Source organism: Uranotaenia lowii, chromosome 2 (genome assembly GCF_029784155.1).
Source record: "Uranotaenia lowii strain MFRU-FL chromosome 2, ASM2978415v1, whole genome shotgun sequence".
In the NCBI taxonomy this organism is placed as follows: domain Eukaryota; kingdom Metazoa; phylum Arthropoda; class Insecta; order Diptera; family Culicidae; genus Uranotaenia; species Uranotaenia lowii.
This window is the reverse complement of record NC_073692.1, coordinates 34764655-34835311: the sequence shown is the minus strand read 5'-3', so window position 1 is coordinate 34835311 and position 70657 is coordinate 34764655. Positions and strand designations below refer to the sequence as shown.

Here is a 70657-nt window from a genome sequence, read left to right as displayed (position 1 = left end):
CATTTTTGTCATTTTTGCCATTTTTGTAATTTTTGTAATTTTTGTAATTTTTGTAATTTTTGTCATTTTTGTAATTTTTGTAATTTTTGTAATTTTTGTAATTTTTGTAATTTTTGTAATTTTTGTAATTTTTGTAATTTTTGTAGTTTTTGTAATTTTTGTAATTTTTGTAATTTTTGTAATTTTTGTCATTTTTGTCATTTTTGTCATTTTTGTCATTTTTGTCATTTTTGTCATTTTTGTCATTTTTGTCATTTTTGTCATTTTTGTCATTTTTGTCATTTTTGTCATTTTTGTCATTTTTGTCATTTTTGTCATTTTTGTCATTTTTGTCATTTTTGTCATTTTTGTCATTTTTTGTCATTTTTGTCATTTTTGTCATTTTTGTCATTTTTGTCATTTTTGTCATTTTTGTCATTTTTGTCATTTTTGTCATTTTTGTCATTTTTGTCATTTTTGTCATTTTTGTCATTTTTGTCATTTTTGTCATTTTTGTCATTTTTGTCATTTTTGTCATTTTTGTCATTTTTGTCATTTTTGTCATTTTTGTCATTTTTGTCATTTCTGTCATTTTTGTCATTTTTGTCATTTTTGTCATTTTTGTCATTTTTGTCATTTTTGTCATTTTTGTCATTTTTGTCATTTTTGTCATTTTTGTCATTTTTGTCATTTTTGTCATTTTTGTCATTTTTGTCATTTTTGTCATTTTTGTCATTTTTGTCATTTTTGTCATTTTTGTCATTTTTGTCATTTTTGTCATTTTTGTCATTTTTGTCATTTTTGTCATTTTTGTCATTTTTGTCATTTTTGTCATTTTTGTCATTTTTGTCATTTTTGTCATTTTTGTCATTTTTGTCATTTTTGTCATTTTTGTCATGTTTGTCATTTTTGTCATTTTTGTCATTTTTGTCATTTTTGTCATTTTTGTCATTTTTGTCATTTTTGTCATTTTTGTCATTTTTGTCATTTTTGTCATTTTTGTCATTTTTGTCATTTTTGTCATTTTTATCATTTTTGTCATGTTTGTCGTTTTTATCATTTTTGTCAATTTTGTAATTTTTGTCAATTTGGAAATTTTTAGTCATTTTTTTCATTTCTGTCGTTTTTGTCATTTATGGCAGTTTTCCGGGTAAATATAAAAATCAAGCAAAAACAGACTTATTTTAAAAAATCCGGAAAAAAATGAGGTTTCTGAGATCCTGATGACTTCAAAAATCTCAGTGAAATATCATGTTTATTTGAAGAGTTTTTATTTCCGTAACTCTAAAGCATCTTACAAATGCTAAAATCTCCAGACCACAGATAGTGTATTATGTGTGCCATGACCGGGTTCGATCTCATGAACCTTGGCGAAGAAGACTTGAATTCTAACCACTACGCCAAAGCCGCTGGCATAATGAACTTATGATCAAATGAAGAAACAATCAGTGCTGCTCAAGGTTCCGAGCAGACCATTTTTTTACCTTTTTGTTTTTTCAACAATTTCGGATACTTGAAAAGTTTACGGGAGCACTAAGATCCCTGCGTAATTTTTAGCTTAGCTTAGCTTAGCTGGATTGACTACTCACATCCACCTTGAACTATGGCTAAGATCCCTGCGTATATTTTAGTAGGCAAACTCAAAACTAGAAGGATGAAACTTATCTGAGAACTGGTAAAGGTTACTGGCAATTGGCCTATAGCGACCGGATGCTGTACGAGTGTGTCAGCAGCACGATTTAATAAATTGATTTTCTTATAAGAAACTACAATGAATATCAACTTTTTGATAACTTCAACTTATCTGTAGAATGTGGTTTTCTTCAAATGTTCTTGACTGAGGCCTTAAATAAGTTATAAACGACGAATCATCATTCTCGTGCTTTTCAACGAATAATCGCTTCCACGAAATCCATCCCACCGAATTCCTGACCAAGCTGCTTCTGCCACTTTGCCTTTCAGATGGCGACCGTTCAAATGGCTGGAACAAAAAAAAAATTAAGTTTTTGTTACTTTTCAAGAGTTCACCTTTATTTACCTGTTGTGGCATCCATAAAACCACCAAGCTCCTTGAGCTTTGAGAGCACAATTTTCGCTCCAAGTGTCGTTATCGGAATCCTTAGTGGAAAATTTCATGCCGTTGTGTTTTTCTAGAGAATTTCCAGCATCACCACTGAAAGTTCCCAACGATAGTTTGTACTTTTCTTCGGGACTTGAAAACTGTCGTACTTCGCCACGACCTGCTTTCCTTCGTAATCCTCAAGAATGATATGCAGCTCATGGGGCTTGGAGTAGGACAGCTCATGCATTTTGCTGAGCCCAAGCCAAAATTCTCCACGCAGATCACCGAAGCCCTTCTCGTAAGCTTCCCAGCCTCGGAAAAAGTTCACCGAACCATTCAATCGATTTTGGATCACCGTCCAACCTCCGCCTTCATATTCTTGATCACAGAACGCCTCAAAAGATTCTTGGAATCCCGATTGAGGTTGCAATCGATAGACTCCCGAGCGACTTCCCGCGACATCTGAACAGGTTTGAGGAATATTTTGTTCCCCTTTTCGAGTCATGGTATTGAATCTGTTTTTGGAATCTGTGTGATTAGCCAACAGCTGCAGAACTAAGTCGTTCATCATCTCGGTCGTCGGAAGAACTTGTTGAGTTTGGCTGATTTTTCTGAAAAATAAATGTTTTGTTTTTTTGGAAAAGACATCGTCTTACGGTCCACTCAAATCTTACCCGGTGTCACTGAGCAGAAGCGAAACATTCAGTGCCATAATAACCAGATCGCGCTGCACTTCGGCCAAAGTTTTCGTTTGTACGGCAACATAATTTCCGGTGCCCTGAAGCGTTCTGCGAAGTTCTTCCATTTCCGCCTTTAGCTTCTGCTGGTACTCGATCGAACGGAGGTAATCCTGTTGCATACTGTGGATTTAAAAACTTGATTACTTTGGACTGAGAACTTAAGGATGATGTAATCTACTTACTTGAAGTTGATGCTATCCATTCCAGCCTGGAGAACTTCGTATCCAAATTGATCACAATGTGGCCCTTCGCTTGTAGAGTTAGACTTTTCACCCTTGCATTGGAAGGCAGCAAGCAGCATCAACACCGACACTTTTATCAACATTTCGAACCAACTAGTTGACAAATCTTATGAATCCGGTGGTGCAAAACTAATATGGTGCTTTGGATAGTTCGTTCGTCTTTTTATACGAATCGACTGCCTGATAACAAACATAAAAAAGGGGATTTTTGTACATGATTTCCTATGATATACTGTTATTATACATGTTAGCGAGCTGTATTCAAAGAATTGACTCATTTTGTTCCGTTCGAATCCGGAAGACATATTTTAGCCATGTGAAAACTTTATAATTATTTCAGTACTCAAGGAACATCTGCAGAAATTTCTGGAACTGAAAATTTGCTGTTTTTGTTCCATTAACTGCTTATCTTATCCCTGGGATCTTTTACTTTCAATCATTGTTTTGTAACGTATGACATTTGAAAATATGAGCCCGATAGTGTATTCACAGTACACAATCCAACTGGCTTGCTGTGTTTAGGAATGTGTGATCAAAAGTCGATCACGCTTCCTATCAATACAGACAGGCCTATGAAACGCTATTGAACCCTTGTGGAGCACGTCTCTCAAATTTTAGCTTTTTTTATTTCTCAGATTTAAGCTTTTTTTCTCAGATTTAAGCTTTCATCTGCAATGCTCTCAGGGCAAAAAAAATTTTAAATCTGAGGAAAAAAAGCTTAAAAACGAGATTCACTAAGCTAAGACTTTGAAAATTGATGTTGATCACTCGATACATAGAGAAATCATGTAGCATAATTCTCGTCTATAATTCTTATTTTCACATTTTTTTTATCCATTTCCTGTTCTCTTCAAACAGTGGTGATCTTTACCTAAATAAGCAAAAAATTGTAAACATATTTAGAAAACGAGTCTGGCTCTAATAAGCCTCAAGGTATGAGCAGTTTCAAATAAAGAAATTACATAAAAAATCATTTTGAGCTATGTAAACAAGAATTGTTTGATTTTATTAATAGTTATTTATATTTTTAACATTAAATAATAATAAATAAAAAAAAAGAATAAGGTTCGGAGATATTCAAAAGTAATGGATATAAAATATTGCAATCTGTTATTAAAAATGTTCTCCCAGTTGGGATTTTTATAAAATTCAAGATTAGACAAACATCAAATATATTAAAATAAATATACCTCACTCTCAGCCTTCTCCATACATCTCATCAAGGACACGCATGTCAGCACCACCTACTGACGAAAGTTCTTACTAAAGCCACTGATCGTACCGCCATCACCACCTCTAGCAGCAACAGCGCCACCTACAAGTCAAAAATCTGCCAGAAGTAGTTCAGATCGTCGATGTTTCTACATGATAGTTAGAACTTTCTCCATAGGATGGCGTGCTTGATGTGTCGCCTTGTTTTTTGAAGAGTGAAGAATATTGATTTTACTATATTTGCAAACATGTTGGAACTTGAGCAGATCGGGAGGACTAAAGTCTGTTTTCCATAGAATCTGGTCGCGTCTTTTCATTTACTTCAGCGCCCCTAGTTGTCACATCGCGAATCTATTGACAGTGTTTTGATCCGGAATCCGGATGGTTTGTTTACTTAGTGGTGAAAACTTCATCAAGATTGAAGTAGCCAGTCTAAAGTTATCGACGATGGAACGCAAAAGGCTAGAGAAAATTCTGCACACTCACGTAGAGAAATCGACGTGGTCAGGGGTAAAGATCGCGAAATTCCTGCAATATCCAAAATCGACTGTAAACTCGGTGCTGCAACGTTACCGGGACACCCTTACGGTGGATCGAGCAAAACAAACCAGGCGTAAAAGTGGAACATATGACTGGAAGATGCGAGCAAAGGTCATTCGATCAGTTCACAATAATCCTGGAATCTCCCTGCGTGATTTGGCGAAAAAGTTCAAGACGAACCACAGTACAGCTCGACGAATTTGTTTCCGAGAAGGCTTGCGGTCGTATCATGCGAGCAAACACCCCAACAGGACGCTGAAATAAAATCTGGTTGCCAAAACCAGGGCAAGGAAGTTGTACGAGAAAGTGTTGACCAACTACAACGGATGCATTTTGAAGGACGACGAAACTTACGTCAAAATGGATTTTGAACAAATGCCCGGTAACAAATTTTACCTTTCGAAGCGTAAAGGAAATGTTGCGGGTAGATTCCAGTTTGTTTTCGCAGATAAATTTGCTCGTAAGTTGATGATTTGGCAAGGGATCTGTAGTTGTGGGAAGAAGACTAAGATTTTCATCACTGGGGACACAATGAATGGAAATGTTTACAAAGAAGAATGTCTAAAGAAGAGGGTTTTGCCGTTCATTCGGTCCCACAAAGATCCGGTGAAGTTCTGGCCGGACCTGGCAAGCTGCCACTACAGCCGGGATGTCGTTAAGTGGTATAAGGAGAACCAGATCGATTTTGTTGACAAAAGTATCAATCCACCAAACTGTCCGGATTTTCGTCCCATCGAGAAACATTGAGCGATAGTTAAAGGCAAACTGAAGAAATGTGGCAGAACCATGAAAAAACCCGCTCAAATGGAAAAGTGGTGAAACAAGATGACGAATGAGGTTAACAGCAGTACTGTGCAGAAAATGATGGGTGGTATCTCAAAAAAAGTTCGAAAAGCTGACGAATAATTTTTATGTATTTTTATCCCTAAAGTGCAATAAAAACCTCACAAAAAATGACTTTTTTACTTTTGTTGTACGTTATTTCTTTGCGGAAAAATGATCAATTTTATCCAACCAGATTCTATGTGAAACAGACTTTAACATTGGACGTGCGCAACGCCTTCAATAGTGTCAGCTGGGCATCGATTGCTTCTTCGCTTTTGAAAAATACTGAAATATCTCTGCAAATTAGTGGAAAGCAATTTCCAGAATCGCAAGCTACTATAAATGACGAGCGAAGGATTTCAGGAAATGGATGTTACAGCTTGAGTACCGCAAGGGTCGATACTGGGCCCGGTTCTGTGGAATATCACGTATGATGAGGTGCTGACATTGAGCCTACCAAAGGGAATAAAGTTGGTTGCTTTCGCGTACGACGTCGTGCTATTAGCGACGGGTTATTCATTAAAATTTTCCAGCTAAGAGCTTCAGAGGCTGTAGAAGCGGTAGAGAGCTGAATGCTCTCCAAGAGTTTGCAGTTGGCTCACTACAAAATCGAGATGGTCCTGATATCAAACCACCAACCACCTGCGGACCAAGCACGCCAGCGGAGCCTGACGCAAATTGCGATCGACGTAGGTTTACTAAGCTTAATGAGTCCGGAACAATCAAATGAACTACGCTGAACAATCAGCGTTTTCGGCATGAGTAGCGCGTATGCGTGAGTGAGATCCCCTTTCGAAGTATTTCCTAAGGGCAGTTACCGGTTTGGGAAATGGTCTGAGGCCCCAGGTGGAGTTTAGGGCGTATCGAGCCGATCCGATTATGACCAAGGAAAGTTTAACGCTAAACGGATGATTCAAATCAGTTAGATCCAGATGTAGAGTTGCTTTGGAAAGCTTGAAGCATAAACTTCGGCATTCTGGGGACATGATTGCAAAATTTCAGGTCGGTGTCTAGAGCCAACGTCTATGATTCTGATGATAGCTTCTTTTGAGATTTCTTATCCCGACAGTTGGCCGGTTAAGAGATATGTGTTGTATATATGAATGTAGAGGAAATAGTAGCAGCAAAATATTGGTATTCGGAAGTTGGTGATTTGTTTTCAAGAAGAGTTGATTCGGTTGATAAGTAATAAACTTCATGCGAATTTATCCTAGATAATTGTGTTATTCCAGTGTTACTATGAAACGTGGTGTTGGGATTTCATGTTTCCAAAGTTTTCAAATAACGAAACATGGCTATAACTCAGAGTAATTCACTTAAGTTCTAAAGTTATAGGTTACGGCGAATCATCATTCTGGTACGTTTCAGCGAATAATCTTTACCGCGAAATGCATCCCACCGAATTCCTTTCCATTCTGCTTCTGCTGCTTTGCCCTTTAGGTGCAGCCCATTCAAATGGCTGTAAAAGAAAATTGAAGTTATAGTCATGAAACTTTCGAAGAATTTTTTTGTCTATTTACCTGTTATGACATTTGCCAAACCACCAGGCTCCCTGGGCTTTGAGAGCACAATTTTCACTCCAAATGTCATTATCGGAATCCTTTGTGGAAAATTTCATGCCATTGTGATGCTCCATGGAATTTCCAGCATCACCACTGAAAGTTCCTAACGTTAGTTTGTACTCTTCTTCGGGACCAGCGACTTGGAAACTGTCATACTTCGCCACGACCTGCTTTCCTTCGTAATCCTCAAGAATGATATGCAGCTCATGGGGCTTGGAGTAGGACAGCTCATGCATTTTGCTGAGCCCAAGCCAAAATTCTCCACGCAGATCACCGAAGCCCTTCTCGTAAGCTTCCCAGCCTCGGAAAAAGTTCACCGAACCATTCAATCGATTTTGGATCACCGTCCAACCTCCACCTTCATATTCTTGATCACAGAACGCCTCAAAAGATTCCTGAAACCCCGCTTGAGGCTGCAATCGATAGACTCCCGAGCGACTTCCCGCGACATCTGAACAGGTTTGAGGAATATTGTGTCCTGCATGTCGAGTCATGGTATTGAATCTGTTTTTGGAATCTGTGTGATTGGCCAATAGCTGCAGAACTAAGTCGTTCATCATCTCGGTCGTCGGGAGAACTTGTTGAGTTTGGCTGATTTTTCTGAAAAATAAATGTTTTTTTTTTTTTGGAAAAGACATCGTCTTACGGTCCACTCAAATCTTACCCGGTGTCACTGAGCAGAAGCGAAACATTCAGTGCCATAATAACCAGATCGCGCTGCACTTCGGCCAAAGTTTTCGTTTGTACGGCAACATAATTTCCGGTGCCCTGAAGCGTTCTGCGAAGTTCTTCCATTTCCGCCTTTAGCTTCTGCTGGTACTCGATCGAACGGAGGTAATCCTGTTGCATACTGTGGATTTCAAACTTGATTACTTTGGACTGAGAATTTAAGAATTATGTAATCTTAATACTTACTTGAAGTTGATGCTATCCAATCCAGCCTGGAGAACTTCGTATCCAAATTGATCACAATATGGCCCTTCGTTTGTGGAGTTAGACTTTTCACTCTTGCATTGGAAGGCGGCAAGCAGCATCAAAACCGACACTTTTATCAACATTTTAAAACAACTAGGAAACCTCCCACGACCAATTCTGAAGGCAAAAGATTTTATGCTGAGCTGCCATGTGCTGCCTCGGCTTTTAAACCAACGGAGCTACCGGAAACTAGACATAAGGGGATTTTTATCCACACTCTTCGCTTCTTGACTGTTCTCACTATTCTTGGAAATTCTATTCGGTCTGTATGAAATTGAGAAAGGAAACCTTTCAAGGCTTAGTGTTTTTTTTATGAAATAAAGTTGAGACTTTATTTCTTCCATTTCTATACATTTTATTTAAAAAAAAAATCGATATCGGTTGAAGTTTTGTATCCATTAAAAATATTTTGGGTATAGTTTTCAATCTTAGTTGAAAACCGAAATATTTGGTGAAAAAGGACAATTTATGTGCATAGCAGCTTTGTGGACCCATGATTTGGCTCAAATTGTGAATTTAGTGTATTTTTTCTTTTAAAAAATGTTAAAATGGAGAAGTTTTAATAATTCATTTTAAAACCAGCATGATGCACACTGTAAAGTAACAATAATGTGTTTTTTTTTTCAATTTCGAACTTTAAATTATCCTCAACACAAACATAGTTTCATTCGCTTATCTTTCAACACTAGAACGACCGTATCAGTCAAAATTACTGTTTCTACGCATTGAATGAAGGATGTCTTGCACATATAACATTCTTACCCAATAATGACAGAAAAAAGTAATAAAAAATGACAAAAACTAAAAATTAGAAAAATGACAAAAATGATCAAAATGACATGAATGACAAAAATGACAAGAATTACAAAAATGACAAAAATAACAAAAATGACAAAAATCTATCTACAATGCCGTTAGTAAACCAAAATAGAATTACTCGCAAATTCGGGGAAATTTTGAAGATTTCAAAGATTACCCCAATATGAAACGAATTTGAATCAGATTTAACTCTTTTATTTTTGGCATTCATATTTTATGTATTGGAAACCCCCGTTTCTAAGACGGTACGGGTTATTCTGCCAAATAAATCACTTTTTGACGCTAAATCATGCCTCTGAGCCCATTTTTACAAAAATCGCCTGAAAAATGGTCGAATTCTATTTAAAGCTAATGAGTTTGTGGAAGCCATCCTTCATTAAAATTCATTAGTCTTGAATCAATTTTACAAACCATTTTTTGCACACACAAATTCTCAGGAAGAAAATTTCATGGTGTAAAAAAATACTTTTATTTTTGATTTTAAGATTTCTTTATTTTGTATTTTAGCTCACTCTGGTTCCAAGGCCTCAATTATTTTCAAAATGAAACGTTACCAAAGCTGTGTTTCAGTTCGGTAACAGCTCCTTAAATATAAATACAAAACGAGTCTCCATGACGTGTTTCTACTTTTTATTTTTGCATTACGGTTAAGCTGGTAATAGTGCATGGCTGAAATAGCCATAATAATGTTGTTTCTTCTTTTCGTTAGCTATATAAAAATAACTATTTTATTTCAAATAAGGCTGGAACAAATATCTATTTCTTCTTTTGTCACCCCCCCCTTCGAAATTTCCAAAAAACTGAAGGGGGAAATAAATAAAGTTTGAGGTAATTTATGTTAATTCCAATAAAAAATTCCAATATCTGAAAGTTTACCAGAATAAAAATTAAATTTAAGAAGATGGGAGTTATTTCACCTTTTGTTTTCTCGATTTCATTGAATTATTCGATTAAAAATTACTTGATTTATAGGTTTTGTGCAACAATATAATATGAAATTTTCTTGCATACAAGCTTACGTGCAATTTATTCCAATTTATTTGTTTTTTGCATTATTTTTTATTGTCCCCCCCCTCGCCATGATCCAACTCCGAGTGACAAAAGAAGGATTTGAAATTTGTTCCGGCCTAATATCATTTATCAACAAAACTTTCCAACGAAGTCACCCTTCACGAGCGCTGACTCGCGGCCTTCAAAATCGGAAACAGCAACCCGTTACACCGTCCCGCGAAGTCGTCGTTGTAGAGATCAAATATGGCGACTCCGCCCAAGCCTTTGGCCTTCGCATAGGCCGCCTTGTTAGATGTAGACTCCGGATCCTCGTACGACATCCAGATGCCCGGTTTACCGTTCCCCTGATGGTTCGGCTTTTGGAAGCCGTACACCCCGAAGCGTCCGGTTGTTGCTGAATCTTGGTCAACTTTCGTAAACGTTGCGTTTGGGTTCGCGGCCGAAGGCAGCATGGCACAAATGTCTGGCCATCTGAACCTCCCATTGCTGTCCGAAAAGAATTGGGGCATATACGCACCATCTGTTTTTATCGGAGGAATGCCGGTTGTGTTGGAGTTTTCGCTTAGTCTCCAAGCCCTACCGTAAGTCGGAATACCGAGAATAATTTTGTTGGATGGTGTTTGGTTTGCAAGCCTGAAATAAAAACGCGTTTATTACTGAAAAAAAAAAACATCAAACGTTCAAAATTTCACCAATAGTTCACTTTTGCCTCAATGCTGTTTCCCGCGACACGTCCTTCAGGCTCATAGATTGGGGCAGCGTAGTCTCCCTCCTTGGGGTTTCTCAATGGAGTTTGCTGGTCAAACGCCGCCAAATGGACGTAATTCAAGTTGTCTATCAACAACGGCACATCCAAGTAGGCAGTCGTGTTTACATGTGGAAGCACTGTCAGACCCAGCTCTAAATTTTTCGCTCTGAAAGTATACTCCAGATCACGAACGAGAGCCGTAAATTCCTCTTTGTGCTCGTCGGCTTTCGGATCCGGAATACTCTCTCTGGTGAAGATTTTTTTATATTTAAGCCACCAAACCTGGACCTCTTCTTGACTGGGTTTCGGAGCACTTTGCGGGAACTGCCAGGCCAAATCTAGACCATCAAATCCGTATTTTCTTAGCAACGCGTAAGCAGAATTTACAAATTGCGAACGAGTATAATGAGTTTCCAGCACAGTTAAGTACTTTTCGAGCGGTTCGTTCCAATCTTTGTGAAAACCAATGCTGAGCAATATTTTGAGACCCGGAAATTGTTCTTTCAACGAGATGATTCCCCTATAATGTCCTCTTCCGTGATCACAATCAAACATATCGTCCACAGGAACGAGGCAGCTGTTGTATGGATCGATGGCCGCATACCCATATATCAGGTGAGTACAAAAAGGAAGCGCTTCCAAGAGCCATTCTGAAAAGTGACCCGATCGCATTAGCAATCCTAAAAAAAACGACAAATGATTCTCGATTACCTACCCTCTCTGATCGTATCTTTCCCGTTGTAGTAACAGAAAACTTTCGGTTCATTGATGAGCTTATTCTGAGCCGTTGCCAGAACTGCGAGAAGCAGCAAAGTGGTGACTGAGAACCACATATTCTTCCCACCTTTGATCGTTAGTTGCTCAGATGCTTGAAAAGACTGAAGCCTCCTCGACTTCCAGAGGATCGCTTTATAATTCAAAAACCTGATTAGGGTACAGATTTACAACCGCATACTGGTCAAAATCTTCGATTTTTCCACTTTAGTTTCAAATTTGTCATAGCTTAGGGATGTTACAAATAAAAAAATTATTAACTCTACCTCTCACCTATATTTTTGAAAAATAACAATATTTTGCGTCTTGCACGATCTTTGCGAAAATTCCTCAAAAAGTTTCAAAACTTGATCACCGGTTAGCCAGTAAAATTTAAGCACTTACAACTAGAGAAATTTTCCTACATACATTCATTTTTACTCATTTGACTCATGTCGTTGCGTTTTGATGTGCTAATTTATAACCACGTTGAAAAAGACAAAGTTATGTGCACTTGAAACACATAACTTTGTCTTTTTCAACGTGGTCATAAATTAGCACATCAAAACGCACCGACATGAGCTTTTCAAAAAAGGTAGCGCGTTGAAACAACGTCGGAACCCAAAAATATTTACGAATCAAAGCAGGTATTCAACCCATTTTTTCGTGGTTTGTATAGAGTTTTCATCGAAACTGACTTCAAAATGCAACCTATAAGCTAAGTAGAGGAGAATGGGGATACTTGATCTGCTTTTCTCATTTTTATCATTTCTGGTTGGGAAAATTAAGCAACTCGCCGTCTTTTGCATTTTCAGACAGCCTTTTATTTCGAGTTTATATGGACCAAAAGTTAGAACGATACATGAACTGAACTAAGAGCTTTTTCGTGAGACTAAAAAAATTGTGATATTTTTTAATGTTACAGGAGACTTGACCCTTCATTCAGGGTTTCCTAACCCTAGGTAAAATTTTGCATTATTTGCTAATTTATTTTTGGCAATATTAATTCTCATTCCACAGTTTTTAAGTGTCAGACAAAGAGAATTCTAAAAGTTTGTCTACTACCCTAGAATCATTGCATACTTTAAGGCAAAATTTTCTAGTTGTTGGACCACGGCAAAGGAGCTGCAAGAAAACCGGGACCGGAGAGCAAAAAAAACGGAAAGAAAGGTGAAGCGGGTGATTTGGCTAAAAAGATCGGCATGTCCAAGAGCTACGTCCAGAATGCGAAGAAGAGAGCTGGACGACATACATACAAGGTACAGAACTTCCCAAACCGCCATGAGCGGCAACGATCGACGGCTGAAACTCGGACGCGGAAGCTCTACGAAAAAATGCTGACAAAAACTGGCTGCTGTGCGATGGACGACGAAACGTATATTGAAGCCGATTTTAAGCAAATTCCGGGGATAGAGTTTTTCCCCGGCAAGAGCAAGTTCGATGTGGACGACAAATTAGGAAGAAGAAAATGTTGAAGTTCGCCTCCGAATATCTCGTTTGACAGGCCATCTGCTCCTCGTCGTAGTGCCAATAAATTGGCAGAGGATCTCAACATATCGGATCGAAGTCTCCGTCGGATCCTGAAAGACCAAGCACTACAGGATCCAAAAGGTTCAAGACCTAACGGTGAAGCAGCAACAAGAACGGGTAAAAATAGCGAAGGCACTGCTGAAGAGACCCGTGGAAGGAAGGTTGAAGAATATCGTGTTTACCGACGAGAAACTGTTCGTGAATAAGCAGAACGACAGAGTTTGGTTGCCAGACAGATCAAGAAATCCCAACTTTGGATTGCGCAACATTTTCCATGGTTCATTTCGAGGTCCAAGTGGCCGGCAAGTTCGCCAGACCTGAACCCTATGGATTTCGCTGTTTGGAGTATGTTGGAGGTCGAAGTCTGCTCTAAGAAACGTGAATATGTGGAGGTCTTGAAGCGACAGGCAGCCTGGGATGAAATACTACAAAAACACCTATGGCCTCATACGATGCGTTCCTCGACCGTCTGCGGCGAGTGGTTAAACTCAAGGGCGAACAAGTCGAACTTTAACAGGTTGTTGTTTTGATCAATTTATATGTTTATTTAAATGTAGCACTTCAGTTGTTCATCTACAAGTCTGAGTGCCTCGGGAAGCGCATTTTGTTGTTCTTGCAGCAGCACGACCAAGCTCCGCCATTTTGGCAGGATTTGGCATCATGCCAAGATGGCGTCCAATAGCGAAATTCGACTTATTCTAGTTTATCTCTTTAACGTAATATTGTGGTAATTTCATGCGATTTTAGGTTGCTATATAGGTTGCAAAATCTAAGGGCACAAAATGACGCCATGTTGATGGTTTCACAATGTCAAGTATTTGAAAATATATTTTCAGGCCTAGTTTCAATCAATACGACCTTGTTTGCAGTCATGTTTTACAATTCTATTTATTGAAAAAGGATTATCACGAAATATTCTTGATTTTATTGTTTCCCTCAAAGATAAATATTTCATTTTAATATCAAGTCTATGGATCAGCTCAAGCGTTGGACTGAGCATTTTGAACAACTTTTCCGAGTCACAAATAGCGATGGCCAACAGAACCCACAGATCGAGGCGCCAACAGTAAATCGTATTAATGGCGTCAACTCGGAAGCGCCCGCGCTAGCTGAAATAGAAGCGGCAATCGAGGACATGAAATCCAACAAAGCGCCTGGAATCGATTGCATTCCTGCTGAAATGCTGAAAGCCGACCCTGCCTTGTCAGCACAAACGTTGCACCGTCTTTTCGCTGACATTTGGGATACTTCAACATTCCCGGCCGACTGGATGCAGGGTATCCTTGTAAAGGTCCTGAAGAAAAGAGACCTGATCGAGTGTGGTAACTGGCGTGGCATAACGTTGATCTGTACAACTCTCAAAGTACTCTGCAAAGTGATCCTGAACTGGATCCAGGAGAAAATGGACGCTACACTCCGACGGCAACAAGCTGAGTTCCGATCCGGACGATCATGTGTGGACCACATCGTAACGCTACGAATAATACTGGAACAAATCAACGAATTCCCGGACTCTCTTCTGCTGTTGTTCGTTGATTTCGAAAAAGCATTTGACCGAAAAAACTGCAAGTTTTTGTGAATCGCTGCCTGCGGAACATCATCCGCGCTTGGTGGCCTGGCAACTGGATCTCACACGTTGAACTTCATCGCCGTTGTCATCAAAGGGCGCTAGAAATCGAGATTCGGGAACGTAAGTGGAGATGGATTGGGCACACACTGCGGAAAGATGATAACGAGATTGCAGAGAGGCGCTAGATTGGAATCCAGAAGGTCATCGAAGAAGAGGCAGACCCAGAAACTCGCTGAAATCCGAACTGTCGGCGAGAATCTTGACTGGGACCAGGTGAAGACGCTGGCTCCGTATCGTCAACAGTGGAGGTCTTTTACCACATCTTTAACGGGGTCCCTCGTTGCATCTCGTGCCCTTATCAAACTGTCAATCACGCGACAACAGAAATGAAATGTAAACGTCAGGAATAGATAGGTAGAAGGATAGAGAGATAGATCGAAAAGTGCAAATCATCTAAAAAAGTTATCACAGCGAGAAAACGTGTGTGCGAAATTGCTTATATTAATACTTCCTTTCTGAGTATCAGGTGTTGTAATTATCAGCATAATATTATCAGGTTATAAAAACAGAAGTTGCTATAGCGACTAAGTAAGTATTCCCGTTTCGATAGCGGTAGGAATCAAAACTTAAGTAGTCGTCACATTTTATCTAATTTAGTATCATAACCTGACCGGAGCTGCTCAGAAACCACCAATTAAAAAGAATCCTATAAACCGGCAATTGGTGCTCAGTCGGCAAACGTAAGCTCTTGAACCTTAACTATTAGATGATTGTAAACAATTATGTACTACTTATCCAGGGAACACTGAGGCTAACTTACCTTATTGATCAAGCCGAACATATGAGATCTTCGTTAAGTGCGGACAACATACTAAACGTAAGTTTATGAACATTATTAATTAATCGCACCTATCTAAATTTGTATCAATTATTCAGGGATTTAAAATACAGCATCATAATTGTAAACTGCGTATTCGTGATCCGGAAATATTGTTGACAAAGAACAACATCCCTATGTACCGGAGGATCGGCGCGGGATCATTAAATAAGTAAGTAAGTCCACTTGCTTCAATGTTCGAATTGATAAATATATCCGAAAGCCTACGATGTTCAGTTGAGCTATTAATCATTTAGGGAGAAATTGAAGAAAAAAGTGCAGGTGTCCTTGAGCTTGAGCTTGAGCTTGCTATCAACAACGGTCCACCTGTGGCCCTTCCTGGCCAATGGAATCATGGTTGCACTCCGTGATTAACTCAAGATAAAGGGTGATACGGTCAAAATTTGGTTAATATCAACTTGACGTATTTCTTTCAATTTTGCATTTAAAAAACCTGAACACCCCTCATTTTGAACGTGTTTGAGTGTGTGTAGAATGTTGCTCTTAGTTTGATTGTGGAATTCACTCGTCAGTTGTCAAAATGCCGGTTCCGTACTGTTTTGGCCGGATTTGGCATCTTGCCATTACGGTAAAAAGGCCATGGAGAGGTACGCCGCCAACAACGTGCAGATGGTTCCTAAGGACAAGAACCCTCCCAACACGCCAGAGCTCCGCCCAATTGAAAAATACTGGGCTATTGTCAAGCGGAACCTAAAGAAGACCAAAAAAAAACTGCTAAAGATAGCTGCAGTTCAAGGCAAACTGGCTTTCTGCGGCTAAGAAGGTGGACAAGGTGGCTGTACAAAATCTGATGGCAGGGGTTAAGCGTAAGGCCCGGAAATTCGGATTTGGAAAAGCAGATGTCTAACTGAATATTTTCCTGAATTTTATACTAATTAAACTTGAAAAAGAAATTTTATTTGATTTTTTAAATAAACGATTTCACCGATTTACACGCGTTTTCCCTTGACCAAATTTTGACCGTATCACCCGTTAATATAGTTTTAACAACATATTTTAGCTACACTAAGTATAGAAAGTTTCCAATAATCATTTCTAAAATTATAGTCCTTGCCAACTTTTTGATCGGTTTTGCACCACTGTGAGTTGGGCCCCGAAAAAAGCTTCTCTCAAAACCACTCAACCGAAATATACACACATGGTTCTTGGACGCATTTTTTTTGGAATTATAAACACGCGCACTCGGCTTTATTTACTGTGCGTTATCAAATGAAGGAGAATGTAGCACAAAATGCTGCATCTATTTAAACCTGACATTTTTTTGTATTTCGAAACATGAGCTGAAATTATTTATTGAAAAAGCTACTTTAAAAAAAGGACGTAATTTTTCCATAGGTTAAGTTTTTTTTTCAAAACTATATTAAAAAATTCAAAGAAAGCAACATATACTGGACTTGTGAATCACACTTCCCAATCTACAAGCAACAAATTTGATCAATTCTCTTTGCGCCCGTTCTTCGTCTGTATGCTTAGATGGATGACCCCTGGTGTTTTGAAATCGCGAGATAAAAAATTGGGAATGATCGTGGCACGTGTATTCTAGAAAAAGAAGCAAATTGCGAGCACACTATCAAAACTAAAAAGATTGACTAAATAACGTTGTTGTTGTTGATCGGATTTTGATTTTAATGTCATGGGGAGGTTCGTTGAACGAAATGAGGCACATTTCGGATGTACAATTTGTTTGAATCGATGCGAAAACTTCATTGAAGTGAATTTAAATGGAAATTTCGGATTTAATCAAACATCTTTTCGACAAACCAATATGATTGAATTAATCAGACAAAAAAAGCACATATGTCGACAGAAACAACAAAAATGATAATAATGACAAAAATGACAAAAATGACAAAAATGACAAAAATGACAAAAATGACAAAAATGACAAAAATGACAAAAATGACAAAAATGACAAAAATGACAAAAATGACAAAAATGACAAAAATGACAAAAATGACAAAAATGACAAAAATGACAAAAATGACAAAAATGACAAAAATGACAAAAATGACAAAAATGACAAAAATGACAAAAATGACAAAAATGACAAAAATGACAAAAATGACAAAAATGACAAAAATGACAAAAATGACAAAAATGACAAAAATGACAAAAATGACAAAAATGACAAAAATGACAAAAATGACAAAAATGACAAAAATGACAAAAATGACAAAAATGACAAAAATGACAAAAATGACAAAAATGACAAAAATGACAAAAATGACAAAAATGACAAAAATGACAAAAATGACAAAAATGACAAAAATGACAAAAATGACAAAAATGACAAAAATGACAAAAATGACAAAAATGACAAAAATGACAAAAATGACAAAAATGACAAAAATGACAAAAATGACAAAAATGACAAAAATGACAAAAATGACAAAAATGACAAAAATGACAAAAATGACAAAAATGACAAAAATGACAAAAATGACAAAAATGACAAAAATGACAAAAATGACAAAAATGACAAAAATGACAAAAATGACAAAAATGACAAAAATGACAAAAATGACAAAAATGACAAAAATGACAAAAATGACAAAAATGACAAAAATGACAAAAATGACAAAAATGACAAAAATGACAAAAATGACAAAAATGACAAAAATGACAAAAATGACAAAAATGACAAAAATGACAAAAATGACAAAAATGACAAAAATGACAAAAATTACAAAAATGACAAAAATGTCAAAAATGACAAAAATGATAAAAATGACAAAAATGACAAAAATGACAAAAATGACAAAAATGACAAAAATGACAAAAATGACAAAAATGACAAAAATGACAAAAATGACAAAAATGACAAAAATGACAAAAATGACAAAAATGACAAAAATGACAAAAATGACAAAAATGACAAAAATGACAAAAATGACAAAAATGACAAAAATGACAAAAATGACAAAAATGACAAAAATGACAAAAATGACAAAAATGACAAAAATGACAAAAATGACAAAAATGACAAAAATGACAAAAATGACAAAAATGACAAAAATGACAAAAATGACAAAAATGACAAAAATGACAAAAATGACAAAAATGACAAAAATGACAAAAATGACAAAAATGACAAAAATGACAAAAATGACAAAAATGACAAAAATGACAAAAATGACAAAAATGACAAAAATGACAAAAATGACAAAAATGACAAAAATGACAAAAATGACAAAAATGACAAAAATGACAAAAATGACAAAAATGACAAAAATGACAAAAATGACAAAAATGACAAAAATGACAAAAATGACAAAAATGACAAAAATGACAAAAATGACAAAAATGACAAAAATGACAAAAATGACAAAAATGACAAAAATGACAAAAATGACAAAAATGACAAAAATGACAAAAATGACAAAAATGACAAAAATGACAAAAATGACAAAAATGACAAAAATGACAAAAATGACAAAAATGACAAAAATGACAAAAATGACAAAAATGACAAAAATGACAAAAATGACAAAAATGACAAAAATGACAAAAATGACAAAAATGACAAAAATGACAAAAATGACAAAAATGACAAAAATGACAAAAATGACAAAAATGACAAAAATGACAAAAATGACAAAAATGACAAAAATGACAAAAATGACAAAAATGACAAAAATGACAAAAATGACAAAAATGACAAAAATGACAAAAATGACAAAAATGACAAAAATGACAAAAATGACAAAAATGACAAAAATGACAAAAATGACAAAAATGACAAAAATGACAAAAATGACAAAAATGACAAAAATGACAAAAATGACAAAAATGACAAAAATGACAAAAATGACAAAAATGACAAAAATGACAAAAATGACAAAAATGACAAAAATGACAAAAATGACAAAAATGACAAAAATGACAAAAATGACAAAAATGACAAAAATGACAAAAATGACAAAAATGACAAAAATGACAAAAATGACAAAAATGACAAAAATGACAAAAATGACAAAAATGACAAAAATGACAAAAATGACAAAAATGACAAAAATGACAAAAATGACAAAAATGACAAAAATGACAAAAATGACAAAAATGACAAAAATGACAAAAATGACAAAAATGACAAAAATGACAAAAATGACAAAAATGACAAAAATGACAAAAATGACAAAAATGACAAAAATGACAAAAATGACAAAAATGACAAAAATGACAAAAATGACAAAAATGACAAAAATGACAAAAATGACAAAAATGACAAAAATGACAAAAATGACAAAAATGACAAAAATGACAAAAATGACAAAAATGACAAAAATGACAAAAATGACAAAAATGACAAAAATGACAAAAATGACAAAAATGACAAAAATGACAAAAATGACAAAAATGACAAAAATGACAAAAATGACAAAAATGACAAAAATGACAAAAATGACAAAAATGACAAAAATGACAAAAAATGACAAAAATGACAAAAATGACAAAAATGACAAAAATGACAAAAATGACAAAAATGACAAAAATGACAAAAATGACAAAAATGACAAAAATGACAAAAATGACAAAAATGACAAAAATGACAAAAATGACAAAAATGACAAAAATGACAAAAATGACAAAAATGACAAAAATGACAAAAATGACAAAAATGACAAAAATGACAAAATGACAAAAATGACAAAAATGACAAAAATGACAAAAATGACAAAAATGACAAAAATGACAAAAATGACAAAAATGACAAAAATGACAAAAATGACAAAAATGACAAAAATGACAAAAATGACAAAAATGACAAAAATGACAAAAATGACAAAAATGACAAAAATGACAAAAATGACAAAAATGACAAAAATGACAAAAATGACAAAAATGACAAAAATGACAAAAATGACAAAAATGACAAAAATGACAAAAATGACAAAAATGACAAAAATGACAAAAATGACAAAAATGACAAAAATGACAAAAATGACAAAAATGACAAAAATGACAAAAATGACAAAAATGACAAAAATGACAAAAATGACAAAAATGACAAAAATGACAAAAATGACAAAAATGACAAAAATGACAAAAATGACAAAAATGACAAAAATGACAAAAATGACAAAAATGACAAAAATGACAAAAATGACAAAAATGACAAAAATGACAAAAATGACAAAAATGACAAAAATGACAAAAATGACAAAAATGACAAAAATGACAAAAATGACAAAAATGACAAAAATGACAAAAATGACAAAAATGACAAAAATGACAAAAATGACAAAAATGACAAAAATGACAAAAATGACAAAAATGACAAAAATGACAAAAATGACAAAAATGACAAAAATGACAAAAATGACAAAAATGACAAAAATGACAAAAATGACAAAAATGACAAAAATGACAAAAATGACAAAAATGACAAAAATGACAAAAATGACAAAAATGACAAAAATGACAAAAATGACAAAAATGACAAAAATGACAAAAGTGACAAAAATGACAAAAATGACAAAAATGACAAAAATGACAAAAATGACAAAAATGACAAAAATGACAAAAATGACAAAAATGACAAAAATGACAAAAATGACAAAAATGACAAAAATGACAAAAATGACAAAAATGACAAAAATGACAAAAATGACAAAAATGACAAAAATGACAAAAATGACAAAAATGACAAAAATGACAAAAATGACAAAAATGACAAAAATGACAAAAATGACAAAAATGACAAAAATGACAAAAATGACAAAAATGACAAAAATGACAAAAATGACAAAAATGACAAAAATGACAAAAATGACAAAAATGACAAAAATGACAAAAATGACAAAAATGACAAAAAATGACAAAAATGACAAAAATGACAAAAATGACAAAAATGACAAAAATGACAAAAATGACAAAAATGACAAAAATGACAAAAATGACAAAAATGACAAAAATGACAAAAATGACAAAAATGACAAAAATGACAAAAATGACAAAAATGACAAAAATGACAAAAATGACAAAAATGACAAAAATGACAAAAATGACAAAAATGACAAAAATGACAAAAATGACAAAAATGACAAAAATGACAAAAATGACAAAAATGACAAAAATGACAAAAATGACAAAAATGACAAAAATGACAAAAATGACAAAAATGACAAAAATGACAAAATGACAAAAATGACAAAAATGACAAAAATGACAAAAATGACAAAAATGACAAAAATGACAAAAATGACAAAAATGACAAAAATGACAAAAATGACAAAAATGACAAAAATGACAAAAATGACAAAAATGACAAAAATGACAAAAATGACAAAAATGACAAAAATGACAAAAATGACAAAAATGACAAAAATGACAAAAATGACAAAAATGACAAAAATGACAAAAATGACAAAAATGACAAAAATGACAAAAATGACAAAAATGACAAAAATGACAAAAATGACAAAAATGACAAAAATGACAAAAATGACAAAAATGACAAAAATGACAAAAATGACAAAAATGACAAAAATGACAAAAATGACAAAAATGACAAAAATGACAAAAATGACAAAAATGACAAAAATGACAAAAATGACAAAAATGACAAAAATGACAAAAATGACAAAAATGACAAAAATGACAAAAATGACAAAAATGACAAAAATGACAAAAATGACAAAAATGACAAAAATGACAAAAATGACAAAAATGACAAAAATGACAAAAATGACAAAAATGACAAAAATGACAAAAATGACAAAAATGACAAAAATGACAAAAATGACAAAAATGACAAAAATGACAAAAATGACAAAAATGACAAAAATGACAAAAATGACAAAAATGACAAAAATGACAAAAATGACAAAAATGACAAAAATGACAAAAATGACAAAAATGACAAAAATGACAAAAATGACAAAAATGACAAAAATGACAAAAATGACAAAAATGACAAAAATGACAAAAATGACAAAAATGACAAAAATGACAAAAATGACAAAAATGACAAAAATGTCAAAAATGACAAAAATGACAAAAATGACAAAAATGACAAAAATGACAAAAATGACAAAAATGACAAAAATGACAAAAATGACAAAAATGACAAAAATGACAAAAATGACAAAAATGACAAAAATGACAAAAATGACAAAAATGACAAAAATGACAAAAATGACAAAAATGACAAAAATGACAAAAATGACAAAAATGACAAAAATGACAAAAATGACAAAAATGACAAAAATGACAAAAATGACAAAAATGACAAAAATGACAAAAATGACAAAAATGACAAAAATGACAAAAATGACAAAAATGATAAAAATGATAAAAATGATAAAAATGACAAAAATGACAAAAATGACAAAAATGACAAAAATGACAAAAATGACAAAAATGACAAAAATGACAAAAATGACAAAAATGACAAAAATGACAAAAATGACAAAAATTACAAAAATGACAAAAATGACAAAAATGATAAAAATGACAAAAATGACAAAAATGACAAAAATGACAAAAATGACAAAAATGACAAAAATGACAAAAATGACAAAAATGACAAAAATGACAAAAATGACAAAAATGACAAAAATGACAAAAATGACAAAAATGACAAAAATGACAAAAATGACAAAAATGACAAAAATGACAAAAATGACAAAAATGACAAAAATGACAAAAAAGAAAAAAATGACAAAAATGACAAAAATGACAAAAATGACAAAAATGACAAAAATGACAAAAATGACAAAAATGACAAAAATGACAAAAATGACAAAAATGACAAAAATGACAAAAATGACAAAAATGCCAAAAATGACAAAAATGACAAAAATGACAAAAATGACAAAAATGACAAAAATGACAAAAATGACAAAAATGACAAAAATGACAAAAATGACAAAAATGACAAAAATGACAAAAATGACAAAAATGACAAAAATGACAAAAATGACAAAAATGACAAAAATGACAAAAATGACAAAAATGACAAAAATGACAAAAATGACAAAAATGACAAAAATGACAAAAATGACAAAAATGACAAAAATGACAAAAATGACAAAAATGACAAAAATGACAAAAATGACAAAAATGACAAAAATGACAAAAATGACAAAAATGACAAAAATGACAAAAATGACAAAAAACGACAAAAATGACAAAAATGACAAAAATGTCAAAAATGACAAAAATGACAAAAATGACAAAAATGACAAAAATGACAAAAATGACAAAAATGACAAAAATGACAAAAATGACAAAAATGACAAAAATGACAAAAATGTCAAAAATGACAAAAATGACAAAAATGACAAAAATGATAAAAATGACAAAAATGACAAAAATGACAAAAATGACAAAAATGACAAAAATGACAAAAATGACAAAAATGACAAAAATGACAAAAATGACAAAAATGACAAAAATGACAAAAATGACAAAAATGACAAAAATGACAAAAATGACAAAAATGACAAAAATGACAAAAATGACAAAAATGACAAAAATGACAAAAATGACAAAAATGACAAAAATGACAAAAATGACAAAAATGACAAAAATGACAAAAATGACAAAAATGATAAAAATGACAAAAATGACAAAAATGACAAAAATGATAAAAATGATAAAAATGACAAAAATGACAAAAATGACAAATATGACAAAAATGACAAAAATGACAAAAATGACAAAAATGACAAAAATGACAAAAATGACAAAAATGACAAAAATGACAAAAATGACAAAAATGACAAAAATGACAAAAATGACAAAAATGACAAAAATGACAAAAATGACAAAAATGACAAAAATGACAAAAATGACAAAAATGACAAAAATGACAAAAATGACAAAAATGACAAAAATGACAAAAATGACAAAAATGACAAAAATGACAAAAATGACAAAAATGACAAAAATGACAAAAATGACAAAAATGACAAAAATGACAAAAATGACAAAAATGACAAAAATGTCAAAAATGACAAAAATGACAAAAATGACAAAAATGACAAAAATGACAAAAATGACAAAAATGACAAAAATGACAAAAATGACAAAAATGACAAAAATGACAAAAATGACAAAAATGACAAAAATGACAAAAATGACAAAAATGACAAAAATGACAAAAATGACAAAAATGACAAAAATGACAAAAATGACAAAAATGACAAAAATGACAAAAATGACAAAAATGACAAAAATGACAAAAATGACAAAAATGACAAAAATGACAAAAATGACAAAAATGACAAAAATGACAAAAATGACAAAAATGACAAAAATGACAAAAATGACAAAAATGACAAAAATGACAAAAATGACAAAAATGACAAAAATGACAAAAATGACAAAAATGACAAAAATGACAAAAATGACAAAAATGACAAAAATGACAAAAATGACAAAAATGACAAAAATGACAAAAATGACAAAAATGACAAAAATGACAAAAATGACAAAAATGACAAAAATGACAAAAATGACAAAAATGACAAAAATGACAAAAATGACAAAAATGACAAAAATGACAAAAATGACAAAAATGACAAAAATGACAAAAATGACAAAAATGACAAAAATGACAAAAATGACAAAAATGACAAAAATGACAAAAATGACAAAAATGACAAAAATGACAAAAATGACAAAAATGACAAAAATGACAAAAATGACAAAAATGACAAAAATGACAAAAATGACAAAAATGACAAAAATGACAAAAATGACAAAAATAACAAAAATGACAAAAATGACAAAAATGACAAAAATGACAAAAATGACAAAAATGACAAAAATGACAAAAATGACAAAAATGACAAAAATGACAAAAATGACAAAAATGACAAAAATGACAAAAATGACAAAAATGACAAAAATGACAAAAATGACAAAAATGACAAAAATGACAAAAATGACAAAAATGACAAAAATGACAAAAATGACAAAAATGACAAAAATGACAAAAATGACAAAAATGACAAAAATGACAAAAAATGACAAAAATGACAAAAATGACAAAAATGACAAAAATGACAAAAATGACAAAAATGACAAAAATGACAAAAATGACAAAAATGACAAAAATGACAAAAATGACAAAAATGACAAAAATGTCAAAAATGTCAAAAATGACAAAAATGACAAAAATGACAAAAATGACAAAAATGACAAAAATGACAAAAATGACAAAAATGACAAAAATGACAAAAATGACAAAAATGACAAAAATGACAAAAATGACAAAAATGACAAAAATGACAAAAATGACAAAAATGACAAAAATGACAAAAATGACAAAAATGACAAAAATGACAAAAATGACAAAAATGACAAAAATGACAAAAATGACAAAAATGACAAAAATGACAAAAATGACAAAAATGACAAAAATGACAAAAATGACAAAAATGACAAAAATGATAAAAATGATAAAAATGATAAAAATGATAAAAATGATAAAAATGACAAAAATGACAAAAATGACAAAAATGACAAATATGACAAAAATGACAAAAATGACAAAAATGACAAAAATGACAAAAATGACAAAAATGACAAAAATGACAAAAATGACAAAAATGACAAAAATGACAAAAATGACAAATGACAAATGACAAAAATGACAAAAATGACAAAAATGACAAAAATGACAAAAATGACAAAAATGACAAAAATGACAAAAATGACAAAAATGACAAAAATGACAAAAATGACAAAAATGACAAAAATGACAAAAATGACAAAAATGACAAAAATGACAAAAATGACAAAAATGACAAAAATGACAAAAATGACAAAAATGACAAAAATGACAAAAATGACAAAAATGACAAAAATGACAAAAATGACAAAAATGACAAAAATGACAAATGACAAAAATGACAAAAATGACAAAAATGACAAAAATGACAAAAATGACAAAAATGACAAAAATGACAAAAATGACAAAAATGACAAAAATGACAAAAATGACAAAAATGACAAAAATGACAAAAATGACAAAAATGACAAAAATGACAAAAATGACAAAAATGACAAAAATGACAAAAATGACAAAAATGACAAAAATGACAAAAATGACAAAAATGACAAAAATGACAAAAATGACAAAAATGACAAAAATGACAAAAATGACAAAAATGACAAAAATGACAAAAGTGACAAAAATGACAAAAATGACAAAAATGACAAAAATGACAAAAATGACAAAAATGACAAAAATGACAAAAATGACAAAAATGACAAAAATGACAAAAATGACAAAAATGACAAAAATGACAAAAATGACAAAAATGACAAAAATGACAAAAATGACAAAAATGACAAAAATGACAAAAATGACAAAAATGACAAAAATGACAAAAATGACAAAAATGACAAAAATGACAAAAATGACAAAAATGACAAAAATGACAAAAATGACAAAAATGACAAAAATGACAAAAATGACAAAAATGACAAAAATGACAAAAATGACAAAAATGACAAAAATGACAAAAATGACAAAAATGACAAAAATGACAAAAATGACAAAAATGACAAAAATGACAAAAATGACAAAAATGACAAAAATGACAAAAATGACAAAAATGACAAAAATGACAAAAATGACAAAAATGACAAAAATGACAAAAATGACAAAAATGACAAAAATGACAAAAATGACAAAAATGACAAAAATGACAAAAATGACAAAAATGACAAAAATGTCAAAAATGACAAAAATGACAAAAATGATAAAAATGACAAAAATGACAAAAATGACAAAAATGACAAAAATGACAAAAATGACAAAAATGACAAAAATGACAAAAATGACAAAAATGACAAAAATGACAAAAATGACAAAAATGACAAAAATGACAAAAATGACAAAAATGACAAAAATGACAAAAATGACAAAAATGACAAAAATGACAAAAATGACAAAAATGACAAAAATGACAAAAATGACAAAAATGACAAAAATGACAAAAATGACAAAAATGACAAAAATGACAAAAATGACAAAAATGACAAAAATGACAAAAATGACAAAAATGACAAAAATGACAAAAATGACAAAAATGACAAAAATGACAAAAATGACAAAAATGACAAAAATGACAAAAATGACAAAAATGACAAAAATGACAAAAATGACAAAAATGACAAAAATGACAAAAATGACAAAAATGACAAAAATGACAAAAATGACAAAAATGACAAAAATGACAAAAATGACAAAAATGACAAAAATGACAAAAATGACAAAAATGACAAAAATGACAAAAATGACAAAAATGACAAAAATGACAAAAATGACAAAAATGACAAAAATGACAAAAATGACAAAAATGACAAAAATGACAAAAATGACAAAATTGACAAAATTGACAAAAAAGACAAAAATGACAAAAATCACAAAAGAATAGTTAAAAAATAACAAAACTGACGTGTAATATGCTATCATGAGTGGCGCTCTGAAAAAACTATTTTAAAACTTGGCTTAAATACTTAAAATTTATAAGTTGAACTGTTTTGGAGTTTAAACGTTTTCTTGGATCAATTTTTCCGAGAGGAACGAAATTTCTTGAATTAAATAGTCAATGAATGAAATAATTTTCTGATTTTCTTTGAAATCGTTTAAAAAAAACCGAACCTCTTCCTCTTACACCATATAACAGGGTTGTGGTTGTTAGTTTAAATCGAAGTTCGAATGAATGAAATAAGAGAATTTTTTAAATTATGTATTGAGTCTTTCTTATTTTGGTGGTTTCACTAAATTTCTTCTAAATGTTTACGGCCGCTTTTAAGATAGGAAATTTCCCTGTTCCACACGTCCCACGAAAATCATCATTTCCCAGATCAAATATGGAGAGACCACCCAGATGACGTTTTCTCGCATAAGCCACTTTGTTTCGGGCTGAATCCGGGTCTCCGTACGATATCCAGATTCCATCATCGCCATGTGCATCAGGAAGCCGATAAGCGTACACTCCGAGCCGCTTGGTGAGGTCTTCAACCTTGACTAGCGCACGACCTATCTTCACGGAATCGGCCAACATGGTGCAAACTTCCGGGTAGCTGTAGAGTCCAGGTTTTCCGTTGAAGGGACCAGGAATCGCGGAACCATTGGCTGCGATCGGTGGGACACCCGAGGTTTCCGAGTCCTTGCTCAGCTTCCAACCACGTCCGTGAGTAGGAATTCCAACGATTATTTTCTCGAGTTTTGTGTCCGTTTCTCGCCTAAAAATTTATTTTAAACAGTTATAATAGAGAGTTACTAAAAAGATCATGAAAGCTTTTACCAGACTTCAAATGCCCTTTCCAGGTTGTCATCTTTGCTGTTACTTGGACGATAGTAGACAGGATTATGGTGATCAATTGGACTTGTGTAGCTCGCTTCATTGGGATTTCTTTCTGGAGTTAGCAGATCGAAAGCCGCCAGGTTAACGTAATCCACATTCGATCTCAAGGTGTACACATCCAGATATTTGGGTTCGCTAACATGTGGAAGGACCGTGAGACAGAGTTCGAAATTTCCTGCCCTAAAAGCATGTTTCAAGTCTCGTACCATTTCCGCGAACGCTTCTTTCCGCGCATCAGGCTTAGGTTTCGAAGTACTTTCATCTGTGAAGAGCTGCCTGAATCCGTCCCACAATCTGTCTGTCCATTTTAGAGTGCTTTTAGGTTTAGTCTGAGGAAACTGCCAGGCTAGATCTAGACCATCGAATCCGTATGTCTTAAGTAGACTGTAGACCGAGTTCACGAATCGCATGCGCATTCCAGCATTTTCTAGCAAAGTTAGATATTTTCCATGAGGTGGTTCATCAGACCGATCCCTATTAAAGCCAACGCTGAGCAGAACTTTCAGATGAGGGTAGTCTTTCTTCAAAGCCGTTACGGCCCTATACTGACCCTTTCCAGAGTCCAAATCGAGAGATTCGTTCAGAGCACGAATCCGATTAGTAGTAGGATCGATACCCGCAAATCCGTAGATCAGATGAGTACAAAAAGGAAGCGCCGGTTTAATGTCAGTTAATGTCACCCTGGCAAACCCTATGAACATAGAACACAATCAACATAAAAAAAACCATTTCTTTAAAAACCAAAAATATTCCTACCTTCTCTAAGCGAATTCGATCCATCGTAATAGCAAAATACTCTCGTCGAACCGTTGTTGACCGCCTGGCTCTGAATTTCGACGAGGATCAAGAAAAACAAGAAAGTGACCGTCTTCCACCACATTTCTGCACCAACTGAGTTGAATCTTCTAGCACTGGATTAGGATGAAGAAGCCAAACAAAAAAAATGTTGGGAACTACAGAATGCTTCGGTCTAACAACGAGGATCGACTGATGCTGACTATGCTTCGAGCAATACGATTAAGGGTATATGAAAATTATGCTTTGAGCTCACGTTTGCCTGCGGTTGATTAAGCCGTGTTTGATCTCAGACTTGTTTGTCTAAATATGTGCAAACAAAAAACTATAAAATAATTTCTAGCAGATAAAAAAAAATTATTGGGCTGTTGTTCGAATGAAACTCACCAACCAACCTGATTTGTGATTAAAGTCATTCTTGTAATTTGGATTTTTTGTCATTTTTGTCATTTTTTGTCATTTTTGTCATTTTTGTCATTTTTGTCATTTTTGTCATTTTTGTCATTTTTGTCATTTTTGTCATTTTTGTCATTTTTGTCATTTTTGTCACTTTTGTCATTTTTGTCATTTTTGTCATTTTTGTCATTTTTGTCATTTTTGTCATTTTTGTCATTTTTGTCATTTTTGTCGTTTTTGTCATTTTTGTCATTTTTGTCATTTTTGTCATTTTTGTCATTTTTGTCATTTTTGTCATTTTTGTCATTTTTGTCATTTTTGTCATTTTTGTCATTTTTGTCATTTTTGTCATTTTTGTCATTTTTGTCATTTTTGTCATTTTTGTCATTTTTGTCATTTTTGTCATTTTTGTCATTTTTGTCATTTTTGTCATTTTTGTCATTTTTGTCATTTTTGTCATTTTTGTCATTTTTGTCATTTTTGTCATTTTTGTCATTTTTGTCATTTTTGTCATTTTTGTCATTTTTGTCATTTTTGTCATTTTTGTCATTTTTGTCATTTTTGTCATTTTTGTCATTTTTGTCATTTTTGTCATTTTTGTCATTTTTGTCATTTTTGTCATTTTTGTCATTTTTGTCATTTTTGTCATTTTTGTCATTTTTGTCATTTTTGTCATTTTTGTCATTTTTGTCATTTTTGTCATTTTTGTCATTTTTGTCATTTTTGTCATTTTTGTCATTTTTGTCATTTTTGTCATTTTTGTCATTTTTGTCATTTTTGTCATTTTTGTCATTTTTGTCATTTTTGTCATTTTTGTCATTTAAGTAATTTCTGTAATTTTTGTAATTTTTTTTAATTTTTGTAATTCTTGTAATTTTTTAATTTTTGAAATTTTTGTAATTTTTGTATTTTTTGAAATTTTTGTAATTTTTGTAATTTTTGTCATTTTTGTAATTTTTGTAGTTTTTGTAATTTTTGTAATTTTTGTAATTTTTGTAATTTTTGTAATTTTTGTAATTTTTGTAATTTTTGTAATTTTTGTAATTTTTGTAATTTTTGTAATTTTTGTGATTTTTGTCATTTTTGTAATTTTTGTAATTTTTTTTCATTTTTTTTTATTTTTTTAATTTTTTAATTTTTGTAATTTTTGTAATTTTTTTAATTTTTATAATTGTTGGTAATTTTGATATTTTTGTAATTTTTGTAATTTCTGTAATTTTTGTGATTTTTGTCATTTTTGTAGCTTTTCTAATTTTTGTAATTTTTGTTAATTTTGTAATTTTTTTATATTTTTTAATTTTTGTGGTTTTTGTCATTTTTATAATTTTTGTAATTTTTGTTATTTTTGTCATTTTTGTCATTTTTGTAATTTTTGTAATTTTTGTAATTTTTGTAATTTTGGTAATTTTTGTAATTTTTGTAATTTTTGTAATTTTTGTTATTTTTGTAATTTTTGTCATTTTTGTAATTTTTGTAATTTTTGTAATTTTTGTAATTTTTGTAATTTTTGTAATTTTTGTAATTTTTGTAATTTTTGTAATTTTTGTAATTTTTGTAATTTTTGTAATTTTTGTAATTTTTGTAATTTTTGTAATTTTTGTAATTTTTGTAATTTTTGTAATTTTTGTAATTTTTGTAATTTTTGTAATTTTTGTAATTTTTGTAATTTTTGTAATTTTTGTAATTTTTGTAATTTTTCAATTTTTGTAATTTTTGTAATTTTTGTAATTTTTGTAATTTTTGTAATTTTTGTAATTTTTGTAATTTTTGCAATTTATTGTAATTTTTGTAATTATTGAAATATTTGTAATTTTGTAATTTTTGTAATTTTTGTAATTTTTGTAATTTTTCAATTTTTGTAATTTTTGTAATTTTTGTAATTTTTGTAATTTTTGTAATTTTTGTAATTTTTGTAATTTTTGTAATTTTTGTAATTTTTGTAATTTTTGTAATTTTTGTAATTTTTGTAATTTTTGTAATTTTTGTAATTTTTGTAATTTTTGTAATTTTTGTAATTTTTGTAATTTTTGTAATTTTTGTAATTTTTGTAATTTTTGTAATTTTTGTAATTTTTGTAATTTTTGTAATTTTTGTAATTTTTGTAATTTTTGTAATTTTTGTAATTTTTGTAATTTTTGTAATTTTTGTAATTTTTGTAATTTTTGTAATTTTTGTAATTTTTGTCATTTTTGTAATTTTTGTAATTTTTGTAATTTTTGTAATTTTTGTAATTTTTGTAATTTTTGTAATTTTTGTAATTTTTGTAATTTTTGTAATTTTTGTAATTTTTGTAATTTTTGTAATTTTTGTAATTTTTGTAATTTTGGTAATTTTTGTAATTTTTGTAATTTTTGTAATTTTTGTAATTTTTGTAATTTTTGTAATTTTTGTAATTTTTGTAATTTTTGTAATTTTTGTAATTTTTGTAATTTTTGTAATTTTTGTAATTTTTGTAATTTTTGTAATTTTTGTAATTTTTGTAATTTATGTAATTTTTGTAATTTTTGTAATTTTTGTAATTTTTGTAATTTATGTAATTTTTGTAATTTTTGTAATTTTTGTAATTTTTGTAATTTATGTAATTTTTGTAATTTTTGTAATTTTTGTAATTTTTGTAATTTTTGTAATTTTTGTAATTTTTGTTATTTTTGTAATTTTTGCAATTTATTGTAATTTTTGTAATTATTGAAATTTTTATAATTTTTGTAATTTTTGTAATTTTTGTAATTTTTGTAATTTTTGTAATTTTTGTAATTTTTGTAATTTTTGTAATTTTTGTAATTTTTGTAATTTTTGTAATTTTTGTAATTTTTGTAATTTTTGTAATTTTTGTAATTTTTGTAATTTTTGTAATTTTTGTAATTTTTGTAATGTTTGTAATTTTTGTAATTTTTGTAATTTTTGTAATTTTTGTAATTTTTGTAATTTTTGTAATTTTTGTAATTTTTGTAATTTTTGTAATTTTTGTAATTTTTGTAATTTTTGTAATTTTTGTAATTTTTGTAATTTTTTTAATTTTTGTAATTATTGAAATTTTTATAATTTTTGTAATTTTTGTCATTTTTTGTCATTTTCGTTATTTCTGTAATTTGTGTAATTTCTGTAATTTTTGTAATTTTTGTATTTTTTGTAATTTTTGTAATTTTTGTAATTTTTGTAATTTTTGTAATTTTTGTAATTTTTGTAATTTTTGTAATTTTTGTAATTTTTGTAATTTTTGTAATTTTTTTAATTTTTGTAATTATTGAAATTTTTATAATTTTTGTAATTTTTGTCATTTTTTGTCATTTTCGTTATTTCTGTAATTTGTGTAATTTCTGTAATTTTTGTAATTTTTGTAATTTTTGTAATTTTTGTAATTTTTGTAATGTTTGTAATTTTTGTAATTTTTGTAATTTTTGTAATTTTTGTAATTTTTGTAATTTTTTGTAATTTTTGTAATTTTTGTCATTTTTTGTAATTTTTGTAATTTTTGTAATTTTTGTCATTTTTGTAATTTTTGTAATTTTTGTAATTTTTGTAATTTTTGTAATTTTTGTAATTTTTGTAATTTTTGTAATTTTTGTAATTTTTGTAATTTTTGTAATTTTTGTAATTTTTCTAATTTTTGTAATTATTGAAATTTTTATAATTTTTGTAATTTTTGTCATTTTTTGTCATTTTCGTTATTTCTGTAATTTGTGTAATTTCTGTAATTTTTGTAATTTTTGTAATTTTTGTAATTTTTGTAATTTTTGTAATTTTTGTAATTTTTGTAATTTTTGTAATTTTTGTAATTTTTGTAATTTTTGTTATTTTTGTAATTTTTGTAATTTTTGTAATTTTTGTAATTTTTGTAATTTTTGTAATTTTTGTAATTTTTGTAATTTTTGTAATTTTTGTAATTTTTGTAATTTTTGTAATTTTTGTAATTTTTGTAATTTTTGTCATTTTTGTCATTTTTGTATTTTTGTAATTTTTGTAATTTTTGTAATTTTTGTAATTTTTGTAATTTTTGTCATTTTTGTAATTTTTGTAATTTTTGTAATTTTTGTAATTTTTGTAATTTTTGTTATTTTTGTAATTTTTGTAATTTTTGTAATTTTTGTAATTTTTGTAATTTTTGTAATGTTTGTAATTTTTGTAATTTTGTAATTTTTATAATTTTTGTCATTTTTGTAATTTTTGTAATTTTTGTAATTTTTGTAATTTTTGTAATTTTTGTAATTTTTGTAATTTTTGTAATTTTTGTAATTTTTGTAATTTTTGTAATTTTTGTAATTTTTGTAATTTTTGTAATTTTTGTAATTTTTGTAATTTTTTGTAATTTTTGTAATTTTTGTAATTTTTTGTAATTTTTGTAATTTTTGTAATTTTTGTAATTTGTAATTGTAATTGTAATTTTTGCATTTTATTGTAATTTTTGTAATTTTTGTAATTTTTGTAATTTTTGTAATTTTTGTAATTTTTGTAATTTTTGTAATTTTTGTAATTTTTGTAATTTTTGTAATTTTTGTAATTTTTGTAATTTTTTGAAATTTATGTAATTTTTGTAATTTTTTGTAATTTTTGTAATTTTTGTAATTTTTGTAATTTTTGTAATTTTTGTTATTTTTGTAATTTTTGTAATTTTTGTAATTTTTGTAATTTTTGTAATTTTTGTAATTTTTGTAATTTTTGTAATTTTTGTAATTTTTGTAATTTTTGTAATTTTTGTAATTTTTGTAATTTTTGTAATTTTTGTAATTTTTGTGATTTTTGTAATTTTTGTAATTTTCGTAATTTTTGTAATTTTTGTAATTTTTGTAATTTTTGTAATTTTTGTAATTTTTGTAATTTTTGTAATTTTTGTAATTTTTGTAATTTTTGTAATTTTTGTAATTTTTGTAATTTTAATAATTTTTGTTATTTTTGTAATTTTTGTCATTTTTGTAATTTTTGTAATTTTTGTAATTTTTGTAATTTTTGTAATTTTTGTAATTTTTGTAATTTTTGTAATTTTTGTAATTTTTGTAATTTTTGTAATTTTTGTAATTTTCGTAATTTTTGTCATTTTCGTAATTTTTGTAATTTTTTTAATTTTTGTAATTTTTGTAATTTTTGTTATTTTTGTAATTTTCGTAATTTTTGTAATTTTTGTTATTTTTGTGATTTATGTTTTTTTGTAATTTTTTAAATTTTTGAAGTTTTTGATATATTTGTTATTTTTGTAATTTTTGTAATTTTTGTAAATTTTGTAATTTTTGTCATTTTTGTAATTCTTGTAATTTCTGTAATTTGTGTAATTTTTGTAATTTTTGTAATTTTTGTAATTTTTGTAATTTTTGTAATTTTTGTAATTTTTGTAATTTTTGTAATTTTTGTAATTTTTGTAATTTTTGTAATTTTTGTAATTTTTGTAATTTTTGTAATTTTTGTAATTTTTGTAATTTTTGTAATTTTTGTAATTTTTGTAATTTTTGTAATTTTTGTAATTTTTGTAATTTTTGTAATTTTTGTAATTTTTGTAATTTTTGTAATTTTTGTCATTTTTGTAATTTTTGTAATTTTTGTAATTTTTGTAATTTTTGTAATTTTTGTCATTTTTGTAATTTTTGTAATTTTTGTAATTTTCGTAATGTTTGTAATTATTTTAATTTTTGTCATTTTTGTAATTTTTGTAATTTTTGTAATTTTTGTAATTTTTGTAATTTTTGTAATTTTTGTAATTTTTGTAATTTTTGTAATTTTTGTAATTTTTGTAATTTTTGTAATTTTTGTAATTTTTGTAATTTTTGTAATTTTTGTAATTTTTGTAATTTTTGTAATTTTTGTAATTTTTGTAATTTTTGTTATTTTTGTAATTTTTGTAATTTTTGTAATTTTTGTAATTTTTGTAAGTTTTGTAATTTTTGTAATTTTTGTAATTTTTGTAATTTTTGTAATTTTTGTAATTTTTGTAATTTTTGTAATTTTTTTAATTTTTGTAATTTTTGAAATTTTTGTCATTTTTGTATTTTTTGTAATTTTTGTAATTTTTGTGATTTTTGTAATTTTTGTAATTTTTGTCATTTTTGTAATTTTTGTAATTTTTGTAATTTTTGTAATTTTTGTAATTTTTGTAATTTTTGTAATTTTTGTAATTTTTGTTATTTTTGTTAGTTTTGTTAGTTTTGTAATTTTTGTAATTTTTGTAATTTTTGTAATTTTTGTTATTTTTGTAATTTTTGTAATTTCTGTAATTTTTGTTATTTTTGTAATTTTTGTAATTTTTGTAATTTTTGTAATTTTTGTAATTTTTGTAATTTTTGTAATTTTTGTAATTTTTGTAATTTTTGTAATTTTTGTAATTTTTGTAATTTTTGTAATTTTTGTAATTTTTGTAATTTTTGTAATTTTTGTAATTTTTCTAATTTTTGTTATTATTGAAATTTTTATAATTTTTGTAATTTTTGTCATTTTTTGTCATTTTCGTTATTTCTGTAATTTGTGTAATTTCTGTAATTTTTGTAATTTTTGTAATTTTTGTAATTTTTGTAATTTTTGTAATTTTTGTAATTTTTTTAATTTTTGTAATTATTGAAATTTTTATAATTTTTGTAATTTTTGTCATTTTTTGTCATTTTCGTTATTTCTGTAATTTGTGTAATTTCTGTAATTTTTGTAATTTTTGTAATTTTTGTAATTTTTGTAATTTTTGTAATGTTTGTAATTTTTGTAATTTTTGTAATTTTTGTAATTTTTGTAATTTTTGTAATTTTTGTAATTTTTGTAATTTTTTTAATTTTTGTAATTATTGAAATTTTTATAATTTTTGTAATTTTTGTCATTTTTTGTCATTTTCGTTATTTCTGTAATTTGTGTAATTTCTGTAATTTTTGTAATTTTTGTAATTTTTGTAATTTTTGTAATTTTTGTAATGTTTGTAATTTTTGTAATTTTTGTAATTTTTGTAATTTTTGTAATTTTTGTAATTTTTTGTAATTTTTGTAATTTTTGTCATTTTTTGTAATTTTTGTAATTTTTGTAATTTTTGTCATTTTTGTAATTTTTGTAATTTTTGTAATTTTTGTAATTTTTGTAATTTTTGTAATTTTTGTAATTTTTGTAATTTTTGTAATTTTTGTAATTTTTGTAATTTTTCTAATTTTTGTAATTATTGAAATTTTTATAATTTTTGTAATTTTTGTCATTTTTTGTCATTTTCGTTATTTCTGTAATTTGTGTAATTTCTGTAATTTTTGTAATTTTTGTAATTTTTGTAATTTTTGTAATTTTTGTAATTTTTGTAATTTTTGTAATTTTTGTAATTTTTGTAATTTTTGTAATTTTTGTAATTTTTGTAATTTTTGTAATTTTTGTAATTTTTGTTATTTTTGTAATTTTTGTAATTTTTGTAATTTTTGTAATTTTTGTAATTTTTGTAATTTTTGTAATTTTTGTAATTTTTGTAATTTTTGTAATTTTTGTAATTTTTGTAATTTTTGTAATTTTTGTAATTTTTGTCATTTTTGTCATTTTTGTATTTTTGTAATTTTTGTAATTTTTGTAATTTTTGTAATTTTTGTAAGTTTTGTCATTTTTGTAATTTTTGTAATTTTTGTAATTTTTGTAATTTTTGTAATTTTTGTTATTTTTGTAATTTTTGTAATTTTTGTAATTTTTGTAATTTTTGTAATTTTTGTAATGTTTGTAATTTTTGTAATTTTGTAATTTTTATAATTTTTGTCATTTTTGTAATTTTTGTAATTTTTGTAATTTTTGTAATTTTTGTAATTTTTGTAATTTTTGTAATTTTTGTAATTTTTGTAATTTTTGTAATTTTTGTAATTTTTGTAATTTTTGTAATTTTTGTAATTTTTGTAATTTTTGTAATTTTTGTAATTTTTGTAATTTTTGTAATTTTTGTAATTTTTGTAATTTTTTGTAATTTTTGTAATTTTTGTAATTTTTTGTAATTTTTGTAATTTTTGTAATTTTTGTAATTTGTAATTGTAATTGTAATTTTTGCATTTTATTGTAATTTTTGTAATTTTTGTAATTTTTGTAATTTTTGTAATTTTTGTAATTTTTGTAATTTTTGTAATTTTTGTAATTTTTGTAATTTTTGTAATTTTTGTAATTTTTGTAATTTTTGTAATTTTTGTAATTTTTTGAAATTTATGTAATTTTTGTAATTTTTTGTAATTTTTGTAATTTTTGTAATTTTTGTAATTTTTGTAATTTTTGTAATTTTTGTTATTTTTGTAATTTTTGTAATTTTTGTAATTTTTGTAATTTTTGTAATTTTTGTAATTTTTGTAATTTTTGTAATTTTTGTAATTTTTGTAATTTTTGTAATTTTTGTAATTTTTGTAATTTTTGTAATTTTTGTAATTTTTGTGATTTTTGTAATTTTTGTAATTTTCGTAATTTTTGTAATTTTTGTAATTTTTGTAATTTTTGTAATTTTTGTAATTTTTGTAATTTTTGTAATTTTTGTAATTTTTGTAATTTTTGTAATTTTTGTAATTTTTGTAATTTTAATAATTTTTGTTATTTTTGTAATTTTTGTCATTTTTGTAATTTTTGTAATTTTTGTAATTTTTTTAATTTTTGTAATTTTTGTAATTTTTGTAATTTTTGTTATTTTTTGTAATTTTTGTAATTTTTGTAATTTTCGTAATTTTTGTCATTTTCGTAATTTTTGTAATTTTTTTAATTTTTGTAATTTTTGTAATTTTTGTTATTTTTGTAATTTTCGTAATTTTTGTAATTTTTGTTATTTTTGTGATTTATGTTTTTTTGTAATTTTTTAAATTTTTGAAGTTTTTGATATATTTGTTATTTTTGTAATTTTTGTAATTTTTGTAAATTTTGTAATTTTTGTCATTTTTGTAATTCTTGTAATTTCTGTAATTTGTGTAATTTTTGTAATTTTTGTAATTTTTGTAATTTTTGTAATTTTTGTAATTTTTGTAATTTTTGTAATTTTTGTAATTTTTGTAATTTTTGTAATTTTTGTAATTTTTGTAATTTTTGTAATTTTTGTAATTTTTGTAATTTTTGTAATTTTTGTAATTTTTGTAATTTTTGTAATTTTTGTAATTTTTGTAATTTTTGTAATTTTTGTAATTTTTGTAATTTTTGTAATTTTTGTAATTTTTGTGATTTTTGTAATTTTTGTAATTTTTGTAATTTTTGTAATTTTTGTAATTTTTGTCATTTTTGTAATTTTTGTAATTTTTGTAATTTTCGTAATGTTTGTAATTATTTTAATTTTTGTCATTTTTGTAATTTTTGTAATTTTTGTAATTTTTGTAATTTTTGTAATTTTTGTAATTTTTGTAATTTTTGTAATTTTTGTAATTTTTGTAATTTTTGTAATTTTTGTAATTTTTGTAATTTTTGTAATTTTTGTAATTTTTGTAATTTTTGTTATTTTTGTAATTTTTGTAATTTTTGTAATTTTTGTAATTTTTGTAAGTTTTGTAATTTTTGTAATTTTTGTAATTTTTGTAATTTTTGTAATTTTTGTAATTTTTGTAATTTTTGTAATTTTTTTAATTTTTGTAATTTTTGAAATTTTTGTCATTTTTGTATTTTTTGTAATTTTTGTAATTTTTGTGATTTTTGTAATTTTTGTAATTTTTGTCATTTTTGTAATTTTTGTAATTTTTGTAATTTTTGTAATTTTTGTAATTTTTGTAATTTTTGTAATTTTTGTTATTTTTGTTAGTTTTGTTAGTTTTGTAATTTTTGTAATTTTTGTAATTTTTGTAATTTTTGTTATTTTTGTAATTTTTGTAATTTCTGTAATTTTTGTTATTTTTGTAATTTTTGTAATTTTTGTAATTTTTGTAATTTTTGTAATTTTTGTAATTTTTGTAATTTTTGTAATTTTTGTAATTTTTGTAATTTTTGTAATTTTTGTAATTTTTGTAATTTTTGTAATTTTTGTAATTTTTGTAATTTTTGTAATTTTTGTAATTTTTGTAATTTTTGTAATTTTTGTAATTTTTGATATTTTTGTAACTTTTGTAATTTTTGTAACTTTTGTAATTTTTGTAATTTTTGTAATTTTTGTAATTTTTGTAGTTCTTGTAATTTTTGTAATTTTTGTAATTTTTGTAATTTTTGTAATTTTTGTAATTTTTGTAATTTTTGTAATTTTTGTAATTTTTGTAATTTTTGTAATTTTTGTAATTTTTGTAATTTTTGTAATTTTTGTAATTTTTGTAATTTTTGTAATTTTTGTAATTTTTGGAATTTTTGTAATTTTTGTAATTTTTGGAATTTTTGTAATTTTTGTTATTTTTGTAATTTTTGTAATTTTTGTCATTTTTGTAATTTTTGTAATTTTTGTAATTTTTGTAATTTTTGTAATTTTTGTAATTTTTGTAATTTTTGTAATTTTTGTAATTTTTGTAATTTTTGTAATTTTTGTAATTTTTGTAATTTTTGTAATTTTTGTAATTTTTGTAATTTTTGTAATTTTTGTAATTTTTGTAATTTTTGTAATTTTTGTAATTTTTGTAATTTTTGTAATTTTTGTATTTTTTGTAATTTTTGTAATTTTTGTAATTTTTGTAATTTTTGTCATTTTTGTCATTTTTGTCATTTTTGTAATTTTTGTAATTTTTGTAATTTTTGTAATTTTTGTAATTTTTGTAATTTTTGTCATTTTTGTAATTTTTGTAATTTTTGTAATTTTTGTAATTTTTGTAATTTTTGTATTTTTTGTAATTTTTGTCATTTTCGTAATTTTTGTAATTTTTGTAATTTTTGTAATTTTTGTAATTTTTGTAATTTTTGTAATTTTTGTAATTTTTGTAATTTTTGTAATTTTTGTAATTTTTGTAATTTTTGTAATTTTTGTAATTTTTGTAATTTTTGTAATTTTTGTAATTTTTGTAGTTTTTGTAATTTTTGTAATTCTTAATTTTTGTAATTTTTGTAATTTTTGTAATTTTTGTAATTTTTATAATTTTTTAATTTTTGAAGTTTTTGTAATTTTTGTTATTTTTGTTATTTTTAAAATTTTTGTATATTTTGTAATTTTTGTCATTTTTGTCATTTTTGTCATTTTTGTAATTTGTGTAATTTGTGTAATTTCTGAAATTTTTGTCATTTTTGTCATTTTTGTCATTTTTGTCATTTTTGTCATTTTTGTCATTTTTGTCATTTTTGTCATTTTTGTCATTTTGTCATTTTTGTCATTTTTGTCATTTTTGTCATTTTTGTCATTTTTGTCATTTTTGTCATTTTTGTCATTTTTGTCATTTTTGTCATTTTTGTCATTTTTGTCATTTTTGTCATTTTTGTCATTTTTGTCATTTTTGTCATTTTTGTTATTTTTGTCATTTTTGTCATTTTTGTCATTTTTGTCATTTTTGTCATTTTTGTCATTTTTGTCATTTTTGTCATTTTTGTCATTTTTGTCATTTTTGTCATTTTTGTCATTTTTGTCATTTTTGTCATTTTTGTCATTTTTGTCATTTTTGTCATTTTTGTCATTTTTGTCATTTTTGTCATTTTTGTCATTTTTGTCATTTTTGTCATTTTTGTCATTTTTGTCATTTTTGTCATTTTTGTCATTTTTGTCATTTTTGTCATTTTTGTCATTTTTGTCATTTTTGTCATTTTTGTCATTTTTGTCATTTTTGTCATTTTTGTCATTTTTGTCATTTTTGTCATTTTTGTCATTTTTGTCATTTTTGTCATTTTTGTCATTTATGTCATTTTTGTCATTTTTGTCATTTTTGTCATTTTTGTCATTTTTGTCATTTTTGTCATTTTTGTCATTTTTGTCATTTTTGTAATTTTTGTCATTTTTGTCATTTTTGTCATTTTTGTCATTTTTGTCATTTTTGTCATTTTTGTCATTTTTGTCATTTTTGTCATTTTTGTCATTTTTGTCATTTTTGTCATTTTTGTCATTTTTGTCATTTTTGTCATTTTTGTCATTTTTGTCATTTTTGTCATTTTTGTCATTTTTGTCATTTTTGTCATTTTTGTCATTTTTGTCATTTTTGTCATTTTTGTCATTTTTGTCATTTTTGTCATTTTTGTCATTTTTGTAATTCTTGTATTTTTTGTCATTTTTGTTATTTGTGCAATTTTTGTAATTTTTGTAATTTTCCTAATTTTTGTCATTTTTGTCATTTTTGTCATTTTTGTAATTTTTGTAATTTTTGTAATTTTTGTAATTTTTGTAGTTTTTGTCATTTTTGTCATTTTTGTCATTTTTGTCATTTTTGTAATTTTTGTAATAATTTTAATTTTTGTAATTTTTTTTAATTTTTGTAATTTTTATAATTTTTGTAATTTTTGTAATTTTTGTAATTTTTGTAATTTTTGTAATTTTTGTAATTTTTGTAATTTTTGTAATTTTTGTAATTTTTGTAATTTTTGTAATTTTTGTAATTTTTGTAATTTTTGTAATTTTTGTAATTTTTGTAATTTTTGTAATTTTTGTAATTTTTGTAATTTTTGTAATTTTTGTAATTTTTGTAATTTTTGTAATTTTTGTAATTTTTGTAATTTTTGTAACTTTTGTAATTTTTGTAATTTTTGTTATTTTTGTTATTTTTGTAATTTTGTAATTTTTGTAATTTTTGTAATTTTTGTAATTTTTGTAATTTTTGTAATTTTTGTAATTTTTGTAATTTTTGTAATTTTTGTAATTTTTGTAATTTTTGTAAATTTTGTAATGTTTGTAATTTTTGTAATTTTTGTAATTTTTGTAATTTTTGTGATTTTTGTTATTTTTGTTATTTTTGTCATTTTCGTAATTTTTGTAATTTTTGTGATTTTTGTGATTTTTGTGATTTTTGTTTTTTTGTATTTTTTTAAATTTTTGAAGTTTTTGTAATTTTTGTAATTTTTGTAATTTTTGTAATTTTTTTATATTTTGTAATTTTTGTCAATTTTGTAATTTTCGTTATTTCTGTAATTTGTGTCATTTCTGTAATTTTTGTAATTTTTGTAATTTTTGTAATTTTTGTAATTTTTGTAATTTTTGTAATTTTTGTAATTGTTGTAATTTTTGTAATTTTTGTAATTTTTGTAATTTTTGTAATTTTTGTAATTTTTGTAATTTTTGTAATTTTTGTAATTTTTGTAATTTTTGTAATTTTTGTAATTTTTGTAATTTTTGTAATTTTTGTAATTTTTGTAATTTTTGTAATTTTTGTAATTTTTGTAATTTTTGTAATTTTTGTAATTTTTGTAATTTTTGTAATTTTTGTAATTTTTGTAATTTTTGTAATTTTTGTAATTTTTGTAATTTTTGTAATTTTTGTAATTTTTGTAATTTTTGTAATTTTTGTAATTTTTGTAATTTTTGTAATTTTTGTAATTTTTGTAATTTTTGTAATTTTTGTAATTTTTGTAATTTTTGTAATTTTTGTAATTTTTGTAATTTTTGTAATTTTTGTAATTTTTGTAATTTTTGTAATTTTTGTAATTTTTGTAATTTTTGTAATTTTTGTCATTTTTGTAATTTTTGTAATTTTTGTAATTTTTGTAATTTTTGTAATTTTTGTAATTTTTGTAATTTTTGTAATTTTTGTAATTTTTGTAATTTTTGTAATTTTTGTAATTTTTGTAATTTTTGTAATTTTTGTAATTTTTGTAATTTTTGTAATTTTTGTAATTTTTGTAATTTTTGTAATTTTTGTAATTTTTGTAATTTTTGTAATTTTTGTAATTTTTGTAATTTTTGTAATTTTTGTAATTTTTGTATTTTATGTTATTTTTGTAATTTTTGGCATTTTTGTATTTTTTGTTATTTCTGAAATTTTTAAATTTTTAAATTTTTGCAATTTTAGTTTTTTCTGTAAATATAATAGAAATAGATAAAATTTCACATCGTATGTCTATTCAATAATGATTCTGTAATATGCCTTCTAATTGTACAAGAAAATGTAAAATAAATGTCCACAGTAATTTTGAAATTAGAGAAATTTATTTCAACCAACTTTACAATGAAAATTCATCACATTCAACATTTCGCTCAGCAAAATTATCCGTTGATCGTTCCAAATCCACTTAGAGCCGATACTTGGCCGCCCTCAGAATCGGGAACTTATCTCCGGCACACGTTCCCCGGAAATCATCATTTCCAAGATCGAAAATCGAGATACCGCCCAAGCCCTTGGCCTTCACGTAGGCCGCCTTGTTTCCCGACGAGTCCGGATCTTCGTAGGACAACCACACGCCATTCTTCTCGTTCTCGTCCGGATTACGGAAGGCGTACACCCCGAATCGCTTGGTGGGATCCCCCACCTTTCTCAGCGGATAGTCCGCTCCCTTGGCATTAGCATTTCCGGGATTGGGCAGCATGGCACAAACTTCCGCCCAGCTGTAGAACCCATCGATTCCACTGTACGGTCCCGGAATGTGCGGACCATTGGCCGGGATCGGTGGAACACCGGTGATGCCGGAATCGCCGTTCAGCTTCCAACCGCGGCCGTACGTCGGAATGCCGATGACGATTTTGTTGAGCGGAGTTTTGTTGGCGAGCCTGAGGATTTGATTGATTTGGGTTAATAGGGGATTGGGGTCTGAGAAGAATTTTGAAATGCTTACCAGTGGTTGACTTTGCCTTCGACGTTGTTTCCCACAACACGTCCTTCGGGTTCATAGATAGGGCTGGTGAAGTCTCCTTCCTTGGGGTTTCTTTCCGGAGTTTGCTGGTCGAATGCCGCCAGGTTGACGTAGTCGATGTTATCCTTCAACAGGGGAATGTCCATGAAGACGGTTTCGTTGACGTGAGGAAGCACCGTTAGACCAAGCTCGTAGTTATCGGGCCTGAAGGCATTTTTGAGGTCACGCACTAGAGCTGTGAACTCTTCCCTGTGTTCATCGGCCTTGGGGTCCAGGATGCTGTCTCCGGTGAAGAGTTTCTTGAATCCATGCCACAGTTTGCCGGTCCATCCTCGAATGCGTTTCGGTTTGGATTGAGGGAACTGCCATGCCAAGTCCAGACCATCGAACTCGTAAGTCTTGAGCAGGGTGTGAACCGAGTTCACGAATGCCGTACGCCCTCCAGTAGATTCCAGCAAAGTCAGGTACTTCTCGAAGGGTTTTTCCTCGGTCAGATCTTTGTAGAAGCCAATGCTCACCAGAACCTTGAGATTGGGGAAACGTTTCTTGAGGACGGTCACAGCCCGGTATTGTCCCTTTCCGGAGTCCAAGTCCAGGGTGCCATCCAAAGGACGAATTTTGTTGGAAGTTGGATCGATGCCCGCATATCCATAGATCAGATGAGTACAGAAAGGAAGCGCTAGCTCAATGTCCGGTACTGTAACTTTACCAAGTCCTACGCAGAGAATAAAAACAGTTTAATGCAAATGAGTCCCTGACTTATTTCTGCTTATGCACACAACAAGAATGAGGTCAGCATTTTCTAAGAACTTCGTTGATAAGCCGGCTGCCATTCATTGCTCGAGCGATAGACCTTGATTCAATCAAGTCAAGAGCTACTAAGCAAGATTATTCTTTCCAGGCCGGGAAAAAACTGACAAGGTTAATACTGAACGAAACCCTACCTTCCTTCAGCGAGTTTGATCCATCGTAATAGCACAGAACTTTCGGTCCGGTAGTGGTGGAGTTGCTCTGACCCCGAACCAAAGTCACAAGAAGCAACAAAGCAGCGGCCGCCTTGCCCCACATCTTCCACTTGTCACCAAAATAAAAATCACTCTTCTATCTTCACTTCCCAGCTAGCCGGCGATCTTGAAGTGGATTTATATGGAACGCTTCACTCGAAGCTCGCAGATCGACTGAAACCGCGTCGGCTCCGGCAAGATTGTTTTATATTCCGATTGCTTATTAGTTTTTGGGATCCAGGCTCATTAAGCATAAACATAAATAAGTTTGGTCGCTGAGTGCCGTCTTGGAGCCGATCGAGGGGGTTGAGCGTTCATCGCTTGAAAACACAATCTGAAATTAAACTGAAACGCTTCTTGTTGTTTTCATTTACTCTATTTAGGCGTTCACCCCTCAATGGTGGAGTAGAAGTGATTCATCTTCTATATTAAAATAAGTCATAAGGAAATTCAAAGAATTAATTCATAGTCTCCTGCATGTTTTTGAATCTATGTTTATTTATGCTGTATTCGATACAATTAAAAATTTTCGATCTTCATTGATTTCGCTTATAGCCGATACTTGGCCGCCCTCAGAATCGGGAACTTATCGCCGGCACAGATTCCTCGGACGTCGTCGTTGCCAAGATCGAAAATCGAGACACCGCCCAAACCCTTGGCTTTCGCGTAGGCCGCCTTGTTTCCTGCCGAGTCCGGATCCTCGTAGGACAACCAAATGCCATTCTCGTCGTGCTCATCCGCGATGCGATAAGCGTACACCCCGTAGCGTTTGGTTGGATCTCCGACTCTTATCATCCGGTGCCACCCCTTGAGATGGGCATTTCCTGGATTCGGGAGCATCGAGCAAATTTCCGGCCAGCTGAAGAACCCATCGGTGCCACTGCTTCCGGAATCGGAAGCAGCCGGGCCGGTGGCCAAAATCGGTGGAACACCGGTGACGCCAGATTCGCCTATTAGCTTCCAGCCCCGGCCGTACGTCGGAATGCCGATGATTATTTTATTGATCGGTGTGTTGTGCGATAACCTGAAAAGAAACGTCAAGTGTTTGTGTTTATCAAGAGATTAAGATATAAAAATACAAGACATAACATGATTTCTATATAGCGTAGTATCTAACGGAACTACAAGGAGGTCGTAAAAATTTTTATAACATTGTGAGCGGAGGTGAGGAGAAGATTTGGAGTACAATACGTCTCCGAAGTTCAGTGCAGCCCGAAATGTCGGTTTAAAAAAAATCCTTCACAGGCTATACAAGGCTAGATAGACATACATATTAAGACTACACAATTATGTGCTTTGAATACTGCTCAAAAGCAGATAAAGCCAATAGTGTTCAATAACTTCTCACCAGTGGTTAACTTTTGCATCAATGTTGTTGCCCTCAACGCGTCCCTCGGGTTCATAAATCGGGCCGGTGTAGTCCCCTTCCTTAGGATTTCGTTCCGGAGTTTGCTGATCGAAAGCCGCCAGATTGATGTAGTCCACATAATCCTTCAACAGGGGCACATCCATGAACATGGTTTCGTTGACGTGTGGAAGCACCGTTAAACCGAGCTCGTAGTTATCAGCCCTGAGAGCTTCCTTCAATTCCCGCACCAAAGCTGTGAACTCTTCCCTGTGTTCATCGGCCTTGGGATCCAAAATACTGTCTCCGGTGAAGACTTTTTTGAATCCATGCCACAGTTTGCCTTTCCAATCGCGAATACGCTTCGGTTTAGTCTGGGGAAACTGCCAGGCCAGATCCAGTCCATTGAACTCGTAGGTTTTGAGCAGACTGTAAACGGAGTCCACGAACCATCTACGCTCTCCAGCTGATTCCAGCAGAGTCAGATACTTCTCAAAGGGTTTTTCCTCTTTCAGATCTTTATAGAAGCCAATGCTCAGGAAAATTTTGAGATTCGGAAAACGCTTCTTCAGCGCGGTTACAACCCGGTATTGACCTTTTCCGGAGTCCAAATCCAGTGACGCGTCCACAGGACGGATTCGATTGGTTCTAACATCGATGCTCGCAAATCCGTACATAAGGTGAGTACAATATGGAAGCGCTAGCTCAATGTCTGGTACTGTAACTTGACCAGGTCCTAGGATGATATCGTACAGTTTAATTTAATATTTCTTAAATTTAGAAAACAAAAGCTGTGAAATCTTTGGCCTTTTCAATGATTCCACACGAAATTTTATTGCAAGTACTAAGATCCTGTAATTATTTTCGGTGTGTATCGATCAAGACAGGATCTACATATACTGAATCAATTTTTTTATTTACCTCGGAAAAAAACTTACCATCCTTCAACGCGTGGGATCCGTCGTAATAGCACAGAACTTTCGGTCCGGTTGTGGTAAAGTTTCTCTGACAACGAACCAGAGCCACAAGAAGAAGTAAAACAGCAAACGCTTTGCACCACATCTTCCACTAAACTGAACTCCAGCAATCCCAACTTGCAAGAAATCTAAAGACACGCTTTTTTTTCTTCCAAAATAAGAAAAATGATTGACATGCATTCGGGAAGATCGTTTTCAGATTTCAGGCACGTGTAGGCACGTTGAGTTCTTTGATCAATGCTTGGAAGAAAATATTAACAATAAGACCAAAAAGTATCACACTTAAGCGTTTCATTAGTTTTTATTAGTTTTTTACAAACTCTTCAGCTATCTAGAGGAGGAGGTTTTGATTCAAAGAGAAATGACCTCATTAATCTCTATCATGATTTACAAGCAGTGGATTTCCCTTCCTAGCGTTGAGTTTTGTGTGTTTGGTAAGCCGAATTTTAAATGTTTGAAGCATGATAGCGGTTGCTTCCATTCAATGACTGTTAATCACACGAAGAGAGATATTAGGTTCAAAATCATGAGACTTTAATCAAGCTACTTCATTGTTTCGTGTTCAGACACTAGAAAAAGTCTTGTTTCTAACGGGCTAAAACTTGAAAAAGTAGATTGAAATGTGTTAACGCCGATCCCGATAAATTTGATCAGTCAGGAAACCTAGCCACACTAGTATGCAGAAACTAAGCAATCATCATCATCGATGATGGTTGATAGTCAATACCGTCAAAACCGTATAGGTGCAATCTGAAACACTCTCTTTTTATCACATCGATCAGTCTTCCGATCGAGTGATAAGGTGATAAAAACATCGCACGTAGGTCCAGGTCAAATTTCGCTTATGTACCTACACTGCCGGCCAAAAGTTTGGGATCACCCACTAAAAAACATTCCAATTTTGATCGTTCATATCTCAGCCGTTTTAGGACATATTGAAAATCTTCTGATCTCATTTGAAAGATAATGAACAATAGCTATTTCGGAGGTATTTTGCTCAAACATAATGTTATAGTTTTGAACTAAAAACTTAACCTAAAGTTATAACATTTTGAAAAAATCGCCCTCAATATTCAAAGCCGATGATCTCGGGATAGTGTGGACCAAATCTCAAAATTTGAGTGGCATTAAATCCCTATTCTTTACTTCTCAGAACACAATCAAAAAATTTTTGTGAAGGAATTCAATAATGTACTTCTATAAATAAAATAGACACTTGAGTTATCGTCCAAAAGTTTGGGATCACCCCTTTTTATGGTGAGTTTTGGATCATTCTTATAAAAACATACAAATTAATTTTATTCATATCTTTCTCATCTAACATCGTATTGTAGATCTGAAGGGTTCATTTGGAAGCTAAGAAATTGTTGTTTTTTCATAATTAAAAAAAATCACCTGAAATTAGATGTTTTTTACTTTGATTTATAGGTCTAGTGGAGAAAAGTGATGCCCCTTTTAGTAGGGACATCTAAAGATTATGAAACTTTTATATAGATGGATAGCAGGGTAAGAAGAAATGAAAGATGGTGAAAATGAGCAGGTAGAATTTGTTAAGAAGCATAACCATCACATATCAAATTTTTGTTCCTCACGAGCCTACTACTATGAAGTGGTAGATACAGATAAAGTTGCATCTACCACCACACATTAGTAGGCTTAGCGTGGTTCGCATGCAAACCTCGCATGTAACGAAATGCGAAGATACCAAACTGAGAAGACTAAACATCGATAGATGCGTTTCTGAGTTAAAGGGAGCTTATCTGAGCGATCACATATCATCTTTTTGTTCGTCCGCACTATAAGTTTCCAGCTAGTGACGGACGAGAGCGTTCAGGGGTGTCAGATAATTTGTTTTTCGATTCAATTGTACGATGTCATATTTTCACTCTTACATAATTTCGTGGATTTATTTAAAGTGTGCACTTATCTTGGTTCCTAAATATTCAGCATACAACTTGAAGACATGATATATTTATGTCTTAAACTGCTATCTCTAATCTACCAAGTTATTTGATAATCAAAAATCGATCTCAAGAGAATTGTCATAGTAGACAAAGATGCTTTCGAATACTTGGAGACTTGCTAGCTATACAGGCACTAGAATATTTATAGTTATATTTTGAAAAAAAATATTTAGAAAGTAATTTTCCAAAAATCGCGATATGAAGGTGAGTTTTGCTAAAAATCGGCATTCTGTATATACCGATTCTTGATCAAAATTTTCGCCAAAAATCGGTATAATTACCGAAAAATCAGTATGTGTGGCATCGCTGGTTTGAACCGTTGCCAGGCAGCATTGATTAAATTTGAGTGAGTGAGTGAGTTAGTGAGTGAGTGAGTGGCTTTTTGAAATGGGGTATCAGTTATTATATCAATCACTTCTGATACAACAAGTAGTAAGCTTGAGTGGTGACTTATTTGGTCCGAATCAGCTCTCGCTTTTGAAACTTGTATACATTGACCTCGCATTGTCGCTCTGTCGACTGTCTAGAGAACTACGGACAGCAGCATACGGCTCTGAATATTTCCCACTGGAAATGTATCATAAATGTTCCTGGGCTCTGTTCTTCTGCCGAGCATCCATCGCACTCGTTTTTTTTTTTTGGTTACACGCGACGATGAGAGCCGAGTGAAACCGGCACTAGATTAACAGCACTGCAGTGAGAGAAGAAACAATTCCACAACACAGCACAACAGTGCTATTTTTGCTCTCCTTTTTCCAAACTGCTAGGCAAACATACCACAAGGACAACAAAGCCCGCAACAACAATCTCGTCGCCTGTTTGAAGCTTTATGCTGTTGAGATTTGCAAATGAAATAATTTTTAACTAAATAAAAGGATTTAAAAACTAGAGTTTAAAAACAATACCCAAGTTGGTTTCTAATTTTATTTTTTTTCAAAATTCAGAAATTTATTATCTGAATACTGAAAATGCATATGAGTTTCCGAAAATCATGTGTTCAATTTGGAATAAAATGCAAAACCAAACATGATCGATTACAAAATAGCTATTGATTTCAATTTTCTTTAATTATGAAGATTCGAACCGAAAACCTGAATTCTGAACCTGGAATTAGTTTTCAAGCTTTTGACATTATCCCTGAGTTAAGATTGCTACTCATGAATAAGCTTACACAATGATCAAAAATTGGTAAGGCATTTTAAATTTTGAATGTAGAGTAGAATATCTCGCCTGCTTTTCTGGATCTTCATGGGTGGAGGGTGTAGGGTAACCCTCAAAAGCTCCTCCCCGTTCCTACGGCCATGTCTCTGAGTGCTGTGATAGCACATGGAAAAAGTAGCCGTTGAATTTTATTGAACATAAACCATGCCTCATCGGGGGCTACCGTTGTTATACGTCACGTGGCTGATCAACGGTGATCGACATTTTTTTTTTTTTGGAATGTCTCTCCCACATTCCTTCACTTACGTCTATCCTCGCATCATTGCTTAATAATGTTCGTTACTGATAGACGATCATGAATGGTTTAGAAGGAAAATCTGAAGAAATACTAACGCCACATCTTTAAAAAAGCTGTAGCACATGCTGAACTGTTCATTGTTAGCCTCCACTGATCGTTCAAAACTGATACGTAGGGGAGAGTGGGGATACTTGATCCCCTTTTCTTATTTTCACCATATCTTTTTGGAAAAATTTAGCAACTCGCCGTCTTTGACATTTTTTGACAGCTTGTAACTTCAAGTTTCTATGTATGTATGTATGTATGTATTATCCATCCAACGACCCCCTGAGCTGGCAGGTATGTTATGCAAAAGAGCCAGTGTAAATCTATTTGATTAACATTGTCCAATCGCGGGTGCTGGTGGTGTTAGCTCTATTGAAATTCCAGTAACCCATTTCAGAATGGCAACTGCACATCCCGAGGCTACTTTCATTGCCAATAAGCCCCGCCCAATCATAGCTGCATGACCAATTGGGTCATGTAATTATGATTAGACTTTCCACCTTTTATTGTTGACATATCCAGATACAAATTAAATATAATTGTCTAACTATATAGAATTGGCATCCTAATATGTCCAATAAAAGATAGACACGTATTTAGTTTATGGTTTTATTCATTTATTATTATCATGCTGTTATTGGTTGATATAAAGATATAAAAAATATTGAAAAAATAATTTTTGAAGAAAATCCGTAAATGCTTTTCAGACCTGTAAATAAAGTATGGTTAGGTATTTCTTAAATAGTTGAAAATAAAGTATAGATTGCAAAGTCCATCTATGCTCCAACACTACCTGTATGGAATTAAAGGTAAATTTTCATGTTCTACCCTGTCGTTTATGCATTATTAATATTAGGAGTAAATAAAAAATATACACAGAATACAAGATTGAGAGCCCAATATATAAGGAAACAAGAAATTAACGATAATAAACATACAACGACAACTTTGTTGAAAAGAAAGATAAACAATTGGATTATATGAGCAAATTTGAAACAGTCCTGGAACAAAAATTGTTTCTTAATTTTTCAATAGAATATTAATAATATCTAAAGATCAACATTAATTTTTTAATTCAATTTTCAACACATTTTTCGGCAGCATTATTTTATTATAAAGGAAATTGGTGGATTTAACACGGTGGGTAATAAACTAAAAAATGACCAGAAAAAGGGAAACTGCACTATTTTATAGTAAAGTTTTAACAGAAAAATGTCCATTAATCTGCTAAAATTACAACTTAAGTGGAAGGCATCCCCGTTCTGATTTCACTGAAAATGTAAATCGCCTATTCGTCTTTCTCGATTGCTGGAAACTACATGAATTTCAATGTAACGTAATTAAAAATATAATAAAAACACTCAAGAACTTTCACAACTAGCCATACAAACCCAACCCGTCGCATCGAACAGAGTAACCCAGTGTAAACTGGGATTAATCGCTGAAGTAATCTCGACGAAATGTAAAAAAACAATGAATTTGTTTAAACATGTACAAAAAACCAGATAAATTACAGTAACTACTGAATCAAAATTAAATTTGAAATTTTAATGAGCAATGCAATGAATGAATGAATGAATGAATGGAAATAAAATGAAATAATATATGTATGTTGGAATTACGAAATATGCCAACTAAAGCAAAAAGAATCATCCAGTTATCGAGTGAAAGACCAAGACTAAGTCATGCCGCCTCATCTTTTGATATAAACCTATCCTATCCCAGAACAATCCCAGTGATCTCAAATCGTGTTATCGTGTATGACAACTACGTTGAAATATAGGGGAGAGTGGGGATACTTGATCCCCTTTTCTTATTTTCACCACATATTTTTGGAAAAATTTAGCAACTTGCCGTCTTTGACATTTTCTGACAGCTTGTAACTTCAAGTTTCTATGCTACAAAAATTAGAACGATAATTGAACCCGTTGATGAACTAGAAGCATTTTCGTGGGAGTAAAAAAATTGCGTTTTTTCTGAAGTTAGGGGAGACTTGATCCCCTATTGAAGGAGACTTGATCTTTTATTCAGGAAGCCCTAATCCTTGTATAAAAATCAAACAAAACCCCAAGATAGAATGTTAATTGACTATTTTGGTCACGTTTGTTCTTATTTCACAATTTATAGCAGACATAAGAAGAAAATTCTATAACTTTGTCTCAACGCTAAAACATTGCATACTTACAGGGGCTTTTTTTTATAATTAAGAGAAAATTAATTATTTTTGCTCTTTACTTCAGACAATTGTTTGATAAATATTAGTTTTTGGATAAATATTAGTAATTTCGTAATCAGCAATCATATCGATCAATTAAGAAGAAGAATATGCCGTTTGGAAGGGGGATCAATTGTACCCAACTCTAGGGGATCAGTTGTACCCATAATCTACATTTTAGAAAACTTTTTCTGAAAAAAGTTGAAAGTTTTCCATTGCTTTGAAAATATGGCATTATGAAGTTCATTTTACGATCGAATGATTGATACATTGGAACAAATATTTTTTTCATAATTTTACCATGTAAGGAACATTTTAAAGTGATGAAAAAAGATCTTCAAGTTACATTTTGTGAAATTTTGCAAACAAAGTTCAATTACTCAAACAATTATTTAGTTAAAAAATTTTAAACTACAAGCATTGTTATTTTGCTCATTTCGGGAAATTTTTCTAGAACATTTGATCTTTGTAAGACATTCCAGTTTCGAGATATAGCTAAGGAATCAAGTATCCCCAGGGATCAAGTATCCTCATTCTCCCCTACCTATCAGTTGTGATCCTAGAAAGTTAAAAAAAACATCGAGACGTTCGGTTGATAGACAGCGGCTTTCTTTACCACATTATGATTTGCGGAAATGTTTCAAATCAAGATGCGTCGTTGTCATGATTGTATTATTTGGTTGAAAAAGGAAAAATTGACTGCATCAATTTTTAACTCTGAATGTTATCAAGTATGGCTCAGTGAAAATGATTGATTTTCGGAACATCGGCTCAAAGGATCAGACGTTAGAAAAAAAAAGCTTGTTGAGGGAACTGCTGCAGTTAAAAAGAAGGCGAGTTGAGGGGAACAAGGCAATTTGAAATGATTTGAGAAGAAATTGTAGTGTGTTTTGAAATGAGGAAACTGCTAAAGCATTTCTTTTAGTATGAATCATTTCGTTCGTACGAGGAATTTTTAATCATCAGTCTCAAATAGAAAGAAAAATGTTTCTCAAAACAGGTTTCCATATTCACATGGTTATATTTTATCTTTTAACACACGCTTATCAAGTATTAAAAAACACATGCAAGTTTCCCGGAAACTGCATTTTTACAGCCGATATTTGGCAGCCCGCAGAATCGGGAACTTTTCGTTGGCGCAGCTTCCCCGGAAGTCGTCGAAGGACAGTTCACTGATGGCAATACCTCCGAGGTTCTTCTGCTTCACGTAGCCAGCCTTGTTAGAGGCCGAATCCGGATCTTCGTAGGAAATCCACAAACCATGTTCCCCATTGCTGTCGGGCATCCGGAAGGCATATGGTCCGAATCGTTTGGTCGGATCGCCAACCTTGCGTAGCGGGGCATCAGCTCCCTTGAGGCCGGAGTTGGCTGGGTTCGGTAGCTTCTGGCAAGTTTCGGCCCAGCTGTAGTAGCCTTCCTGCTGCAGGTAAGGTCCCGCCGGACCAGCTCCATCAGCTACCAGGGGAGGCGTTCCGGTGATGCCGGAGTCCGAGTTCAGCTTCCAACCGCGACCATGAGTCGGAATCGTTACGATAAGCTTGGACGAGGGCGCGTTGGCTCCGAGCCTGTGAAAAGTGAGGGTTATTGTGAAAACTTTCAATTTGCTTTTATTCGGGTAAAAGACCGTGAAAACCTTACCATAGCTTCACCAACCCATCAACATTGTTTCCGGGAACACGCTCGTTGAGCTCTTGAATCGGCGCAGCGTAGTCAGCTTCTTTGGGATTGCGCTCCGGTGTCTGCATATCGTAAGCTCCAATGTTTACAAAGTCCAGATAGTTGATGATAGCTGGGATGTCGAAGAAGGTGCTGGTGTTGACATGTGGCAGCACAGTGATTCCGAGCTGATAGTTGTCCGACCGGAAGGCATTCTTCATCTCCCGCAGCAGTGCGGTGAACTCTTCCCGATGTTCATCGGCCTTCTCGTCCAGGACGCTATCGCCGGAGAATACTTTCTTGAATCCCTTCCAGAGTTTGCCGGCGGTCGAGTGCTTCTTGACCGGTTTGTTCTGAGGCCACTGCCATGCCAGATCGATTCCGTCGAACTCGTAGGTCTTCACAATGCTATACACACTGTTGATGAAGGTAATCCGAGCGGCTCCGGATTCGAGCAGGTCCAAATATTTGGGTGAAGGTGCCGCAAATCGATAGCCACCGATTCCGAGTAGGACTTTGAGTGCCGGATATTTTCGCTTCAGCTGGGTCACCTGCCGGTAGTAACCCTTGCCGGTGTCCAAATCCAGATTCGGATTGCGGGAGACGGCTTTGTTCGAATCCGGATCGATGGCCGCATAGCCGTAGATTAGATGGGTACAGAATGGCAGCGCCGTTTCGATGTCAGCCAGGCCGACTTTTGCCAGACCTATTCGAGGAATAGAAACGAAAACACGACATTCAGTTAGTTATCAGTTTTGTGTTTTCTTTTTCACATTCGAACGGAGAAAGGTGAAGCTTATTCATAAGTATTGATTGTGAAATTACCGGTTGACCTTCCCCCAGAGAGGGTTATCAACTGAAATGGCTAAGAAATCACCGGCGATTCGGTGAATTAGTTGAAAAATCACAATTTAGAAGCAATGATCTATTCATCCCGTCTACTTGTGCAAGTAACGAGTGATGGTGTGACTCAGCTGTAGAAAGCAACTTCACTCTCTAGAGAATATTTTTTTTAAACTTATGAAAAATTCACATTTATTGAAGCCGTTTCGATGGACGGATGAGAGTGGATGGTGTCGTAAAATGCCGGCTAAACAAGCTTCACAAGTTCAGTTTGTTTACCTATAAACATCTCTGTGTGCCCCATTCGATAAGCAAATTTGGACCGGTTCCGAGAGGTCATCAACGTTTATTTAAGGCGATTCAGAGAACGGTTCGTTTTGTTCCTACAGAAAAGTTACTAGAATCGAATTATGTTTTCGTGGCATTCGATTTACTCAAATTGTCTTTTATTTTGATAATATTCTTAATATGATGCAATACCATGAATCAAAATATGATTTTCATCGAAAAAAGGGGAAGTGTAACTAAAGTTATGATTTTTATGCTGTTTGGACATTCTCTGCTTTGGCAAAGCAAAATATCAATAATTCTGTGATTTGACCTCAAAACGCTGTGACGATTTTATGTGATGATTTTAAAGCATTTTTGATTAAAAATAAAATCCAACATTTACAAATAAGGTTATTTTTACGAAGAGCTAATTAAGAGTTAATCAATTTTAAAAACGTTATAACAATTAATGAATTTGAACTAGTAATTTACAGACAAACAAATTTATAAATTCACTAGCTGATCCCGTACGAACTTCGTTTCGCTTTAAATCATTGGTACGTCAAAATGAGTTTAGAAAATGAATTCGAAACATTCTTTTGACAATTTTGGGGAAAAAATTCAACAGTGTTTAAAGTCGCTACTGTTACTATCACTTGAAATTCAAATTAAACGGTTGATTGGCTTTTTATTAAAATTTATGTGAGAGTGTTTTCTTCTCGATCGGTTGCAAAATCTAGACATTATGGCAGAAACATGTACTATTTGTTTATGTGCACGACTCTTTTGCTTAACCTTCACACTTAAATTGGTATCAATTAACTGCCTCCAACAAAATTATTGCGCAAAACATTGAACTTTCAATGAAACCCTCTTTTTCTGTCCCATGGCCCGAAATTCGATAATAGAAACCAGTTTTACGTTCCTCAAAACTCCCTTTTGCCATGGACGGCCTTTTTTTGACCACGATTCAAAACTTGACACCTGAAATCAATTATCTTTTCTGTTAATCTCCCATGTGTCAATTTTCATTACAGTTCTATGCTCAATCAATAGAATATCGTAAAATCAGTGAACAGATAATAACCCCTTTTGCCAACCCCTGAGTCAAGATTTGAAACCTGAAAGCAAAAGAACGTCCCTCAAAACTCCTATGCGGAAATTTTCATTTCAATCCAATGTAGAATAACGTCAAACTCGCAAAAACATTAAAGTTGGGTATGGACGACTCCTTCAGCCAACTTCTGATCCGCAATTCGAAACTTGAAATCGATTGCTGGTCCCTCAAAACACTCATGTGCAAATTTTCATCACAATACGATCTATAATAACGCCAATATTGCAAAAACATTAATCAGTGGATATGGACGACCCCTTTGGCCGACCCTTGACCCTAAATTTGATAACTGTAATCGATTTCTCGTCTCTCAAAACACTCATGTGCAACTTTTCATCACAATCCGATGTATAATGACACCAATATAGCAAAAACATTAATCAGTGGATATGGACGACCCCTTCGGCCGACACCTGACCCTAAATTTGATAACTGTAACTGATTGTTCGTCTCTCAAAACATTCATGAGCAAATTTTCATCACAATCCGGTGTATAATGACGCCAATATCGCCAAAACATCAATCAGTAAATATGGACGACCCCTTTGGCCGACCTCTGACCCTAAATTTGATAACTGTAATCGATTGTTCGTCTCTCAAAACACTCATGTGCAAATTTTCATCCCAATCCGATGTATAATGACGCCAATATCGCCAAAACATTAATCAGTAAATATGGACGACCCCTTTGGCCGACCTCTGACCCTAAATTTGATAACTGTAATCGATTTCTCGTCTCTCAAAACACTCATGTGCAAATTTTCATCACAATCCGATGTTTAATAACGCCAATATCGGAAAAATATTAATCAGTGGATATGGACGACCCCCTTCAGAAGGGGTCGTCCAAAAATCTAAAAACATTTTTCATCATTCCTGGTCCTAATGAGTATCCATGCCAAATTTCAGATCTCTAGCTCTTAAGACGGCTGAGTCTATAGAGGACAAACAAACAAACAAACAAACAAACAAACAAACAAACAAACAAACAAACAAACAAACATACAGATAATTGCTTTTTATATTATAAGATAGATAAAAGAGGATAAAATTTTAAAAATCTGTGAAATACCACAGTTGATATTGGTCGATCTTGGATCGATCTACACGAGATCAATTTGTTAAACTCGTATTTCCGATTTTATGGATAGCCTTGGAAAATCGATAAAATCAGGTTACTTTCGATCCGATGTCTCGATCTTTTGAAGTTCTGGTTCCATTGTTTTCGAAGATTTTGAGAATCAATTTTGAATTTTGATACCTGCACCATCTTTAAGACTACTTTCCATTATTGGTGCTTCCATGCCACTTATAAAATCCAGACCGACTTAATAGATAGCAATTATTACCTCTATACTCTTGATGAAAATCTAAACTTTTATCGAATGCTCAAGTAATCGAAAACTCTATAAATGGTTACTTAAAAGCTTAAATATCAATATTCAATAGCACTTTTCTCAGCTCGAGATTAAAGTTCTTATCAAAACTTTCGAGTTTCACTGTCGGAACTCGGTTGTAAGCTGTTCAGCTTTTAAATACGACCACATTAAAAAGAATTTCTAGCAAAAAAAAGTGTTCATATGAATTGTAGGAATTATTAAATTCTTCATATTAATATTCTAAGATTGCATCTACTCTCAATGAAAAATATACTTGGAGAATTTAGATGTTTTCCAGATGATACCTGAACACGTTACCTTGACCATGACACCAGAGTAAATGAAAGTCCGTAGCCTGTTCAATATTATCATTCCACTAAATGACCTAACTTAAAATGTTTGAAATATTTCAATCAGTCAAGTTACAGTATTTAGACTTATTACTATCTAACGCGCATGTAATTTGAACTAGAAAGTATGTCGTATGGAAAGCGGTATCATCCAATAGGATGAAAATCACTGAAAAAAAAGGAAAACGCCTTATTTTTATTTTTTTTTTTTTTGATATGTCATAAATACTCAATTAAATTTATGAAAAGTTAAACATTCTGTTCTGATGTTCTGATGTTGAATTTTAAAACATTTTAAAAACTATATTGTATGAGCTTTCCTGTCGTATTTCATTATTTACTTCAGCTTAAAGCAGCCCTCAGGCAATACCCCTCATACCCCAAATTGTGATAAAAACCTGGCAAAATCGAGGTACCGTAAACTGGGGGAACTTTGATCAGCGGGGTAACTTTGATCAACATGAAATTTTCGCAGATAAGCACCATTAACTAAGTACGAAGTTAATATATCTGAAAACTATTTACTACGTTTGAAATCCTGTGAATTTAGTTACAAATAAGCTAAATTTAGTTTTTATTAGGAGATTTTATATATCACTTAAAATATAATTTTAAAATCTTAATATATCTGGTTTTTTGAAGGCTCACAAACAAACATCTCTCCTAATCAAAATTAAGCAGTTAAGTGCAGATGGGTTGTTTAATGTGAAAGTTCAACTATTTTCTTGGTTTAGGTTAAGTTTAAGTGTTATTTTTATGATCATTCTATGATAATTTTTGGATAGTGAAAGAAAACGGTCATTTTCCATGAAAAAGCTCGTATAGAAAAAATGGCTAAAACCTCTATCAAATGGTTTAGATTGAAGAAAAAAAGAACATGGGAAAAGTAAGAAGATTTAGGGAATTGCATGAGGGCAAAATTTTATTTGTTTTTGAGGCCAAAAAATATTGAAAATTTTTTTAAAAAAATTGCCCCTAAATGTATACAGCAACATTATCCATCTTTCAAGTATATTTGTTTTTGAAAGAAAACGTTCAAAATTCAATTGAGTCCAAACAAAAAATTACGGTTATCGATGTTTTGAGCCTTCTGTGCTTAATAGCATCAAAACAATAAATTTGAAGATCTTGAGATACGTAAAAACTATTGTGGTCAAAGTTACCCCGAAACTTGAAATCTGGTTTTGTAACAAACATTTAATTAAAACCACCAATGTCGTTTCAATTTACTGCAATCAATGATCATGTTTAATACTCCCCACCTCAGTAAGGGTTTTAAAGCTTTTAGGTATTACGAAAAAGCAACCCTTTCCAAAATATTCAAAAATGAATGAAAAAAGTGATCAAAGTTCCCCCAGTTTACGGTATTTGATTTCAAAATTGTCGACCAAAATCTGGGTAATTTTTAATCAAAACCTAGGAATTATTCATAAAAAATCAAGAAACAAAACTTTTCATGATTGTTTCTTATAAAAAACTTGCTTCAAAAATTTTGGACGCACAAAACAAAATTACTACACAATTTGGTTTTTTTTTTTAAGTTGGGTTTAAGAATGAGAATGAGAATAAACCCGGGCAACATCCGGACTTTTCCAATGAAATCCGGGCAACAGGTTCGAACTGGACTTTTCTTAAATTTTATGTTAAATACCTAGGCCAACCCGGTTAAAAGCGGGCAATCTGACAATCTTACCAAAGAAATATAGCTGAATTTTAAATTTTTAATAAAACCCGTTTTGGAGGTTCTTAAAATTGTATTTCTACATAATTTCGTATTTCTGATTTCGTATCAAGTTTAGGATTCTTGATTTCCAGTTCGAATGATCATAAGAAATTAGGGATGAAAAGCTGCTTTGAAATCCTGGTTCAAATTCGGTTTTGCATTTCATATGAAATTGGAATCATGGTTTTCTTAAATCATATGCATTTCCAATATTTTGATAAAAAAATTTCGAATATGAAAAAAGAAGAACTTTGTCTTATATTCAAATTCGAAGTTCTTAAACTTTATTCTAACACAAAATTTAAACATTTAAAGCTTATAAGTGGTGATCCAAAATTGAAAGCATAGATTCAGATTCATCATTTGAAATTCACATTTTAATTCAGATTCACAAAACAGATTAAAAAAAAGATTCATGAATGAGGGCTTGGCTCATAAATTTCTGATTTGGAAATAAGATTCGGATATCGTATTTTTTTTGTACATTTCAAAAATCGTATTGAAATCCTGAAACAGATTCAAAGTTCAATTTTTGAATTTAGGTTCAGAATTTAGATTGTAAATCCAGAAAAATATTTGGCTTGTGAATGAGTTTTTCAATCAACATAACATTGTTGAGGAATTCAAGAGAATATGAACTTAAATATTTGCTTGTCAATTCAATTTCCAGATTTCAATTTTTTTAAATCAGAATAGTAGTAGAAATGTAGAATTTGAGTTTGTTTTAAAAAAAATCGTGTTGATGATTTTTTTAAATATAATTAAGGATATTTTGCATAAAACAAGCAAAATATCCAAAATTATATTTCAAAAAAATCATCCATAGGGTTTTCATTATGGAATTGATTCTTTATGAACAAATATTCTAAAGAAAAGAAAGAAATTTTTAAAGAAACATAGACTTGATCTACAACAAAAAAATCTGCACAAAATTCTATATTTTCTAGGTGTATTGTTTAACATTATTGAAATTGTAGTTTTTTGAAAGCCAAATTTCAAATTAAAATCATAAATTTAGTTCAAGTTTGCATCAAACAAATTTGATCCGATAATTTTTTATCTCTTACTGTTTTTTGTAAAATTTTATTTATTTTCATCAAAGGTAAGAATCTTGCAACTTGCAAAAGAGTTTGAAAGATTGGGCTTGTTTGATTTGAGTATAGAATTGAAGGCTTCCGTAAAAAGAACTTATTTTATACTCAAATCAAATAACTTTGGTTTACCAGACTTTTGAACAAATTCATAAACTTTAACCATCAATGAAAGCTTATTTCATATTTTGTTTCTAAAAGTTTCATTTTAAAAAATTAGCTCACCATTTGGGCTAACGAACATTTTTCTAAAGTTACGATTCAATGCGAAAACTATCAGTTATTTTTAAATTTACAAAAACATGCGATTTTCACCCTACTAAGAAAAAAGGGTAAGTTGCAACAAACTCTGATATTGCTAAAAAATCAATGAAAACGTTTGAAAATTTCTAGTTTTTGATACATTTGTGATGTCATTACGCATAAAGCACCAATTGCAGTAAATTATGGTTTTGTTCGGAATCAATTATACATTTTTTCTGTCAAAAATGTTTTTTTAAGAAAAAAGTGTAAATCTGCTGCATACATTTAGGGGTAAAAAATACTACAAAATGTTCTGTAATAGGGTAAATCATAAAAATTAATTTTAGGATGGAAGAAATTTTAAGGTAAACAAACGCATAATGCAAAACAATCATATCCCAGCATATGGAAACGCGATTTATGAGGTTTAGTTCTGATTTGCATTTTGTTGCATTTTGCCCCAGACAGGTAGCTGAATTACAAAAATATGGTGATTGTCCGAAACATATTTTTACACCAACAGTGTTGATATAGAATAACAAAAGCAACAAAAAGTTTGAAGGTTATATCATTAAGCCAATCCGTTTTTACGGCATCGAAAAATGTAAAAATTTGTTCATCTATTGGTCGATTTTGTAAATTTTTTATGAGAATCAAAAACTTCTAAAAACTCTTTCACGACGTTAAAAAACTATGACATCATCATTTTGTTATCATTCAATGATAACTTTATTAAAGGTTATTGAAATTAAATTTGAATGATTATTGTGGTATTCAAATGTTGCATCTAACCCTGCTTTTGCATGCTGCCTCTTTTGACGGTACTTAAAAAATTAATAATCATGAAGATTTATTTAATCCCTGCACCCCCCTCCCCCCCAAAGCCGGTTCTTCTTACGGCCCTGCCCCTCACAAAAAATTAAAAGATCGATCTTGCAGAGATCGATCCTTTTGCTTCGATTTTTTAGATGAATCGATCCTGGAACCATTCAGCTGAATCGATCTTGGGAATCGATTTTTTTTTACAGAAGATCGAACAATCCTAACCACAATATTCTGTTGTCTGTGAAACAAATTCTGTGACGAAAATTTGCTTAAAATTTTGTGAAATATTGTATTTTTTTTTTGTATTTTCAGCAACCTTGGTCACCCCAGATTGTTGATCTCGAATGGATTAAAGATTGTAGATCTCAGACCGAAAAACAGACATAAGAGGAAGGGTTCTGAATAAATATTTTAAAATAAATTTGAGTTTATCATCTCTGATTTTATTCAACATAGGATCCGCAATTGATTATACGTTTTCAGATCGGAGCTCAGATTTAACATCAATTTAGACGCCAGGGGGTCTAAGATTTATTCTGAATGTTTGCTTAGGATTTTTTCTAAGATTTTTAAAATAAATCACATTTATGTTTTGAAACATTTAACATTGAGTTTAAGAAAATTTTACAAATCTATAGAGAATTTTATTTTATTATCTGACAATTTGCGCCGTTATAGTTAGGTTGATAGAAATTGTATGTAACGTATGTGTCGTATCCTCTGTCAATTTCAATTTTGTGACGGATTTTATCGCGTTTAAAATCGTAAATTTCGTCACGTCTACCTCTAGCAACAATCACAGATAGAATGCTCTCGTATATTTTCGGTACCCTCATCCAACCGATTTATATATTCGCCTCTCTTTTACTCATTAGTAATTCTCAATTTTCGACAATATACCATTTCGTTCTAACAGTTTCCGAAGCGTTTGCGCTAAAACACTCAATAAAGTTCTCTCCTTTTTCTAATGTTTTTCACCGGTAAAGTTACATTTGACTAAGTTGTTCATTACTATTCTTTATCTCATATACTACAGTATGTTACTGTTGACGCATAAATTCAAGCCACGCTAAGGCGTGAGCCACTTTAAAGAGTATCTTTAGCGCCAACTGATGTGTGCTCTCAGTTTCACAACCCGATCAGCTGACGACCAATCAGTCTTAAGCAACCACAGAAGCAATCGGACATGCTTGGCATCGCTCCTCAGATTTGCCCGTTCGGAGTAAGAGCGTGTATTTTTTTTGCTGTGCTCTTCCCAAAAGGAGAATCTTTAAAAAATGCTCAGTTACCTCCAGAGCGACCAAGCGCCACCCAAGTGTGGGCAAGAGAGGCAAGCAAACTGATGAAGTGCGTTCTCGGTGCAGATAAATTCGTTCGCACTCGGGCGAAAGAGAAGCTTTACAGAAAACTCGGGTTGTCTTCATCGGTTGCGTCTGGATCGATGTTTCGAAGTGCGTCAGAATTTACAATGCAGAAAAGAAATCTAACGGAACTAAGTTAATAACGCCAAAGGTAGTTAAGATAGAATGCTGGTGTCTTCGACAATATTGCTCTGTATAATAAAGCGCATATTTTGATATGAAATATAAAGTTTAGAGGTCCACCAATAGCAAGATATAAATCATAACTTTCTTGTTTAGCATTTTAGAGCTTAAGTTTTTTCTACAAAGTTATTTATCTCAATAAAACACACAACTTTGCTTAACATGTCAAAGTTCTACAATCTTAACCCAAGGAGATACCTACGGTTCAATTAAACAAAAAAATGCTTTACAAATAGTTATTGTTATTATCGCGCTATTTTTTAATCGCTCCACTTTAAATTTTATATCAAAATATGCGAATTAACAACTTTGCCCAAAACACCTATCTGGTCATTCCTGAGCGAGTTCCTCTAGATTGATGTTCTGCACCAGGACAAATGATTAGCTACGAAAGCTTTCTTCGGTCGAAAAATATCAAAAGCATAGCGGTAAAGGAAGATAAATCCTAAAGTTTTGCAGTTTTATTACTAAAATTTGTCCCAGATCCCTGCGTAATTTTCACGGTTTGTTTAATAGACAAAGATTTTTGGATAACTTTAGTAAATTTTACTTTGCGAATTGCTGCTTTTGTAAATTAATGCAACCCACGTACGAAATTTAAAGTACATAAACCTAAGTATACAGCAATTTGCGGATGCCCGGATATTGTGAAAAAACTACTTGGATTTTGCCCAGTTCTATCCACATAATTTGGAAAATGAAACAAGAAAATCGAATTCAGTTTAAAATTGTTTGTCGAAAATTGGATTTGTGAAAGTTTGTTTCATCAAAAATCAAACCAAAACTTTCCTTCGTATGCTTTAAACATAAATGTAACACTGCTGATGTGTTGCGACAAAAAAATGTAAGTCGTTTTTCTTTACTAGATAAATTTCTGGTATTTCCTCAGATTTGGCCGGATATTGCTCGGTTTTTGGAATGGAAAATTTCAGATTATTTACCCGGTTTTCACCATGTTTTTCAAATGATTTGCCAGGAAGTGCCCGGCCCGGCTACGTACAAAAATATTTTATACATAAACCTACATTGGCCCTCTTCGACTGATGCACTGTTCCGCACTGCATAGCGGCTTTTTTTTTAAAGAAAACATTCCTGCATCGAAATCTTTCTGGCTTGATACACTGAGCGACACAGCAGCATCGCTAGAGCACAATTTTCTAGCCAGCTCCCTCTCTTTTCTTTAGAGCGAGCGACGTCCACCCGACCGTCAGAGCAACCGCAATCGGGCGCACTCGGCAAAAAGATAAGTGAACGTTGATCGTCTGAGCAGTGCACTCGGAAACCGAAATGATAAAAGTGTAATTCGTTCTCTGCTCTGTTCTGTTTGCGAGGTGTTGGACAAGCATGCAATCGGATATAGCTTTATCCAGCAAATAGAGTTAAAGCCAGAACGTTTAAGTTCCGTTGTTTAAGTTAAGTAATAAAATGACCAATCATTGAAGACATAAATAAAGTGTTGTTCTAAGTCCATGCGTGCTTCTCAGTTCGATCCGAAAGTGCTAAATTAACTTGCTTCAAATCTCAACAGTTACCGAACCTGGAAAATCTGGGCTAGCCGGAAAAATTTTACAAAAACCCCAGAATTATTTAACAAAAATCAATTAGAAAAAATCTGAAAATTTGTATCATTCAAACAATGCTGGTTTGAAATAGTTTTTTAGCCTTTCGAAAACCACTCTCGATTAAACATGTTGATAGAAAATGTCAAAAATTTCAAAATAGAAATGTTTCAAGTTTTTATTCGAATGAAGTGTATTAAATAATCAACAAGAAATACTGATTAAATACTGATTGAGACTTGGACGGACATCTGTAGGTGTGTAGCAGCAACAACAATCGATAAGTATCCACCCTATTATTACATAACTATTTTTGAATAAATATGACAATTAAATATGAATCTACAGATTACTTTAATTTGAATAATACAACTGGAAGTTTTAAGCCGTCATTATGAGTTATAAGAGCTCAAAAAGTTAAAAAATAATAATTGAAATTTTTAATTTATTTCAATAAAATTTAGCAAACTGTTACTTTACATTGCTAATTGAATGCCGAAGATGTTGGAGATTGATGGAGATTAAAAAGATTTTTCTAATATACTCTTTAAAAATTTAATCTAAATTGGCATTCTGGCAATTTTTATGATTTTAGCGACGATTAAAAATTTGATAACATAAGTAAAAGTTTTTTCAAAAATAAAATACAAATCTTTTTTTTTCAATTTTATGCTATTTTTTTCTGAAATCTTCTCGAACATTGAAATAAACCCTCAATTAAAAATTTTAAAATCTTTCAAACAATAAAATATTTTTAACAACCCTCAAATGTGTTTTTTCAAAGTTTTGATTGATTGCATTATTGAAAACATACATATTTACAAAAAAAATGTTTTGTCCCGGAGGCCAACCTGATTTCTAAAATTTGGCCGCCTGCTGAAAGTGTTGGCCATTTTGGCAACTTTAATAAAGGGAGTTCACGATAAAATTGCCACACTATGGAATTGCTCTAACTTTTTAACCGTTAGGTAAAATTTAATGAATATTTGGCTGGATTTAGTTCATAGTGCATTGTTTATCCTGCATTGTGCATTGCATATGCATTGTGCATCCTGCAAGTTTTAAAGTCCTGTGATCAATACTCGCTGAAATTGAGTCGAAAGAACAGCTCTTGCGCATTCATCGCGAGAACAAGGATCTCTCGCATCGTTCCACCGCTAAAACGTTGGTAATCGCGAATTCCACGGTGTCGCGAGTGATTATGCGACTCGAGGAACGATTGACCACCGGCACCGATCGAAAGCCCAGATGTGAAGGAAAAAGTATTTCGTACTACACCAAAAATCACAACCGCGTAGTTGGGGCCTTCAACCAAAATCCGAACGCCTCCTTTCGGGATGTGGCTAAGAAGCTGCACCTCAGCCGATGTTTTGTCCAGAAGGCTGGGCTTCGAACGTTCAAGGTACAAAGGCCCCTAATCGCGACGAGAAGCAGAACAAGTCCGCCAAAACCCGTGCCAGAAATGTATCTCTACGTGCTGACGAAAGTTGGACAATTCATGGACGACGAAACATATGTGAAGGCCGACTTCAAACAGATCCCCGGCAACCTGTTTTTCACGGCCAAGGATAAGCTCAGCGTTCCGGAGCATGTCCGCACTCAGAAGATGTCCAAATTTGCGAATAAATTCCTGGTTTGGCAAGCCATCTGCACTTGCGCCGGGGAGCGGAGTGCACCTTTCATAACCCAGGACACAATGAACGATGGACATGAAAGAGTGCCTCCAGAAGCGACTGCCTCTCCTGAAGGCTCACAACGCGTTGCAACGTCCCAACAATCTTCTGGCCGGATTCGGCCTCATGCTACTACTCCAAGGACGTGCTGAAGTGGTATGCGGACAATAAGGTCAATTTCGTGCCGAAAATGTTCAACCCTCCCAACACTCCGGAGCTCCGCCCCATCGAGAAGTACTGGACGATTATGAAGCAGCACATTCTTAAACGACCTAAGGTTTACACCTAACGACCTGGGTTTACATGCAGAAAAACGGTTGGTTCACAGGTTGTGCAGAATTTTATGGCCGGGGTTAAGGCCAAGGTGCGGGCATTTGCGTTTGGATTGTAAATAAAATACGAGTAAGATGGCAAAATGAATTTTAATAGTTATTTTTTAACCCCTGAAAATTAATTGGCAATCGGATGAAAACTCGAAATCTGCGAATCAATTTTGTGTGTGGCAATTTTATCGTGGACACCCTTTATAGCTCAACTTATGATGCAACTTTCATCACAAAACACCAAAAAGGGCCATCCACTCCTTAAAGAGTTATGAAAGAAATAATAAGACTACCAAATTAACCATATTCAAAAAATAGGTCCAATTTTCTCATGTGTTTAAGCTTCTCTTAGCTGTTTCTTCTGCTAGTCAAAAGTTTTCATTAGTATGGATTGTCAGAAGAACATATATTAAAACAACCAGCACAAAAAGTATATAAAAATAATAATTGGCTATGGTTTTATGCCACTTGAGGGTTGATATCCAAAACAGTAATCCTGATCTATATGGTCCGAACCGGCTAACTGTCCATTTTTTTTTTGCTGGGTGACTCTGGTAACCCTATTCGAAAATCTTAAAATGAGAAATTGTAGAGCATTTCAGTAAAAGTAAAAAAATCATGTATACCGCAGAGGAAGGTTAAAGATGGATAGAGACTTCATTGATGTTTTTATTTGACAACTTTTTTTTTCTTCTTCCAGACTTAATAAAGTTTTAACAAACGCTGTCTAAACTAAACGTGAAAAAAAATCGTACAAGAAGCCCAATGAAATTATTGATGCTAACTTTCCACAGCGGATTCCATTTGATTTATTCTAGGCAGCAACACTACGACTTCCCTCTGCCAAAGCATTGTCTAAGCATTGACTCAATTAATCGCCTATTAGTCCAAGCTAACTTTTTTTGTTAGCGAATCATCTTTTAGTGAGCCAGCAGATAAGCATGTTTAGCTTGCTTTTAATTCCGTTAAGTGGAGTATGCGAAATACAAAATACAGTGAACGCTGAACGAAACAAGCATACGTAAGTAGTACTTATTAGTAGTTTGTGTTTTACTTGTTAAAATATGGATGACTTGAAATCGTCAAAATTTTCTTCTACAATTTGCTTAGTTAAACGCATAACTGAAGCACAAGTTTATTTTTTTTGGGTTGACCAAAAATATGAAAATATTGTGCGAAATAAAGAAATTTCAACAAAATCAAGAATATTTCTTGAAGCTTACTGCGCACAAGTCAAAAATAATGCTTCTACGAACTATTTGAAGAAATAACTGCATTTTTTTTAGGTAGCTTTTGGTATTCCAAAAGGTTTTGATGGGCTTGTACTACATTTTTCTCTGATACTCACGAATTTGTCATTTGAGCTAGATTGCTTAATTTCTTGATAAACATGATGAGATTTGTAAGATGAGCATTTTACTTCAATTGAGTTGATTGAGTTAAATAAGAAGTACACATAATGTTGAGAATGGATACATTCAACTTAAATTTAATACCTTGTTATTCACTGATAGTCCAGAAGATTTAATAACCAACAACTGTTAAACGGAGGCGTAATTTTCTCCAAGGTGGTCCAATTAGCAGTAATTCACACTTCCAGAATAGTCAACCGTAGTAATGAGTCATCATTCTAATTTAAATTTAAACACCACATGATCAGAGTTTAGTCGCCGCTACTAGAGAATTGAACAACCGTCAACTGTCACGGAAGACGGGAACTTTTTCAGAACAATAAATCTTTGCATTCAAAAGTCACCGGCTTCGAAACGCGCCGGTTGAGGAAATATTTAAGTATCAACACGGAGTGTGAAAATAAAGGGGAAATAAACCACGGCCAAACAAGATGGCCCCAGTCCAGCTGCTTTTGTATGACATCACAGAAAACAACACCTCTCGTATAAAACCAATCATCATCGATCAGTCGAAGAACGTTACAATACCTTCGATCAGGAAGTTGCCCCCGTCGTAATAGCACAGAACCTTCGATGTCGACGTTTGGCCATGGCCGATTACGGCAAGCCCGGCTAGGATCAATCCGAGAGCGATCAGCTTCATCGTCACTCGCACTTCCTCCCTCTAAAAACAACCGACTAGGAGACGCACTTGAACTTGATCACACTTTGAGTAGAACACAGAACGCAGGAAAGTTGGACCACCACACCGGTAGAATTCGGAACGACAACTGAACCTAATCTGCCGGTGATTTGAAGTTTTTATATTGGGGGAACAATTTGCATTGAAGCTGTGTTTGTAAGGTGACCGGAGAGTCTGGAAACTCGATTGAGTTTGTTATTTCGAATGATCGATCCAAACATGAAGTATAGTTTCTTCAAAAAACTTAAAATAAGACAAACAAATTATCATCCAATTATTGACTCTCCAACACAAAAATTAAAATTTTTGATTATTTAGGTAAAGATTTTATCAAGAAAAACTATAATAAGACAGGAAAAATCTTGAAGCTGAGTAGGGGATCTTTTGAGTGACGATGAACACCGGCCGCCACCTCTCGATTTC

General features: G+C 30.7%; 7 protein-coding genes across 7 annotated transcripts; all 7 read right to left on the bottom strand.

The window, feature by feature from the left end:
* Positions 1-1312: 1312 nt before the first annotated feature.
* On the bottom strand, positions 1313-3137 carry LOC129749127 (angiopoietin-related protein 7-like). The gene is made up of 4 exons (XM_055744013.1): positions 2964-3137; positions 2716-2901; positions 2018-2652; positions 1313-1960 (listed from the first exon to the last, which is right to left on the bottom strand). The coding sequence occupies exons 1-3, from the start codon at positions 3104-3106 to the stop codon at positions 2130-2132; spliced, it is 852 nt and encodes a 283-aa protein (XP_055599988.1). The 5' UTR covers positions 3107-3137; the 3' UTR covers positions 1313-1960; positions 2018-2129.
* Positions 3138-6804: 3667 nt separating this feature from the next.
* LOC129747498 (angiopoietin-related protein 7-like) lies at positions 6805-8255 on the bottom strand. Its single transcript, XM_055741751.1, has 4 exons — positions 8078-8255; positions 7827-8012; positions 7121-7762; positions 6805-7059 (listed from the first exon to the last, which is right to left on the bottom strand). Exons 1-4 carry the CDS (start codon positions 8218-8220, stop codon positions 6930-6932), a joined length of 1101 nt encoding a protein of 366 aa, XP_055597726.1. The 5' UTR covers positions 8221-8255; the 3' UTR covers positions 6805-6929.
* A 1761-nt stretch (positions 8256-10016) lies between these two features.
* LOC129745511 (chitinase-like protein Idgf4) lies at positions 10017-11572 on the bottom strand. The gene is made up of 3 exons (XM_055738617.1): positions 11431-11572; positions 10660-11365; positions 10017-10600 (listed from the first exon to the last, which is right to left on the bottom strand). The coding sequence occupies exons 1-3, from the start codon at positions 11546-11548 to the stop codon at positions 10126-10128; spliced, it is 1299 nt and encodes a 432-aa protein (XP_055594592.1). The 5' UTR covers positions 11549-11572; the 3' UTR covers positions 10017-10125.
* A 16616-nt stretch (positions 11573-28188) lies between these two features.
* LOC129741279 (chitinase-like protein Idgf4) lies at positions 28189-29677 on the bottom strand. The gene is made up of 3 exons (XM_055733004.1): positions 29554-29677; positions 28738-29488; positions 28189-28675 (listed from the first exon to the last, which is right to left on the bottom strand). Exons 1-3 carry the CDS (start codon positions 29675-29677, stop codon positions 28219-28221), a joined length of 1332 nt encoding a protein of 443 aa, XP_055588979.1. The 3' UTR covers positions 28189-28218.
* Positions 29678-43872: 14195 nt separating this feature from the next.
* Positions 43873-45730, bottom strand: LOC129745509 (chitinase-like protein Idgf4). The gene is made up of 3 exons (XM_055738615.1): positions 45480-45730; positions 44518-45250; positions 43873-44452 (listed from the first exon to the last, which is right to left on the bottom strand). The coding sequence occupies exons 1-3, from the start codon at positions 45601-45603 to the stop codon at positions 43978-43980; spliced, it is 1332 nt and encodes a 443-aa protein (XP_055594590.1). The 5' UTR covers positions 45604-45730; the 3' UTR covers positions 43873-43977.
* A 287-nt stretch (positions 45731-46017) lies between these two features.
* On the bottom strand, positions 46018-47946 carry LOC129745512 (chitinase-like protein Idgf4). The gene is made up of 3 exons (XM_055738619.1): positions 47823-47946; positions 46888-47620; positions 46018-46563 (listed from the first exon to the last, which is right to left on the bottom strand). The coding sequence occupies exons 1-3, from the start codon at positions 47944-47946 to the stop codon at positions 46089-46091; spliced, it is 1332 nt and encodes a 443-aa protein (XP_055594594.1). The 3' UTR covers positions 46018-46088.
* Positions 47947-54531: 6585 nt separating this feature from the next.
* Positions 54532-70336, bottom strand: LOC129745510 (chitinase-like protein Idgf4). The gene is made up of 3 exons (XM_055738616.1): positions 70081-70336; positions 55183-55906; positions 54532-55109 (listed from the first exon to the last, which is right to left on the bottom strand). The coding sequence occupies exons 1-3, from the start codon at positions 70193-70195 to the stop codon at positions 54635-54637; spliced, it is 1314 nt and encodes a 437-aa protein (XP_055594591.1). The 5' UTR covers positions 70196-70336; the 3' UTR covers positions 54532-54634.
* Positions 70337-70657: the final 321 nt, after the last annotated feature.

Excerpts from the sequence above, each read along its gene's own strand:
- LOC129745510 (XM_055738616.1), bottom strand. The coding sequence starts at position 70,195 with ATGAAGCTGATCGCTCTCGGATTGATCCTAGCCGGGCTTGCCGTAATC. Across the intron at positions 55,907-70,080 it reads GGGCAACTTCCTGATCGAAG|GTCTGGCAAAAGTCGGCCTG; the intron begins GTATTGTAACGT and ends TTCCTCGAATAG. Across the intron at positions 55,110-55,182 it reads GATGGGTTGGTGAAGCTATG|GCTCGGAGCCAACGCGCCCT; the intron begins GTAAGGTTTTCA and ends CACTTTTCACAG.
- LOC129741279 (XM_055733004.1), bottom strand. The coding sequence starts at position 29,677 with ATGTGGTGGAAGACGGTCACTTTCTTGTTTTTCTTGATCCTCGTCGAA. Across the intron at positions 29,489-29,553 it reads ATCGAATTCGCTTAGAGAAG|GGTTTGCCAGGGTGACATTA; the intron begins GTAGGAATATTT and ends CTATGTTCATAG. Across the intron at positions 28,676-28,737 it reads GAAAGGGCATTTGAAGTCTG|GCGAGAAACGGACACAAAAC; the intron begins GTAAAAGCTTTC and ends ATAAATTTTTAG.
- LOC129745512 (XM_055738619.1), bottom strand. The coding sequence starts at position 47,946 with ATGTGGTGCAAAGCGTTTGCTGTTTTACTTCTTCTTGTGGCTCTGGTT. Across the intron at positions 47,621-47,822 it reads ATCCCACGCGTTGAAGGATG|GACCTGGTCAAGTTACAGTA; the intron begins GTAAGTTTTTTT and ends ATATCATCCTAG. Across the intron at positions 46,564-46,887 it reads GATGCAAAAGTTAACCACTG|GTTATCGCACAACACACCGA; the intron begins GTGAGAAGTTAT and ends GTTTCTTTTCAG.
- LOC129749127 (XM_055744013.1), bottom strand. The coding sequence starts at position 3,106 with ATGTTGATAAAAGTGTCGGTGTTGATGCTGCTTGCTGCCTTCCAATGC. Across the intron at positions 2,902-2,963 it reads ATGGATAGCATCAACTTCAA|TATGCAACAGGATTACCTCC; the intron begins GTAAGTAGATTA and ends TTAAATCCACAG. Across the intron at positions 2,653-2,715 it reads CTTCTGCTCAGTGACACCGG|AAAAATCAGCCAAACTCAAC; the intron begins GTAAGATTTGAG and ends TTTATTTTTCAG.
- LOC129745509 (XM_055738615.1), bottom strand. The coding sequence starts at position 45,603 with ATGTGGGGCAAGGCGGCCGCTGCTTTGTTGCTTCTTGTGACTTTGGTT. Across the intron at positions 45,251-45,479 it reads ATCAAACTCGCTGAAGGAAG|GACTTGGTAAAGTTACAGTA; the intron begins GTAGGGTTTCGT and ends TTCTCTGCGTAG. Across the intron at positions 44,453-44,517 it reads GAAGGCAAAGTCAACCACTG|GCTCGCCAACAAAACTCCGC; the intron begins GTAAGCATTTCA and ends TCAAATCCTCAG.
- LOC129747498 (XM_055741751.1), bottom strand. The coding sequence starts at position 8,220 with ATGTTGATAAAAGTGTCGGTTTTGATGCTGCTTGCCGCCTTCCAATGC. Across the intron at positions 8,013-8,077 it reads TTGGATAGCATCAACTTCAA|TATGCAACAGGATTACCTCC; the intron begins GTAAGTATTAAG and ends TGAAATCCACAG. Across the intron at positions 7,060-7,120 it reads TTTGGCAAATGTCATAACAG|CCATTTGAATGGGCTGCACC; the intron begins GTAAATAGACAA and ends TTTCTTTTACAG.
- LOC129745511 (XM_055738617.1), bottom strand. The coding sequence starts at position 11,548 with ATGTGGTTCTCAGTCACCACTTTGCTGCTTCTCGCAGTTCTGGCAACG. Across the intron at positions 11,366-11,430 it reads GAAAGATACGATCAGAGAGG|AATGGCTCTTGGAAGCGCTT; the intron begins GTAGGTAATCGA and ends GTCACTTTTCAG. Across the intron at positions 10,601-10,659 it reads GAGGCAAAAGTGAACTATTG|GCTTGCAAACCAAACACCAT; the intron begins GTGAAATTTTGA and ends TTTTTATTTCAG.